The 72,089-nt window shown below is 37.3% G+C and overlaps 2 protein-coding genes across 3 annotated transcripts; both read left to right on the top strand.

The window, feature by feature from the left end:
- Positions 1 to 27,230: 27,230 nt before the first annotated feature.
- On the top strand, positions 27,231 to 47,296 carry prkchb (protein kinase C, eta, b). Of its 2 annotated transcripts, none has more exons than XM_051876193.1 (14): positions 27,231 to 27,811; positions 30,902 to 30,965; positions 32,986 to 33,148; positions 33,264 to 33,298; positions 33,392 to 33,471; positions 33,556 to 33,685; positions 33,781 to 33,920; positions 34,055 to 34,201; positions 35,178 to 35,351; positions 36,931 to 37,085; positions 41,556 to 41,694; positions 41,797 to 41,985; positions 45,099 to 45,245; positions 46,776 to 47,296. In XM_051876193.1, exons 1-14 carry the CDS (start codon positions 27,470 to 27,472, stop codon positions 46,920 to 46,922), a joined length of 2,052 nt encoding a protein of 683 aa, XP_051732153.1. In that variant the 5' UTR covers positions 27,231 to 27,469; the 3' UTR covers positions 46,923 to 47,296. The 2 variants fall into 2 exon arrangements, with proteins under 2 accessions (XP_051732153.1, XP_051732154.1); XM_051876194.1 differs by having other exon boundaries at positions 27,232 to 27,811; positions 33,781 to 33,911.
- Positions 47,297 to 51,931: 4,635 nt separating this feature from the next.
- On the top strand, positions 51,932 to 70,310 carry hif1ab (hypoxia inducible factor 1 subunit alpha b). The gene is made up of 15 exons (XM_051874635.1): positions 51,932 to 52,272; positions 59,202 to 59,392; positions 61,402 to 61,547; positions 61,637 to 61,721; positions 61,805 to 61,914; positions 62,253 to 62,455; positions 63,662 to 63,768; positions 63,930 to 64,077; positions 64,195 to 64,451; positions 64,952 to 65,178; positions 65,329 to 65,451; positions 65,539 to 65,870; positions 66,103 to 66,193; positions 66,447 to 66,564; positions 68,916 to 70,310. Exons 1-15 carry the CDS (start codon positions 52,241 to 52,243, stop codon positions 69,068 to 69,070), a joined length of 2,325 nt encoding a protein of 774 aa, XP_051730595.1. The 5' UTR covers positions 51,932 to 52,240; the 3' UTR covers positions 69,071 to 70,310.
- The last annotated feature ends 1,779 nt before the right edge of the window (positions 70,311 to 72,089 follow it).

The raw sequence follows: 72,089 nt of genomic DNA, 5'->3' as shown, positions 1-72,089 counted from the left end.
GAAACACCTGTAAAAAATAAATATGGAAAATTCTCTCAAATTAATACAGTACATTATGCCCTATTTTTAAGGGGTTTTTTTAGAGTGCAAAGTATCAAATATTAAAACAACAACAACCCCATAATAACTCCCTGGCAACCACCCACAACACATTGCGGTACACTTTTGCATTGGCATGCACCACTTGCATTTTCTTCAGAAGTTTTAAAAATCGAGTTATTTTTGCAGTGCCATTTGGTGTTGTTGTAATGATGTGGAAATTAGGCACTGCACCTTTAAGCTTTGCTTGTGTTTCTAGAAAGGGTCCAAGTGGCATTGTTTTTGTAAAAATAGTTGCTGCAGCATTTAACGGATAATGCAGACAACCCCAAACACACGCACGAACAGACTTACACAACAACCTACCTTAATAACCTCACCGAATTCCTCTTTTAAAGGTCATGTTATGTTCTCATGACAACCTTAATCTGGCCTGCTCATTTGTCTGTGATCAATATTATTCTCCAGAAGGATGAGAAATGGTCATTAGAGAACTGGGGAGTGCTCTCTTGCCATTACTATTGGCCATTATCTCTGCCTCCAGTACTTTAGCCTCTCTCTCTCTCTCTCTCTCTCACACACACACACACACACACACACTCACAGACTCACACTTTTCTTTACTTCGGCATGTTTTTTTCTGTCAGATTTTTATAAGCCAGCTGCAGGGGACCTACATCGGCTCATCATAAATCACCCAGCGTATTACAGTGTGAATATGGAACTTGAACCGTAGATGTGGCCAGTGCAGCTGGCCACATCTACAGTCCATTACTCGGCTGTTTATTATACAGGGACAACACTTGTCCTTCGATAAGAGTCAAAAAGAATAGTTAGTTGTTCATGTTTTTTTGTACGGATGTTATGAACAAGTGTGTGTGTGTGCGTTTTTGTGATTTATGAGGACACAAATTTGTATAATGACATGGGTATTACACTGGTATTACGACGTAAACATGAAATATGAGGACATTTCATGAGTCCTCATATTTAAAATAGCTTTAAAAACATACTAAACAATGTTTTATTAAAAATGTAAAAGTGCAGGATGTTTTCTGTGATGGGTAGGTTTAGGGTTAGGGGTAGTGTAGGGGATAGAATGCCTATGGAATGTCCTCACTTTGATAGCAAAACAAACCTGTGTGTGTGTGTGTGTGTGTGTGTGTGTGTGTGTGTGTGTGTGTGTGTGTGTCAGGATTTACCCTTGCCAAATCAATGCTGTAAGTTTTAAGCCTGCATTATAGAAGTAGAAAGCCATTATGTTTATATAGTCATATGCAATTTATTCACATCAATAAGTGGTGCAAAATGTATTTATATTATGAGTGCCCTGACTCATATATTCTGATTTGCTGAGATCTGATTTTCGCTGTGTGAGTGAATGTTTTCCTCACACATATCTTGGCAGTAGGCACCATATGGTGTATTAAGGGAGAAACAAAAAACTCATGAGGATTGTGAGAGTTTGCAGTGCAGTTCCTCAAACCTGAGTTAAACCTCAAATTCTGACAGCAAGAGAGAGAGAGAGAAAGAAAAAAAAACAGTGTGCGTTCTTGCTCTTGTTGCTGTTGGCACAACGTAAGAAAATGACTTCATCTCGGAGAGACGCAGATTTCTCAGCACTAACTGTCAATCAGGAAAACATTCCAAAGACATTTTCCCCTTTTCGGGTTAATTGGTGGGATACCCAGAAGATTTTCTGTTCATTTGTTTTACCAAGGAGCAGTTGTCGGGAAATCATCTCTCATCATCAGAGGAAGAAGAGAAGGACAGCAGTGATGAGTGTTTAGTGCGCTCCCACCCTCTCTCCAAGCAACAGCAACATGACGACAAAGCAGGAAGTTCAGCCTTCACCCTCCCTTCTTATGGACCTTTGGGAATCTGAGTGGTTGGAAAAGGTCATGATTAATAATTTAATGTTTATTAGTTTAGCTAACGCCCTTGCTTCACTAACAGGGGGAGTCTCAAGTGGCTAAACTCTCTGTTTAGGACCCATATGATACATCGTTAGACCATGTTTTCATGAGATTTTTTTTTTTAATATTAACAACTTTAGTCTACTGGGCTGTAAATGCTTACAGTATGTGTATGGGGAAACTACTCAACTAAGAGGGAATGTTATTAACAAAGTTATTTTTTATAACTTAAAGGGATAGTTCACCCAAAAATTAAAATAATGCCATTTAGTACTCACCCTCATGTCGTTCCACACCCATAAGGCCTTCATTCATCTTCGGAACACAAATTAAGATATTTTTGATTAAATCCGATGGCTCAGTGAGGCCTGCATTCAAAGCAATGACATTTCCTCTCTCAAAATCCATAAAGCTACTAAAAACATATTTAAAACAGTTCATGCGAGTTCAGTAGTTCTACCTTAATATTATAAAGCAACGAGAATATTTTTGTGCGGCAAAAAAAACTAAATAACGACTTTTCAACAATATAGTGTTGGGCCAATTTCAAAACACTGCTTCGGAGCTTTGCGAATCGAATCAGTGACTTGGAGCACCAAAGTCACGTGATTTCAGCAGTTTAGCCATTTGATAGGAGATCGGAGTCACTGATTCGATTCATAAAGCTCCGAAGTAGTGTTTTAAAATTGGCCCATCACTATATTGTTGAAAAGTCGTTTTGTTTTTTGGCGCACAAAAAGTATTCTCGTCGCTTTATAATATTAAGGTAGAACTACTAAACTCGCATGAACTGTTTTAAATATGTTTTTACTACCTTTATGGATCTTGAGAGAGGAAATGTCATTGCTTTGAATGCAGGCCTGTGGAACGAGGGTGAGTAATAAATGACTTTATTTTCATTTTTGGGTGAACTAACCCTTTAATTAGCAAAACGTTCTTTGAACATATTTTTGTTAGCTGGGTAAGTGTTGTAACAGATATATCATACAAATTCATTTGACCTTTTTGTGTGTTCTGAATCTGATTTTCTTCTTTTTTCAACCGTTCAACCAGTTATCCTGAGTGCTTTCATCTGTTTCCTTCTAGAATAAAGTCCCTTTCAGTGTTTTCCCTCCTAGTATATTGCACTCAACACAGCTGGGAACTCCTAGATCAAGTTTCATACCAAAGCATCACGAGCTCAACACTACTGATTCTTAAAAGGGAGGTGTTTGCACTGACAGCAATTTGCATTGACAAAGCAACCGATGTGATCCGGTGATTTCTGGTGACATGATGTGGGTGTGTCCAGCGATGCGACAAAGTTAAGAAAAGTTTACCTTCATGTAAATAAAACTTTTTGCAGCGACTAGCAATGGGAGTGAATTCAGTGGTGCTCACACTATCTCCTTTCAGTCATTACCTGCTCTTTATGATTTGTATAATTACTGCACATCACATTCAGTGATATAACCCCCCCAAAAATCTGTAGAAAACCCTGTCAAAAAACTCCATATAGACAAAAATACAAAACCAATGGGAATGGAAACTTGGTGGTTATCAACATTCTTCAAAATATCTTCCTGGTCTCAATCTTCTCAGTCATATCAGGTTGGGAACAACATTAGGGTGAGTAAATAATGACAGAATTTTCATTTTTGGGTGAACTATCCCTTTAATTTGTGCCTACAGGTTAACCAATCACACTTCTGTCAGGACCACTGTCATCAAAGAAGATTCTAGTAGGCTATATGGCATGTGGAGGATGCTGTGGGTAGCGGATCATTTATAGTCTTTTCTCACAGCAGCTGCAATAATTAAACTTATCATTTTGATGGCAGATTGTAATCCAGAAAGGTCCAAATGACAATCATCAGTGACAACTAGAGATTCACCCGTAGACAAAAGCAAAAGTCTTCGGACTGCGGAGTGGCTACAGAAATTGAAATCTACAGGTAACGCTAATACACACTAAATACACATAGTCACGCAGTGCTGATGTTGTTAACATTAACAATTTGAGAACAAAGTATAACAATAATAAAAATTTGCAAGGTTTGACGTGATCTGAGCTATGAGATTGTTAGATTTAATCACCATTGGCAGCATGATTTATTGTAATGCTTTTTTTCTCAGTTGGTCAGAACAAAAGTGGCAGTTACTTACTTGTTCAGAAGACATTTTCCGGTGAAAATTCTTATTTTGGTCATACTTCCAAGATGTAGAATCTGTGATTCCGCAGTACAGTATCCACACCGATGTGGTGACTGATAGCAAACATTAGATTCATCCGCGCTGAGGAGCCGTGCCGATGCACAACCCATGTAAAGATGATAATTCCGCAAATAACTGCAATTGCAGGTTTCAAACAGAGATGGCGACAAAGAGGCAAAACTTACAGACTGCAGTTTTAATGTAACAACATAATTCAAAAATAAGTCTGATTCGAGGAGGTATATCAGAATCCAAGTCCTGACTGGATGAGAGGAGGAGCTGGGGATGGAGGAAGCTCCTGAGCAATGTGATAAAGCTGCTGATAAACCTTAAATATAGGGATGCTGTGAAAGGTGTCGTATTCCTATAGATAGATGTGGATCAGCTGATGTGAGCTTAAATGTGACCTGCCAGAACTCACAATATCAGAAACATGGCTTCCTTACTTGAGCAAACTTTTTATCTCAAAAGACATAGAAAGTTATTTAATTTGTATCATCAAGTACCAAGTTTAAAAGTTACAAATTTCAAGGTTGTTTTAGGATAGCTGCTGGGTTTTGTCTATTTGTCCTGATGTAAAGACTATTATTCTCTCCATCTGTCAGTTGTCAAGTCAGTGCTTATAGGCACAGCAAACTTGAGCAGGCATGCAGTCCAGTCAGATAACGGTTTCATTTGCCTCATTTTTAATTATTTCATATATATATTAACAACTAGAAAGAAAAGGTATAATCCTTCATATAGAATATATTGTACATATTTACATATTCCCTCATATATACAAGAATAATAAGCAGCACAACTGTTTTCAACATTGATTATAGTGAGAAATGTTTCTGAGCACAAAAATCAGCATATTAGAATGATTTCTGAAGGATCATGTAACACTGAAGATTGGAGTAATGGCTGCTAAAAAAATCATCTTTGCAATCACATGAATAAATTAAAATATAATATATATTATAAAATATATTAAAATAGAAAACAGTTGTCTTAAATTCTAATAATATTTCATAATATTACCGTTTTTACTAGCATAAGAGACTTCTTTCAAAAACATAAACAAATATTATGTTTGTCTTGGTTTGTATTTCCATATGTGCATTGTCTTTATGCAGTGTCAGCTCTCACTTAAGTACCCAATCTAAATTAAACAGTCACACAAACAACAGGACAGGACACTCTGTGTTGTGACACACACGTACACAGAGAGGTCTGAAAACAGAGCTGTGTGAGGAATGTTGGGGGTGTTGAGGGGTGGGCAGAGGAGAAGTTGATTGGTGTGGGCAGCTGAGATTTGTCCCCCAGCTGTAATGACAGATTACTCAGCAGGTGTGCCACTCATCCTTCACAGTAGAGCCAACACAAGTGCTGGACTACACAACTCAGCTTTCAGACACTTTTCCGGTTCTGCATGCAATATATGTACACAAACATATTGCACACATGCATACGAGTGTGTATGAGTGAGTGTGTGTGTGTGTGTGTGTGTGTGTGTGCGTGTGCGTGTGTGTGTGTGTGTGTGAGTGAGTGAGCCCTGTGATGTACCACCTGTGGCCTAAGACTCTGGGATAGACTCCAGCATCCTGACAACGCTGTAGAGGATAAGGCTGTTTGGAAAATGGGTGGATGGATATAATATATGTGAACCGTGCTGGCAAAATGAGTCACAATGAGCAAATAATTATTGTTATTTTTACAATCTCTATTAAAAAAAACCTTCAAAATGATGTATGATTTGTTTGTTAAAAATCGAGTTAAAGTTTTCTGAAGGTTCCAAAACAAAATCACCTAACAACCACACCTTAAAATCCCTGTTAATAACACCTAATTTGGCACACACCTCGTCAAAATCAAATATCTATAGGAAAATATATATATTCAACTTTTTTTTTTCAATAGGCCTATTTTACTTCAATATTTTGAAGTACTGTAATTCTGTTTATACGTGTATATCGGGATCGCACGCTATCGTGCTTACACTTCGGATCTGTCAGTCAAAGACTGATTTGTTTACATCAGCGTGAGTTTGAAAATCACATTTCATTGGTTCATGCCATCAAAAATTCGTTATGAATATTCACAAAGTTGGAATGCTGCACTTTAAAACGATACCAAACTTGGACTAATGAGGAAGTTGCTGAAGGTGAAGCACAAGTGGTGAAGTGAGCAGAGAAAACGTCTCGGGTTACTTGTGTAACCCTGGTTCCCTGAATAGGGAACGAGACGCTACGTCATATGACGTTATATGACGTAGCGTCGACAGTTCCCATGAAAGGGAACGTCTCGGGTTACTTGTGTAACCCTGGTTCCCTGAATAGGGAACGAGACGCTACGTCATATAACGTAGCGTCGACAGTTCCCATGAAAGGGAAACTGCATTTTCATGGACAAATGAATACGCCTTTCAGAAAACATACAAATAAAGATACTTTTAGATGTGTAATTGCTATTTGAAGCATTTGGATCACTAGATAAGTACTTAATGAACTCATTTTTGTGAAAACCTTAAATTCGGCCAAAATCAACATGTTTTACTTGTTTTGCCTGTAGCTCGTAATTAGCACGTGCGCATTCCGACTCATTTTGCCAGCATGAGTCACATATGTTTAATATGTATTTTTATAATATATATACTTCAGATTTCAGACTTCTTCTGCAGGTTACATTGTTACACCAATATGTGGCAACATGTGACTGTCTTTATGAGTGAGTCACTGAATAATTCACTCAACCGATTTGGTCAAAATCATAGATGCTTTCAGGAACAAAACAAGATGGCACCCTAAGCCCTCACAGTCTTCCTCCGTAAAAAGGGTGGTCGTGAGCACCCTTCTGAAATTTAAAATGTCAGATGGGATACCCTTTACAGTCTTGTGGACTTAACAGAAACGCGGCATCCATTTTAAGTCTGCAAGACTGCATATGATCTGTTTCTTTTTGCACAGGGCCCTAAACAGTGGGTTACTGAATCATTCATTAATTCACTTTTGTCATTCAGGAACAACAGTGTGTTGCTTGGAGCCATGTTTTTTCTTCTGTTGCATCATTTGAAACTATTTTTTGTTTGTGCAGCAAAAATAGACAAAGTAACTGGCAACACTGTATGTGATATGTCCAATATTATTACATCCGATATCAGCTTCTTGTTAATTGAACTGTTGTATGAAAGCATTATCATACTCAAAGCAGCAAGGTTATATATACATATACATATATCTTAGCCATGGGTTCATCAGTTCATCAGTTTATCACCTTTAATTTCAGTCAAGCACATTTACTGATTGTGGTTGTGGTTCTGCTTGAGACACAAGTATTCAATAGAGGGAAAATTCAAGCTTATTTCTTCATGCAGACCTGCATTTGTGTATGTGTGTCTGGACTCTCTCCAGCCCCTCATATACCCATTACAGCCCCTTCAGTCTGTCACACTTTCGTTTGATGGCTCTTTACAGCAGGGCGGGCTTATGCCACAGGGGGGAACTCAGCCTTTGATAGTCTTTATGCAGAACACATGTGGGACAGAACCTGAAGCAGCCCTGCTGAGAAGACCTGGCCCCCAAAAGTCACCCTCGTGTTCATCACTTCTCATCAGTCACTCACAGGCCCCCATCTTTATTCTCAACACTTTCCTTTCAATCACAACCTACATCCCTCTGTTTTAAGGCCATAAGGATTTTTAAAAGGCATATAATTACATTTTTGCATGATATTATGTGAAATAATTTAGAAAATAATCGTTTGTGGATCATATTGGCTGCGCTTTAAGAGCGAGGCAAGTGGTACTCAGAGCTGCGAATTGCTAATTATCTCAGCAAGAGATCTGTATTCCCTCAGCATGGCATTCCAGCAGGACTCAGCCTCACTGCAGTGGGATTATATGGATGAGTGGGAGGGAATGTCTCCACAATAGGATTAGATTGATTTGTATCTTCATTATGTCCCTAATGGAGCTTTAGAGTGTGTCTGCTAATGTGGGGCCAGCCTACGTACTCTCTTTGTTTGAGTAAGACGGCTTCCTATAGAGTTGCTCATTCTCCCTTCTACAGTTTAAGCTGAAAGGCAACGTAATACACTTTAAATTACACTTTCGATGAAGTATATCAATAACTACCAAAATGTTTTGCTGCAAAAAGATCCTAAAAAGCTATAAACACTTTTCACTTTTCTCTATCCTTGAATCTTCTCTCCTCTAGTGCCCCCTGTAGAACAGATCGGTCATGGCAGGAGGCCCTGTATTTATCCAATAACAAGGCTCTGCTTGAGGGCCCAGATCAAGTTGCATCTAATGCTATAGCAAGGACCTGCTGCTGAGAGACATTGCTATTTGAAACGGCTAAGGTTTCAAGGTGCCTAACAAAGCCTGTGGAAAGGAAATTATATAGAGGGAGAGTTAGGAAATAAAAAGGGAGGGCAAACGTAGGGAGGGGGAAAAGAATATGAAAGACACTTGAGCAGGAGGGAATGGATAGGGAGGCGAAATGATTGTGCATGAAATAGTCTGTGAAACTGAACAGTGAGAAGAAGAATTAAATCTGAAGTATATAGGTGGAAACAAGGAAAAAAATGACTACTATTCATTTACAATGGCTATAATCCAACATTCAATTTATGTGTGCACAAATGGTTGTAAATATGGTGTTATGCTGCACAGAATTAAATATATAGCATAATTTTGATGAATTTATGGAAATAATTCAAAGACAAAAAATGAGATAAAATTGTATATAAAATATTAAAAAAAAAAAAAAAATGTTATTATATTTAAATGTTAAATATTATATAAATAATTAAAATATGTAAATACTATTAATTTATGAATACTGATAAATGCCAAACATAAGATAATCTGTGTCACCTTCTGCTAAAAAGCAAAATCTGACTTCCTTTTTCATCCATAATGTACACCTACCCACCCATACACCCATATACACACACACACACACACACACACATACACACATATACACGCACTGGTTTTTCAGGGGCCCCTGTTGGTGTTTGGTTACACATTGCTCTCCATTTTCTGGAAGGAATGACCACATCGGTTGCCTAGGGGATCAAACCAGGAAGGACAGCCGCCTGTGTTGAGCTGGAAATAGCCTTGAAACTCTGACAGAGGGGAAAAAAAAAACTTCTGAGCAAATCAATACGCTGATGGCCTCTCAGAGATAATCTCCTTTTAAGTTTTGCTTACCTTCATGGCAGCCTCTCCATATGTTCGAACATCACCCTGGTATATTCATCTGTATGTGTTTAACCCCCTCTAGCAGTATGTGTTTTGGAATTCCCTCACGTCAATCTGCGCTAGGAGATGTGCTGTAACCAACACAGGAAGTATTAGTGTAATTTGAGGTCAAAGGTCAGCTGTTGTCTGGTTTGGATGAGGTGAACCCTCGGTTTGATGTGAAGCATGTGGGGTCCCTTAGCAGCATTTGAGCATTATTCTTATTTGGACTAGTAGTATTCATTTTTATATACACTCACATTTAAGGGGTTAGTTCACCCAAAAATGAAAATTATGTCATTTATTATTCACCCTCATGTCGTTCTACACCTGTAAGACCTTTGTTCATCTTCAGAACACAAATTAAGATATTTTTGATAAATCCGATGGCTCAGTGAGGCCTGCATCGCCAGCAAGATAATTAACACTTACAGATGCCCAGAAAGATACTAAAAACATATTTAAAACAGTTCATGTGACTAAAGTGGTTCAACCCTAATATTATAAAGCGATGATAATACTTTTTGTGCACCAAAAAAACAAAATAACGTCTTTTCAACAATATCTAGTGATGGGCGATTTCAAAACACTGCTTCATGAAGCTTTATGAATCTTTTGTTTCGAATCAGTGGTTGGAGCGCGTATCAATCTGCCAAAGTCACATGAACTATTGAAACACTTATGATGTAACGAAGCCTCGTTTACTGAAACCACGTGACTTTGGCGCTCTGAACCACTGATTCAAAACAAAAGATTTGTAAAGCTATAAAGCAGTGTTTTGAAATCGACCATCACTAGATATTGTTGAAAAGTTGTTATTTTGTTTTTTTACAAAAAGTATTATCTTCGCTTTATAATATTAAGGTTGAACCACTGTACTCACGTGAACTGTTTTAAATATGTTTTTAGTAGCTTTCTGGGCATCTGGAAGTATTAATTATCTTGCTGGCAATAGAGCCCTCACTGAGCCATCGGATTTCATCAAAAATATCTTAATTTGCATTCTGAAGATGAACGAAGGTCTTACGGGTGTAGAATGACATGAGGGTGAGTAATTAATGACAGAATTTTCATTTTTCGGTGAACTAACCCTTTAAGTTTATATGAATTTGGCAGTACTTTTAATATATGTTCTATATGGTAACATTAGTTAAAGGGTTAGTTTACCCAAAAAATGATATTTCTGTCATTAATAAGGTTTTTTTTAATACCCTGTAGAAAGCAACGTAATTACCACATTCAAGGTCCAGAAAAGTAGTAAAAACATTGTTAAAATAGTCAACATGACTGCAATGGTTCAACCTTAATGAAGCGATGAGAATACTTTTTATGCGCAAAAACAAAACAAAAATAATAACTTTATTCAACAATTTCTTCTCTCCCTTGTCATTCTCCTACGCTGTTTACGTCATATAGATGGTGCAGGCTTCCGTGTTCTGCGTTTTTTATATTAGGTATCATGATAACAATAATGAACAATACTTTTACAGAATTTATTAATCTTAGTTATTTTAATATTTTAATTAATATTAAAATAGAAATATTAATATTTTATTTTATTATTAAATTTTATACTTAATTTTATTATTATTGTTATTTAATTATAATATAAGATTAATCTTATTTTCATTCTATTATATAAACTAAGATGATTTAGCAATGAAAGATTGTATTTTTTATTATTAAATTAACATTAACTTGATTAAAGATTTAACTGATGTTAATGAATTGAACTTTATTGTACAATGCATGTCTGGGAACTCTTTATCTGGTAAAGCTTAATGTTCAAAGATCCCATTTCCAAGAAAATACTTATTAGATTTATTTAAACAATTAAACCCAGATTTCATATCCTGCTGAGCTATTTATTCTGTACTTTGTTTGCTTGTTGAGTCTAGGGAATAATGAAAAAAAAAAGTTTATTTCCCAAGGGACATTGTCCTACTTTGCTTATCCGTTGTCTATTTTCTTTTTATGCACTCACTATTTATTTCTTTCATCAGATTTTGTCACTAAATCACATTTGGACAACTCTCAAGTGAGGCAATTGATATACAACAAGTAAGATATTAAATATTAGTTCCTCTGCATTTAACTTTTATTTAAAAATCATTTAATTAAATTGATATTTATTTTAATTTGATAAATGAACTATAAATTCTCAAATTATAAATTATAAATAAGCAAAGTTATGATGTTTATTTGAGAGTTTGAGCATGTATTTAAGCTGTTCTGGATGCATTACTCCATACTTTCTTCTGCTGCAAAGCTGCATGGGCAAAAAGTGCCAGCTAGTTGGTCAGTTACTGTGAATCTCTTTGCTCTCTCTGTATGGTGCCAACTCCATTTACACTGTACCATGCTGTTCTCGTCTTACTGCATCACCCTGTCAGCATTTTCTTCTCCCCAGTATTCTTCTCTCTCTCTCCAAACTCTTTCAGTTGTCCTTCAGAAGGGCAGCAGTAGGCTATAGTAGCCACTCTATCCCCACATGTCAATAATCGTAAGCTTCAGAGGGCAATCCTCGTGAATGCTCTAAACACATACTTCCTCAAACTTGGCAAGGGTAGAATCCCAAAAAAGCCATTGCTAAGCCTCTTACTCCCTTGCGGATGGTAGCCATACAGAATATTTGTCTGTCAACGAGACTAATAACACTCTCCAAGGAGATGTTGTGATAGACGTTCTTTGATTGTACAACCGCACACCCAGTTGCCAATGACGGGTAGTTGCTACACACTTCAGATATGATTAGAACTCAAAGACTTTCCTATAATTTTCACAACTTTTCATTGCAAGAAAGAAGTTCACTGCACAAGAAAATCAAGAAGGTGAATTGGGAAAAAATTGTACTTCGGAGCTGGATGAAAGCCTATTGATTATACTTTGTACTTTGTCGACCAGAACAGAAGCCTAAAGGCCACGAGCTTTACAGATTATTCTGCTGACTCTACATAAAGAGGTCACCTACTTAAAAAACAACAACAACAACTCAGAAAGCTATCCCTTCTTATAGCAGATAATGGGACGAGGAGATGAATCAAGGTCATTTAGGTCAAGGAAAAAGATGGAAAAGAAATCCAATGGCCAAAGAACCTTTTCTTCAAGTCAATTCCTTTGGGCCTCTGAAAAAAGGGAAGGAAAAAAGACACTGGTTTGTTATTCTGCAGTCATCAGAATTTATAATATGATTCATTTGCTGACTAACAGAAACAGAAAAATACTGAACGTTGCAAATCCAGGAGCACAGAGGGCATTTCAGCCTATTGTTCTCTCCGCTCCCAGAATCCCCTTGTTCTTCCTCTTCTCTGCTCCTTATAAGCTCTGCCTGAAGAATCCCACATATGTTTTCTATTTGAATAATGCAATAATGACACACAGATAAAGGTAATCAGATGTAATGTCCTGGAATCAACAAGACACCACAACCAGCCTATCCTGTGGAATTATTGCACAATAACCCCATACCAAGGTTGCCCTGCGTGTGCTTTGCCAGAAAGAGCAGGTGTTGTGCTGGTCCGGATCTGTCCAGTTAGAGGAGGATCACGGAGTCATTCCACCCCAGGCACACAAGACAGCTGCAGGGGAGCTTGGGCCCACTGTTGGCCCCACAGCTGTCACTGTTCCCTGGGTGGATAGAAAAGAGCAACCCTGCCAACCAACTACAGTGATACTGAAATACATTGTTTAACAGCAGTCTGTTTACTATTGATGCCATTAGAGAGCTGTTCTAAATCACTACCAAACCCATATATATATATATATATATATATGCACAAGAAGTTAATGCTGGTTCTGCAGACCAGTCAGGGTGCCCATCCTGACCCCTGTCCACCGCTGAAAGTGCCAACAGTGGGTACGTGAGCATCAGAACTGGACCATGGAGCAATGGAAGAAGGTGACCTGGTCTGATGAATCATGTTTTCTTTTACATCACGTGGATGGCTGGGTGCGTGTGCGTCGCTTACCTGGGGAACACATGGCACCAAGATGCACTATGGGAAGATGGCAAGTTAGCGGTGGCAGTGTGATGTGGGCAATGTTCTGCTGGGAATTCTTGGGTCCTGTCATCCATGTGGATGTTACTTTGACACGTACCACCTACCTAAGCATTGTTGCAGACCATGTACACCCTTTCATGGAAACGATATTCCCTGGTGGCTGTGGCCTCTTTCATAATGCGCCCTGCCTCAAAGCAAAAATGGTTCAGGAATGGTTTGAGGAGCACAACAACGAGTTTGAGGTTTTGACTTGGCCTCCAAATTCCCCAGATCTTAATCCAATCGAGCATCTGTGGGATGTGCTGAACAAACAAGTCCGATCCATGGAGGAATATATATATACACTATATTGCCAAAAGTATTGGGACACCCCTCCAAATCATTGAATTCAGGTGTTCCAATCACTTCCATGGCCACAGGTGTATAAAATCAAGCACTAGGCATGCAGACTGCTTCTACAATCATTTGTGAAAGAATGGGTCGCTCTCAGGAGCTCAGTGAATTCAAGCGTGGTACCGTGATGGGTTGCCACCTGTGCAATAAGTCCATTCATGAAATTTCCTCACTACTAAATATTCCACAGTCAACTATTAGTGGTATTATAACAGAGTGGAAGCAATTGGGAACAACAGCAACTCAGCCATGAAGTGGTAGGCCACGTAAAATCACAGAGCGGGGTCAACGCATGCTGAGGCGCACAGTGCGCAGAAGTCGCCAACTTCTGCAGAGTCAATAGCTACAGACCTCCAAACTTTGTGTGGCCTTCAGATTAGCTCAAGAACAGTGCGCAGAGAGCTTCATGGAATGGGTTTCCATGGCCGAGCAGCTGCATCCAAGCCTTACATCACCAAGTGCAATGCAAAGCGTCGGATGCAGTGGTGTAAAGCACGCCGCTACTGGACTCTAGAGCAGTGAAGATGTGTTCTCTGGTGTGACGAATCACGCTTCTCTGTCTGGCAATCCAATGGACAAGTATACAGTACGATATACAGTACTTGCCTGACTGCATTGTGCCAAGTGTAAAGTTTGGTGGAGGGGGATTATGGTGTGGGGTTGTTTTTCAGGGTTTGGGCTTGGCCCCTTAGTTCCAGTGAAAGGAACTCTTAATGCTTCAGCATACCAAGACATTTTGGACAATTTCATGCTCCCAACTTTGTGGGAACAGTTTGGGGATGGCCCCTACCTGTTCCAACATGACTACCTGTTCCAACATGACTGCGCACCAGTGCACAAAGCAAGGTCCGTAAAGACGTGGATGAGCGAGTTTGGTGTGGAGGAACTTGACTGGCCTGCACAGAGTCCTGACCTCAACCTGATAGAACACCTTTGGGATGAATTAGAGCAGAGACTGTGAGCCAGGCCTTCTCGCCAACATCAGTGCCTGACCTCACAAATGCGCTTCGAGAAGAATGGTCAAAAATTCCCATAAACACACTCCTAAACCTTGTGGAAAGCCTTCCCACAGCCACGAAGGCCAAATTATGAGTAAAAAATGACTGATTGATTTATTAATTGCTTAGCAGGGTTTGAGGCTATGCAGTCTGTTAGTTCACCTCACCTCCAGATCAGAGTCGTTCTTTCTTTTGTCACCTCACATTTATCACGTCTGTTCCCCAGAAAGATTAGATACCTCTCATGTCTAGAACTCCAAACTTTCAGGTCTCGGTCTCGACTCGGACTCAGCCCTCTCTGGTCTCGGTCTTGACTCGGACTCAACATACTCTGAACTCGGTCTTGACTCGGACTCGAATGAGCTGGTCTCGACTACAACACTGCAATATAGTGTATTCCTGATTTCTTATATATATATATATATATATATATATATATATATATATATATATATATATATATATATATATATGTATGTATACCATCTTTGGTTCATACCAATCAACCAATCAGATTTGAGAGACAAGTTTACAGTTTATGTCAAGTTTAGGTCTACAACCAGGGTTAGGTGCTTCTACATCAGTGTTATTCACTGATCATTTCCCCCCTGACTATTCAGTCATGAGCAATGAGTGATTTCCTTGTCTTTTGTTGTTTGATTAACATTAAAAACACATTCAGACAGCAGGAATGCAAGGGCTACTGTCTCTTTAAGACATAATAGACGGACCAGTACACTGATACTGAACACATGCTTCTTTCTCGAGTGTATAAGTTCACTTAAGACATAACCTACTATGCTTGCTAGGATACTCGCCAAGATGGGCATGTTGACATAATTTTGTCCGTTCAAGCACAAGACTTGAAAGAGACTTCAATATTTGCGCGCTGTACACGCACTTCTGAGTGCGCGCTTCGAATGAGTGCACAAATCTTCTCACAACACGCGCGTAAGTTCTCTTTCGCGACTTGCACTCGAATGTTTAAATTGGCAAGGCTTAAATGAGTTTAGTTTAAACACAGATAGCAACTTTTTCTGTTCAGGTCTCATCTGCGCTCGTGCGCTATCAACACCCGGTTGATGACGGTGTAAATGACTGGTCATATAGAGCATACAGCGCTCGCGGTGAACAAAGTTTAGGGGAATCCAGAATGCGTATCCATTTACAGAAACATACATTAGTCTAACTCTGTCTGTCTGTTTTATTTATTTTCAACAAACCATATTATAGATGCGTATGCGTCGTCAGATAAGAGATGAACCGCGGTGCAAGTGCGTGCCGAACCGAGTGTGCAGAACAGTACGGTTCGATTTTTTACAGTGAACCGTCCCACCCCTAATATATACACACACACAAATGTTGAGACCTTTTTAGTCAGTTCTCAAAAGGAAGAGAGTTTGAAGTCCCCTGCTGATTACAGGGAGGATTCAGAATTCTCAAACCTCATGTCCCCTCAGGGCCATCAGAACCACCACCATCAGCCTGGGTAATCCCTAATAGCTTTAATGCAGACCTATCCCAAAATATCCAACAACAAACTTACCTCTGCACTTCCATCTACCAAGCTTACCATATGCCATACAATTAGCCCTTGTTGAGTAAACATCACTTAACCCAGTTTAAAGCTGATGAGCTAATTGAGTTTAATTACAGTCCCACTGTTATGGCAAGACAGCCTGGAGGGAAGGCATTTGTGCTAATTAAGAGGCTGCTGTTTGAGGTGTTGGTGTGTCATGAATTCCACTGCTAGAATGAGGACCCGTACAGCACTCTGAGAGCTATTGTTGTATTTATTTGATATCACATCAGCATGTTGCAGTCATTTATAGCGGAATCAGAAACAGCTGAGACGTCCGAGCCAAACACTGAAACACATTTGTTTCTACATTACTTGCTTTGTGCACATTACTTATTGTTCTTAAGCTCTAATAATCAGATCCAATGAAAGAAAAAGCTTGCATACTGCGTTCATGGGGAAAATCCTTAAAGGGTCAGTTCACCTAAAAATTTAAATTCTGTCTTTACAACTACATGTCATCTACCAGTCATTGGAGTATTACACTGTCTGCATAATATCTGCTAATACTTTATTTTAACACTCCCCCAATAGACATTCTACTACTGACTATAAGTAACTTTGCAAGTACATGTCAATGTATTCTACTAACCTAACAGTCTACTCTAATGAGAGTTAGTTGACATGTACTTGCAAAGTAGTTAGTAAAATATCTAAAGTGGACTATAGAAATACAGTGTAACTGAATTTTATACCTTTAATCTCTCACTTTTGTTGTTGTCTGCCAAGCTTGAGCATTTTACATTTTCAAGTTTTTTTGACCTGATTCTACCACAAGTGTGTTAATGATGTCATTTAGGTCATTCTCCAATGGCCTTGAAACACAAACCAGGTCCAGATTGTCTATGCTGCATGGTCCCATGGCTGATAAGATCCCGGGGCGGCAGCTGGGCAGAGGCTGAGCCGTTCGCGAGGGTCCACCCGGCTCAGTTTACAGTGACAGCTGGCCTGCTGATGGTGGGGAAAAAGGGAGAGGCCAGGGCGGGAGGGCTGTTTCTGAATGGGACTGTGTAAGAGGACTACTTGTTGTCTAAGGCTGGGGATTACCTTTGCCGAGACCTGGAGTAAAACATCCCTGAGGGATGCTGTGCTGTGTTGTGAAAGCTTAAGGCTCATGGATGATGTGTAGCTTATGGGGGATAGAGTGGGGATTGCCGTGTAAATATGAAAATATGTGTACAGTCTCAGTAACAGCAAACAAAGTGAATTAATATATGTAAAACAATTCAAAAGAAGTGCTGCGAGATTTTTGTTTTATTTTAACTTGCTCTGTCTCTCATTATATATATTTTTTTCTTTCTTTTCCTTGTCCTAAACTCCAGAAGAGGGAAGAATGGGAAGAAGCTTGAACCCTGAGCTTTGGGGCATCCGGTCGAGGACTGGATACTAATACTCGAAGCTTTCCAAGAGATTTCCTGAACCTACTGGCCCACTCTGTGAATAATAAGCGGAAAATGAGTCTTGGCTCAAATTCAGATTGTTTATTTTGAATTTTTTCAGATTATGTGTTCTCATTAGGTCTTGGAAGAGTATTTGTTTTGGAGAAAGCTCGTCAATTATTTTAGACATGTCCCTGTAGTGCTCAGTCTTCCCAGAAATAGCCATTCGCCCTCAGGCTTGCCCTCTTGGCCAAATGTACTGACCACAAATCAACAGCCACCTTGCTTACCTGCCTTGACGGTGAAGAATTTGTCATTGGAATTTGCCTTTCCATCTGGGGTTCATAGTAAGCCCCTGTTACTTCGTGAAGTTGATAGGGCTTGAGGCCTAGTAGTATAAATTGCAGCTAAAGTTTGCTATGCAGTGTGACTGTGATTGGATGTTTTCACACAGAATTTGGTTTTGCAAGGGTCTAATCAGAGCCAAACGGCTCAGGTTTAAAGCTGGTTGGTGCGTGATGCAATGTACAAAATCACAAAAAAATTATACAAAAAATATTAAATAATATTAAGTATTAAATAATATAGGCCAGCTTATTTCTGCTCTTTTGCTGGTAATGCAGCTTGTCTGTGTTTGTTCCAGACACAGTCAGTCTGTGGATTAAAGCCTTGGGTATACTTGTTTTTTTTTTTGTTTTTTTTTCCTCGTGTGAGCTAGTGTACACGCACATGCACAGCATTTAAGCAATATTCTCACCATGAATTACAAACATCTTTGTATTCTTTCATGCTAGAGTTGTACAAATGAGGGTACTTTCTAACCTCTTCGCACAATCTCTCGTCTATATAGGCCTCCATCGCCGCTGTAGCTTGCATGCATTCCAGTCTGTCCTGTTTATGCAGTTTTTCTTTGACTACCTTGTGAATCGATGCACCCAGGGCACGGTTGCCACCTTGTGGATAAACTAATTACTGCAAAAAAATTAAATAAATAAATGCGCATGTACGACCTGCGTATACAAGTACTCGTGGTTACAAAAATCTGGTGGTGCGCGTACAGTACTTCTGATGACGAAATTCACTTCACGCACTGTACGTTGACCCTCACGTACGCGTAAAAAGTCAACTGTACATTAACGGTGGGGACTTTTCTGTCAATCTTTCTGCAGGTTACACTGTTACGCCAGTAGGTGGCGACTGACTGAGTCATTTGAATCATTTACTCACTTGTTCTGCAGCAACTTTGATTGGATTTTTTATTGGTGGACAAAAACTGTCAATATTGTGTTTAAAATGTACTCAATTTTTTACTTCTTGTATATTGAACTGTTTTAAACACCCTATTTTTAACTCAAAGAGTGCACAAGCATTTTAAAATTGAATGTGCGTGGCCTCCGGTGTCAACCTTCAATTATTTCAACCATACAAAAATAGTCTGTTATGCTGCTTGATTTTGCAAACTGGTCTATTTGTTATCAAATTATTGTAATTTAGGCCTGTTATCGTAATCATAAACACACTGGGTAGTAGTGCAAATGATTTTACCATTTACTGCATTTTGTTATTTTTCTAGTTATGTACCTATAGTGGCTAATGAATCGGAAGTCTCACAAATTCACAGAAAATAGCTTACGCCTAAAGTCACCTTAGTCAAAATGGACAATTCTCAAATCACAGCAATAGCAAACAAAAACGATCCAATCAATTCCTGATGGACAAAATCAAGTCCCGTCCTAAATTTTTTTCTCATTCAAGAATGAGACGAGACGAGAATGAGATGTTTCACTCAGAACTGCAGAACTTGCTTGTGTGATATTGCTTAATTAGCTATTGTGTTAACTATCTTATTGTAAAGTGTGTATTGTGTATTTATCAGACCATTAAATCAATCACAGTACTGCAGTGAACTGCAGTTTGATTAATAACAAACCAAGAAAGATCACTTAAGCACCATCTATCACTGCAAGGCCCGACCAGGATTTTAGCCCAGATTGTGGGATGGGGAAAGGCTTATTGATATCCGGGGTTGAGAAAAATATGTTTTGCTCTCAGTTTCTCCCCTCTGGTGAGAATCAGTTCATGCAGTGGCTGAAGCCTCATCCTTAGAGTGGCGTGTCCATACAGCTGGTCTGAATTATACTTTAGTGGTCAAATGTTTCCCTCGTGTTCCACAGTTGCAGGCATACAGCTTCATCTCACAAGTGTGGAAATTGTAGCCAACGGTAAAGAAACACAACTTTGGCTTTTAAAAATATTACTTTGCATATCCACAGCTTTACATTTCTGCACTGGAGTGTCCACATCAGTTTTACATTGTCTGGGCTGTTTGGTACTAAAACATAGGCTTTAAAGTCATATTAATACAGAGTTAAAGGGTTAGTTCACCCAAAAATGTGGAACGGCATGAGCGTGAGTAATTAATGACAGAATTTTCATTTTTAGGGGGAACTAACCCTTTAAGCACTTGCTTTAGAAGTTGAAAAAAGTTGACTAAGATGGATAGTGATGATACAGAATTCACTACTAAAGTACATGTTTCCATTTCCAGTATGTGCCTGTGTTTCTATGTTGGGGTTTATGTGTGAGTGCTAAAAGCAGAAGTCCATGAGACATAAACCTCTTTCTTGGCGTCTGCAAAATATGTATATTGATTGAGCACAAACTCTCATAATAATTTCTAATTTAATCATACCTTTCTCTTTCTGCCTCTATCTCTTTCACATATAGTACACACGCACAAGCTTTTTTGCCCTTGAAGGAATAACCGAAGAAAATAGACAAAGCTTTTATTGGGCACTCTCAATCATCTGAAAGAGCAGCGGGGAGCTAGGGTTACACGTGTCCGCATTATTTCCTAAATCGGATCCTTAACATGCTGGTTTTCCTCCTTCAAAGGTGAATTGTGGTGACCTGATGGAGAGCTTATAGATGAGGTCGATAACTTTCAAATGGGACCACTTTGTATCAGAAGCTTCCTATTAATGTGATCTGCTGTGAATCATTGCCTAAAGGTTGCAGTGTGACAGAAATTACTGTCATGCTCCTTAAACATATAGAAGGTGGTGAGTGTAAACACACTTGTCCACATAAGAATGGCAGGGTTAATTACAGGCCTGTTGCTATACAATAGACAGAATTAACAATGCTACAAGTTTTTACATGAGTTATTTAAGGCCACTCTAGACACAACTACTGTATCTAAAGTCAATCGTGTTATATACATATATTTGTAATGTGCTGTCATTGAGGTGGAGAAAAGGAGCAGCATCAGTACTGTTGTTAAACACTGAAAAAAAATGTAAAAAGCTAACATGGTGCTCCTCGTGTGGCGGTCAAATGAAATAAATGTGCAATATTTTTGCTTGATGATGTTTTTTATTTAATATTTTGTATTTTTAGGGGATTTTATGGTACTAAAGTATATTTTTGCAGTAGTTATGATCACTTTTTGAGCATAGACCTAAAATGAAAATTTCCAACTTAAACTGTTATAAATCTTGAAAGCTTACAGACATAAGTTTGGTCTCTTTTTAAAGAAGATTATTGCTGAAGTGAATAAAATAAAAATAAATAAATAAACTCATTTAAGTTATAGAAGTTTAAATTTATTGTTATGAAAAATGCACAGAAATACTATTTTCAATTTTTTTATATGAAATATATATATTTTTAAAACATGTTTATAAATGTAAACAAGTTGTGTTCCAAATTTAAGGGTTGATACAAAAAAAAAAAAAAAAAGCTTTCAGTAAGATTTTGTTTGGGCGCAGTACCAAACGTTTCCACTAGATGAAATTAGTGTACTAAGGAGCCCTGGACATGACATGCAGGAGAAAAATAGTAGGCTAAAACGTGCGCACGATTTACTATTTCGTTCCCTCGATTTACTAAATCGTGCGCACGATTTATCAAATCGAGGGAACGAATTAGTAAATCATGCGCACGATTTTTTTTTTTTCATGTCATGTGCGGGGCTCCGTAATTTCATGTCCATGATTTTTTTTTTTTTTTTTTTTTTTCACATAGCAAGTGCCAAACCCCTTTACCAAGTTCCATACTATTCCAAAGAAGTAAAAAATAAATAAATAAATAAATAAATAATAATAATCAAAAAAAAAAAGTAAGAGCACTAGAGGGTTAAGTTAACTGGTCAAAAACATTATTTAAAGGGTTAGTTCACCCAAAAATGAAATTTCTATCATTAATTACTCACCCTCATGATGTTCCACACCCGTAAGACCTTCGTTCATCTTCAGAACACAAATTAAGATATTTTTGATAAAATCCAAGAGGTTTTTTTTTATCCCCCATAGAAAGCAACATAATTACTACATTCAAGGTCCAGAAAAGTAGTAAAGACAGTAGTAAAGTAGTAAAGTTAAAATAGCCAACGTGACTACAGTGGTTCAACCTTAATGTTATGAAGCGACGAGAATACTTTTTGTGTGCAAAAACAAAAAAATAACAACTTTATTCAACAATTTTGTCTTTCCCCGTCAATCTCCTACACTGTTTACGTTGTATAGACAGTGCAGAGCTTCCGTGTTCTATGTCAGAACACCGACTGTGTGATGTTGATGCAGGAGACGCCCAATACTGAGTAGGCGTCAGACCCTGAATGTGGTTATTACGTCACTTTCTATGGGGGATAAAAAAAACTTCTCAGATTTCATCAAAAATATCTTAATTTGTGTTTCAAAGATGAACGAAGGTCTTACGGATGTGGAATGACACGAGGGTGAGTAATTAATGACAGAAATGTCATTTTTGGGTGAACTTTCCCTTTAACATCACTAAACCGTACACATTTTTACCAACAAAACTAATTTTCATAGGTGAAATCAGGTAGAAATAGTTTTTTAAGGTAACAATTGCAGGTTACCACTTTTTACAGTGTAGTTTTATGTAGGCAAACTGGGTAGCAGCTTGCAGGTAGATAAACTGTAAAATTCCTCTTGTAACTAGTATAGAAGTACCAGCAAAAGCCTGGGTTTAGTTTCAAACACCATATGGCACAATTAAGACAAAAGAACATGCATGAGCAGTCTGCTCTCATGCCACTTAAGAAACATATAGTCGATTCCTCAAATCAATATACCCAGACAAGTATATGAAGGTGTTTGAGAGAGGCTTTGTAAATCTGCAGTGTCTATTTTTATGCATGTGGTTATGGTGCACGTGTTCCCTGGGGTTCTTTATGGAAGATGATGAATGAGGTGCTATTCACAGTTTGAGGCCTGACTTGTTCAGCTGCCAATATAGAAACTCAGTAGCCCACTTGCTGACGTTCACATTGCAGGGCTGTGATGGCAAAGCAGGTGTTGTGTTTTCAGATATTTTGTTTTCGTTTTTTTGTTTGTTTAATGTCACATATCAGCAGTGTTGGGGAAATTTACTTTTAAAAGTAATGCATTACAATATTTACTCTATAAAAAAGTAACCAATTGCATATTTTTTAAGGAAGGTAATGCGTTGTTATTTTTGCATTACTTTTTCTCAGCGGGCTGGTTTTGCTTTTTTGTTTTTTAATAACTATCTTTGGCAAATGTAAAGGCCCTTTCACACCAAAGTGAAATGAATAAGCCTCAGGCTGAAGGAAATGCAAATTCACGGCTGTACAGTAGAGGGCGCGACTCAAACAAACCTTTCAGCTGTGCTGCCATTCTGGATCGTAGAAGAAAGTTTAACACTCTGGGTGCATCCAAAATCGCATACTCTCTTGAACAGGTACTTACTTTTGAATAAGTAATTACTTTTGAATAAGTAATTACTTCACGACTGCTAAAAAAGTATGTACAGTACAAATGTGTGTAGTATGAATGTAATTCGGACACATCCGCCATGCTGTCATAATCATATGACCAACCAGCGTCAGTTATGTTGCTTTACAGCCATTCACAAATCCTCTCCCGTGGCCTCATGGGATAGTAAAGTGTCCATCGTATGCACACTTCAGAATCTCACTGGAAGTAGTAGGTCATCTGGGTACTTTTTGCCTACTCTTTTATGAGTACTGTGAATTCCAACATACTTCTTTTGTCACATACTGTTTCGCCTACTACATAGTGAGAAAGTATGCGATTTCGGATGCAGCCTCTTACTTCAGCAATAAAAAAAAGAAACACAAATGTGAATACTGTATATATAAAGTCATTTTTGCTTATTAGTATGGTTGCAGTGTAACTATTGATGGTCAGCAATAAAGATATTGGTTAATAAATGAGATTAAATACATATTTGCATTATTTAACATTTAATTATTGTAGTAGGTTTGCATTTCACAGTTTTTATTCATTTTGAGAAATACTGAATCTGTTTCTGTTCAAGTTTATTGTGCATGCTCACATTTAGTCTAGAAATACAATATCCATCATGTTTACACAGCACACACAATGCCTCTGCACCTGATTTCTTTCAACAATGGGCCCCTGTATAAATATATATATATATATACTTCCATCATGTGCAATCTTACCTCTACAAATGATTCAGAAAGCTGCAGCACGTCTAGTCTTTAACATGTCACACCTCTCTTCATCTCTCTGCACTGGCTACCACTTGCTGCTTGCATCAAGTTCAAGGCGTTGACGCTGGCTTACAGATCTACCACAGACTCAGCATCCTCCTACTTAATGAGCGACGGCTCGTGGTACCATCACAGTACCACGAGGAATGCAGAATCCCTGGCAATATTCAAAAGACAGTTGAAATCTCTTTTGTGTGCACTTAACCTCATCATAAAAAAAATCTATGTTTTTACTTCCTTTAATCCCTCCCTATTCTAGCTTAATCTACTCTAAGCAATGTCTGAAACTTTGTATTGTTTTTAGTGGTGTATAATAAAATTGACTCTTATTCATTTGAATATTCTTCTTTTCACTCACTCTCTATAATTCCTATGTAAAGCACTTCCACTGTGTAATGAATTTAATGAATTTCCATTGTGTAACATTGTGTAATTTCACAAGGTGGGCCATATGACTTTCAGAGTGGGCCAGATGGTTAGGGGATGAGGTACGAAGGTGTTTGCCAGACTGGACCAAACTCTTGATGGTCCAGACCCACCCTTGCCCCCTGGAGCTGGACCTGTGAAGGTCATTTCATGGATTAGATGTATGATTGGCCATAGTAATTATTATAATTTTTCCCTGGTCAATTATGTTAAATACATGTAATAATAGCTGTGACTCAGTATGACTAAAATATCATTCTTGCCAAATACCTGTGTGCTTACAACTGTATAAGCTAGGAAGTTTAACTTGCATAAATCACATAAATGATGAGGGCGACATGTCTTATTTCGCCTAGGGCGCCAGAACCACTTCTGCCCGGATTGGAAGAGCGTTTTAGAAACTTTGAAACCTAAATTGGTAAAGGTGACGTTTGATACCACAATGCAGCGTTATGCAACACTGCCCTCTTCTGGACAACTGTGCATACACTACTGCATAACTGCTATACATTAAAGGGTTAGTTCACCCAAAAATGAAAATTCTGTCATTAATTACTCACCCTCGTGCGGTTTTACACCCGTAAGACTTTCGTTGATCTTCGGAACACAAATTAAGATATTTTTGTTTAAATCCGATGGCTCAGTGAGGCCTGCATAGCCAGCAATGACATTTCCTCTCTCAAGATCCATTAATGTACTAAAAACATATTTAAATCAGTTCATGTGAGTACAGTGGTTCAATATTAATATTATAAAGCGACGAGAATATTTTTGGTGCGCCAAAAAAAAACAAAATAACGACTTATTTAGTGATGGCCGATTTCAAAACACTGCTTCAGGAAGATTCGGAGCGTAATGAATCAGCGTGTCGAATCTTGATTCGGATCGCATGTCAAACCGCCAAATTGCTGAAATCACGTGACTTTGGCGCTCCGAACTGCGGATTCGACACGCTGATTCATAACGCTCCGAAGCTTCCTGAAGCAGTGTTTTGAAATCAGCCATCACTAAATAATTCGTTATTTTGGTTTTTTTTTGGCGCACCAAAAATATTCTCGTCGCTTTATAATATTAATATTGAACCACTGTACTCACATGAATTGATTTAAATATGTTTTTAGTACCTTTATGGATCTTGAGAGAGGAAATGTCATTGCTCCCTATGTAGGCCTCACGGAGCCATCGGATTTAAACAAAAATATCTCAATTTGCGTTCCGAAGATTAACGAAGGTCTTACGGGTCTGGAACGGCATGAGCGTGAGCAATAAATGACAGAATTTTCATTTTTGGGTGAACTTACCCTTTAAAGGGGTTAAGTGCTGTTATTGTTAACTAAAACAATTTTAAATTTTAGTTAATTGAAATAAAGATGATATGAAATATAAATTTTGGATCTGCCTGATTCTGATATTCTCTGATGAGTTTTCATCTTTGCCCAACACCTTGTCCTCTAGGCCTACAACCCACAGTATCTCATACTCACTGTGAAATTTGGTGGAGGATTGGTGATGATCTGGGGGTTCTTCAGTAAGGCTGGAATGAGGCAGAAGGATGTGTGACTCAAGCCACGCACAAGGTTATCCTGGAAGGAAAATTGCTTCCTTTTGCTCTGATAATGTTCCCCAACTCAAAGGATTGCTTTTTCCCGCAGGACAATGCTGCATGCCACACAGCCAGGCCAATATAGGTGGATGGAGGGCCACCAGATCAAAATCCTGTCATGGCCAGGCCAAACTCCAGGCCTGAACCCCACTGCAAACCTCTGGAATGTGATCAAGAGGAAGATAGAAGGTCACAAGCCATCAAACAGCCGAGCTGCTTGAATTTTTGCACCAGGAGTGGCACACCCAACAGCAATATGAAAAGCTGGTAGACAGCATGCCAAGACACATGAAAGCTGAGATTGGAAATCAGGGTTAGGCTATTCCACCAAATACTGATTTTACTCAAACACAAACAAATAGTAAACCCATAGAAACTGCCAATTTTGCAGTGGTCTCTTAATTTTTTCCAGAACTGTGTGCGTGTGTGTGTGTACAGTATTATTGACCCTGTTGTATTAGACTTAAGATTCGGATATTAGATTCAGTGCTGACATTCACATTTAATATTTTTATGTCAAAAATGATAAAAAATCTTTCTCTTTCACTTTCACTTTTCTCTAGTGCCAGCAGACATCTTAACAGAAGCTCTGCTCTGTTTTCTTGGGAAAGTTGGTGTTAATGTACCTGTTAAATATCGAAAGACATTTAATGATTTTAAGTTTCATAGTTACTTATAGACAGTCAACTGGGGAAAAAACTGCTATAGTCTAACCCTAATTGTGATTAATTCTAAATGAATGGATTTCCATACCATCTGTTGGTAAGGGAACCACAGAGTCAGGTGTGACTAATCGTCCGATTTGTTGTGCTCGCATTGTCTGCATAGTTTCTATACTAGATGACGGTACAAACACGGAATGAGGCATGTAGCCTACTCATGACGCTCTACTTCGCATAGCTCAAACTACAGAGAGAGAGAGAGAGAGAGAGAGAGAGAGAGAGAGAGAGAGAGAGAGAGAGAGAGAGAGGTATATTCTACTGACAAGAAGGACGAGAGCTCAGCACTCATCTGTGGTTTACTGCTTTGGTTTTTATTGACTATGTGACAACAACGTGACTATGTATTTTTATCAGAACGTATTGTTTTGTAGTTTATTATGATGTCGTGTTAACTGAAAGGTGAATTCTTTCGATTTATTCCATATTCGGTTTATTGCATCGAATATTAAATATTGGGAGCTACGACTATGAAATTCAACGGATATTTGAGGCTGCGTATCGGGGAGGCGGTGGATTTAAAACCAACAACTTCTTCAACTCGCCACACCTTTAATAAGAAAATCCACCTGGATCCTTACATCGTTATTAAAGTAGATAATGTGAAAGTTGGACAAACCGCCACAAAATCGAAGACCAACAAGCCGACCTTCAATGAAGACATCTGTGAATACATCTCGAATGGCAAAGAGCTGGAACTGGCTGTTTTCCATAACACCCCTATAGGATACGACGATTTTGTCGCCAATTACAGAATCCAGCTTGACGAACTGATAGTGCCATCAAACACAAGACAAACTTTTGAAGGATGGGTGAGTTTTCAATGCATAACATAGTTTTGTCTTGCCTATACATGATATAACAACAAATAGAGGAGTTTTACAAAATGCTAAATTATGGCAGAAAAGTTGACATGATAGGCTAATCACCATTTACTGACAGTAAATGGTATAAAAATATAGGCTATATATAGGCCTATATATATATATATATATATATATATATATATTGATGTAGGCCTATACAATTGTAGCATGATAAATTATTTGTTTTATCGATGTAAAGTATGAAACAAAGATCGAGCAGCTGTTGCTATGGTTACCTCATCTAGCATATGCGATTTTTTTGTCTTTTTTTTTTTTTTGTATCTATCGTTGTGAATCTTGTTACTTAAAGGGGTAGTCCACGCAAAAAGTCTGTCATCATTTACTCACCCTAAAACTTGTATAAATTTCTTTCTTCTGCTGAACACAAAAGAAGATATTTTGAAGAATATGGGTAACCAAACCCATTAAAAAAATACTATAGAAGTCAATGGGGTCCATCAACTGTTTGGTTTCCGACATTCTTCAAAATATCTTCTTTTGTGTTCAGCAGAAGAAAGAAATTCATACAGGTTTGGAACAACTTGAGGGCGAGCAAACTGACAGAATTTACATTTTCGGGTGAACTATCTCTTTAAAATGAACATGATTTTGTCTTTTGATACTCTGATATAAATATTCTGATAAAAATTTGCATACAAAATGCAGTGAAATACAAAGAGAGATGTGGAAACCATCTGCCTGTTTTCTTTGTAGTTTTAGTCTTTCCTGACTACAGACCTATCAGTGCTCTTGTCAGAGGGTCCTGTCGCTTTCATTTGTGCAATAACTAGGTCGTGCTCAAAACCACATGTTGCACCCCTCCAAGCATCACGGAAACTCTCAGAACGTTACCTTCTCTTACATCTTTTGGGTAAACGGTGATATGTGGTTTGACATACTCGTGTGCTGCTTTTCCTTTAGTCCAAGTGATAAAATGTGGTCAAATGAGCCCTTGTGAACAGTTTTTCTCGTTGTATTTTGAAATCTGATTATGATGTTTTTTGTGGGTGTTAAAGATTATGTGTCATACTAAAACATGTCTTAACTTTACACATTAACATTTTTCAAGGTTACAAATTTGGCACAGAACATGAAATCATTACTTTTATTAGTATTTTTTTTAGGCTGCATTTGGATGATATAAGAGTTTCAAAATGATAACACTTTATTTCGATGGTCCACTTTAGACATTCTACTAACTATAAGTAACTTTGCAAGTACATGTCAACTTATTCTACTTACCCGAACCGTAACACCTAACAGTTAACTACAGCCTGTTAATACTCAGATTTTAGTTAATTGACATGTAGTTGCAAAGTTACTTATAGTTAGTAGAATGTCTAAAAATTGGACCATCTAAATAAAGTAACCTAAAATATTCCCCATTGTCACAGTTTCATGTCCTATTTTTTACTGATCATTTTAAATGCATTACAGTCATGACAATATAGGTTGCAGAAAATGTGCTGGGTATTTTGCAAATGTGGTTCTCTCACTCAGTGTTTGCGGGGGACGTGCTTGCAAACTCACGTACCACCAGTGCAGACATGCTGCTCAACCAAACTAGCCAGATTCCTCTCTTTGCCCCATATTACCCTCCCATATGTTGTAAATCTTAAGCTACCCACATGTAGGCCTACGCTAGTGTTTTTACCAGAACTTAAGTTGACATTTTGTAATGATTTCTATTTGACTGTGTGGTTTGAGGTGTAATTTTAAAGCCAGCTGCCAAACATAACTGAGTTAGTGGGTAAGCTAAACCTCTGCTTTTGCTTTACAGCTGAGAGTTTGTTAAGGAAATACGTGTTATCTTTGCATCTGTTATGCAGTCTGCTGGCAACCTATATATTGTGTATTTTAACTATGTGCCTTATGCAATGCTGAGTTTGTCTCTTTACATTTCATACTTTTTAAATACTATTTAATTGTCTTGGGTCAATGGTTAAACCTTCCAGTCCCTAAGCACTTGTTGTGCTTTGCGGTGTGTGCTATAGACTTGACTCCCTGAACCAGCTTGTCCTGCTTTCCTTGTCTTGCCTTGCATTACAGGAATTCCTCCCACATTGCAGGGCAGGCTAAATGATAGTAAGCGAAAGAATGACTTAGATGGCAAGATTGAATGACTGAAACTATGATAGAAGGTCCGTGTGAATAGAGAGACGACTGTTAATATGCTGCAGCGAAATATAATTTTTGATTATATCCGCTTGTTAAGTCGTGACGTAAGGAACGCCGTTTCTGGGTCCAAGCCTCGACTCGTTTCACTTGAGAATGGCATCTCCACGGCCGTTTATGAGCGCTATTTAGTCATTTTAAAGTTAAACATTTAAAATACTTACAGTCTACACAACAGTCTCCGTGCTCACAGCGTCACAGACATTAATATTAACGATTTATAAAAGATGAATCACTGTCTGGCCATCTGGGATTTTGGTATGGAGATAAAGGGGTATGATTATAATTTTTTGGAAGTATTACACCACATCGTGTGTGTATATTAGCACCATTTTTTGTTTTCTTGTGGTATGAGATAGTGTTTGGACCCGGAAGCGCTGCAGCGTGACGTCAGACTTAACAACCGTATAGTAAATCAAACAACATTGACTCATACAGGCATTGAAGAGCATTTTCCTCTTATTCCACGTGGTCTGCTGTGACCTGTCAAGGTCTTATCCACATCAAACATAGCCACATCCTTCACACTAAAAAACATTTCCATTTACCTTTAACATCAGTGCTATCAGCTTAGTGGAAGGTCTGGTGGTGCTTTTTTAAAAATTGGTTTAAATATTTTCAGTTTAAGTGTGCAGGCTATCATGATATTTTTACAGGTGAAATATCGCATTGTGAACTAAAAAATTATTTTGTGTTTAGTTTGTTCTAGTGCTAACTATTGGACACAGATGTTATGAAGCTCTACAGGATATTATATTTTATATAAAAGTGATATTTTATCATAGTGTCAGCACTTACAGTAGTTTTAGTGTGCTTTTAAAGTGTAATGTATAGTATCTCACTGGTTATCTTCTCTTCCAGGTGAATCTGGAGCCAGAGGGAAGTGTGTATATATCCATCTCTCTCACCGGCTCCTTTACAGATGGTTAGCTGTTTTCATTAACTATAGATATGTTTAATGTTTTAAATATAAATCTTTATTTTAATTATTATTCTTATTCTTATATAATTATATAAATCAGTTGTTGTAATTATAATGTGTTTGTTTAAGTGTATATGTCTGACAAATCTGCTATGAACATTTTCTAATTATTAATTAGACAATAGAGCTATAAATAGAACCTGGTGTGCTGTTTTTCTCTTAGACATTGATGAAAATGTTTCTTTCACCATTTTTTGTCTCTTAATAAGATCTTGTATTTTTGTCTTTAAACATAGCATATTAGCACATTTCTTTTAGTTTTATTCTAAATTTTTTGTCAGGATCATAACCAGCATTTTATTAACCCCTTTAGACCTGTTTTTTTTTTTTACTGAGCCAATATATATATATATATATATATCCACTTGATATTTGCTCTTCTTTAATGTATAAATGAGTCTAAAATACAAGGTTTTAGCAAACTAATTTTTTTTATGTCCACTACAAAGGACACTAGGACTGAAGCATCAAAAAATGAATCATATTTTAACCATGCAGTACTTATGAGCTAGAATTTACAGTTTTTTTCAACTGCTTACACACATTTTCAAAACTTTGCCTCTTTTTTTCAAAACTTTACACACAAATCCAAGAATTGCACACACAAAATGCAAAATGCCTCACATCTCTTGCAAAATGAAGCACTGCATTCAAAATATCACAAACTCATCTCAAAAGCAAACATTTGTCTTATGTTGCAAACACCTTAGCCATAATATTCTATTTTTGGATATATCATATACACACAGTTATTCAAAACCTAAAGCTCTTCTTTCATGAGCTCCTATGTACATTTCTGTACAAGATTGAAAGTAATTGGCAGAGAGATGTTGAAAAATTCATGGTAAACACGAAAGCTAGATTGAAACCAAACTATTTAGTTTTTTACTATAAGGATAAGCATTTGTGGTTGTAAATACAGTATTACACAGTACAAAAGAAAAGAAATACATCAGCCATGTGTAGTACAGAAACTTTGGTTGTGTTTGAAAAAGGAAATCAAGATACTTCCTGTTCGATTTGTGTGTGTTACATAGAGAATTGTGTGTTGTGTTTTGCAAAAAGTATTTTATAAAATTGAAAACTGAATCAAAGGCCGAGAATTTAGTGTATGGTTTGGTTTTGCAGATTTGGTGTGTGGTTCTAGTGTTTGATTGTCAGGTTTCAGAAATTGTGTGACAAGTAAAGATTTTGTGTGTAAGCAGTTGAAAAAAACTGTAAACACAGTATGTGAACTAGCATTGGCGATTTTGATAAGAGCACATACTGTAACAATGAGCAATGGCCATAAGAATGTAGAAAAAATGTAAGATGATAAGATGAAGTCTCAAAAAACTTGTTTGATTCTTTTTGTATGTGTCTGTGTGTGTTTGTGTGTACTTGCTGGTTTTGATAAATATGTGATTGTTTGCTATAGCATCAGTGTGTGTTGCTGTGTATGCACTCATTTCACATTCACTGTTTCTGTTTTTCACAAACTAATGAAAAACTGAATGACAGTTTATGGTCACAACACTGAAGACATAAAATCAGAAGAAAAAAAAATTTATCACTTGATACTATTAAGATTATAATAGGTGTAAGTTGATGATGGTAAAAGGTAAAAAAGGAGATCTTCCTCTTTCTATCTGGTTAGCCATTCCTGTCTTTTGTGATGCCTGAAGCTCAATCAGATTAATTTATTGGTCATACTTTCATTGTGATTGGTTGATCAGGGACCAATCATTGACCAGGCAGTACTCATATTATAAAGACATAAAATCTTTTGGTTTAAACCAAAAAACACAAAAAAAAACAAAAAACATGTGATGTCCATTCCAATGGACGCAGGGTCTGAAGGGGTTAATTCTTTACAAATGTCCTACTTACATGTCTACTTTCCCACAACACTTATAGATTTAGCTTTACACTTAATTTCGTTAGCATTTTAATTGTACTGACTGAGTTTTTCCATAAATTTCAGACGAAGCTGTGAATGGATTGGGAATCAGACCCCATAAAAAGTTTACAAGAAAGAGGCAAAAAGCTTTAAAGAAAAGAAAGGTCCACCAAGTCTACGGACATAAGTTTATGGCAACCTTCCTTCCCCAGCCTACTTTTTGCTGCCATTGCAAAAACTTCATTTGGTGAGACTTACATAGAAAATGCATTCATGCACATACAACCAGACTTAGCAAGTCAGCCTCATTCAATGTATAGAATGCCATGTGGTTATAAATACTGCATATAATCTTTCCCCAGGGGTGTTATTGGAAAGCAAGGTTATCAGTGTCAAGGTGAGTGTTGTTACTAATATTAGTGGAATAATAATTTTCCCATATGCATACTCCAGGAATAGCAACATTCACTTTTTTGCCTTGCTATTCTAGTGTGCGCGTGTGTGGTCCATAAGAGGTGTCATAACCTGGTTGTAAGTGAGTGTCCACGTATGAAGAAAGATTCAAATGAGGTAAGAACATTTGTGTAAATGCATGTGTGATGACAAAATTATGTCTTGTGGATCCATTTCACATGCATATTATTCTGTGTACAGGACCAAAGGCAGGGCTTCAGCATCAACTTACCCCACCAGTTCAGAGAGCACAACTACAAAGTTCCCACATACTGTAACCACTGCGGATCTCTCCTTTACGGCCTGATAAAACAGGGTCTTCAATGCAAGAGTAAGCACATATTTACTCGACTTATTGGAATACATGGATGGCTGCTTTGTAGTCAAAGATTGCTGTTGTCATCTGTGTGGTGTGGATTTGTTCAGGTTGTAAAATGAACATCCACAAACGCTGTGAGCAGAATGTCGCACCCAACTGCGGGGTGAACAGTTCTGAACTTGCCAGCAAATTGTCGGAGATTGGATTGCTCAACACGCTCTCCAAGCGAAAGTCTCAGGTATCTTCAGTAAGGAGCCATCTCAAAAATCCTCCTTTATCAAAGAATATTTGCTTTGGCTATATGCACATTTATTGTGAGATATTTCTCTTTAAATTTGTGTACATTGGGTACATTTCTCTATTTTTTATTTTTTTTCACAGAGTTCTCTGTACATGACAGGAGTAAAGGGTCAGAACTCCGTTAAAAACATACCAACAGGACTTGAGGAGCAAGAGGATGAGACTGTTAAAGTTGGTCTGGAAGACTTTAGTTTCTTGCAAGTGCTGGGAAAAGGCAGCTTTGGCAAGGTAGACACACTTGTATCACACATGCATCTATTCCTCATTACCAAGATTACATTTACATGCATTTGATCATTATCAATTCTCACTATGTCTTATAGGGATAGTTATACATGTATATTACTATCTGCTTTCAGACGAACGCAATCTATAGATATATTTAAAAGTATCCTGGCTCTTCCAAGCTTTATACCAGTAGTGAATGGGGGGCGAGATTTTGTAGCCCAAAAAATCGCATCCATCCATCATAAAAATAATCCACTGCTCCAGGGGGTTAATAAAGGCCTTCTGAAGTGAAGCAATGGGTTTTTGTAAGAAAAACATATCCATATTTACAGCTTTATTAACTATAATAGCTAGCTTTCGGCAGACGGCTGAACACATCGATTTGCGGCGGAAGAGTAACCCGAATGACGCAATGATGAACGCAGAAGTGCAGAGGATAGAGCAAAACAAAACACCAGTCACGAATTAGAAGTCTAAAATGAGAAATTTTAAAGAGAAATGTCAGAGGATTTTGATGCCCAGCCCTATTTGTTTGAACCGTGAGAGGCGTCTAAGCTTACACTACTCCTACATCCTACAGTCGCGTCAGGGGTTACTCCTGTGGTGCACGTCGACTTGCGCATTATGCGTCCAGTTGTCTGCCAGAAGAAACAACCCAACGCTTCGCTTCAGAAGGCCTTTATTAACCCCCTGGAGCCATATGGATTATTTTTATGATGGATGGATTCGTTTTTTGTGGCTTCAAAATCTCGTCCCCCATTCACTACATTTATAATGCTTAGAAGAGCCAGGATATTTTTAAATATATCTCCGATTGTGTTAGTCTGAAAGAAGATAGTCATATACACCTAGGATGCCTTGAGGTTAAGTAAATTATGGGATAATTTTCATTTTTGGGTGAACTATCCCTTTTAGAACATCCATAGCAGTTGATGGCACTTCTAAACCACAGATGTGTATATGTGTGTATCTGTAGGTGATGTTGGCTCGTCTAAAAAGTGATCACAGGGTCTTTGCCGTGAAAATGCTGAAGAAGGATGTCATACTGCAAGACGATGATGTCGAGGCAACCATGATTGAGAAGAGAGTGCTGACTCTGGCCCACCAACATCCATTTCTTACACAGCTCTACTACTGCTTTCAGACTGCGGTAAGAGTCCACAAATGGATTCAAGGATTCAATATACCCATATTTTGAATTACGCATTATGTTGTGTTGTGTTTTAGGGTTAAAGGAAATGTCCTTAAACTTAAAGGGTTAGTTCACCCAAAAATTAAAATTATGTCATTAATTACTTACACTCATGTCATTTCAAACCTGTAAGACTTTCATTTTACGATCTCTTTATGAACTTTTTGAAGTGTCAAAATGAAATTTGCGTAGCTGTCTATGTATGGAGGGACAGAAAGCTCTCAGATTTCATCAAAAACATCTTCATTTGTTTTCTAAAGATTAACGAAAGTCTTACGGGTTTGGAATGACATGAGGGTGAGTAATTAATGACAAAATTTTCATTTTTTAGTGAACTATCCCTTTAACAGATAATGTCCTCACAGAAAATTACTAGTACCCTTTTTTTTTTACAGTGTACACTGAACTCTAAACAAGGAGAGTTTTATTCCTTATGTAAATTCATTCTTAGAAGGCACATTCTCAGACAATAAGAATCCAGAACTGCTTCTCAAACAGCTTTCAGTAAACCAGAGTAAATGCCGTAATCCAGTCAGAGGTGAATTCTCTTCAGTGTTTGATTGGTTGACATGTTATCGGGTAGATAATCTGTAACACGAGCCTTGAAAAAATCATGCTAGTTGTAGCAGTAGAGATTAACTTATGTCACCATGATTCCCACGTTGACAAGCGTTGTTGAATGTAGACACTCCATTTTCCTCACTCAACCAGGAAGCACAATGCATTTTGCCAAAACCCCCTTGACATCATATCAACAATTTGTGTTTGCGTTCCTGAAATGCCTTGGTTTTATCATCAACCTCCTGAAACATCTGCAATCTCCTGAAACATGAGAATGTTTCCTGGGGTTAAAATCTGACAGCTGAATAGCAGTAGGTTCATTTAATGGTATCAAATGATACTTAATCACTGTTTGATACTTGATATACACTACATAAGATTACTGCTCTTTCTGGGAGCATAATTTAAAATAAAAGCCACCCAAAAACCCATCTTAGAAATAATCTAAATGAGTGATGACCGTTGCAGTACCAAATGTAAACAGTAGATGGAGCGTCTTGGTTACTAATGTGAGGTACGGTATTCACTTCCTGCTCTGCATACCGAAAGTGTGGGAGGAACATTAACGGGAAGTGATGGAAGTTTTTTGTTGACTTACCATCTCACCCGACTCAGACACTACAAAATATCATATATATATTGATAAATTGATAAAAAGTGACAGTATATAAACTTTTAAACTGTAGTGTATATTAAATAAATATGTTTTATAATTACAATAGATATAAATGTAAAATATAATATAATATAAAATCGTTGTTTATAGTCATTTGTACGTTAATAGCATCAATGTGTTATAGAACACAAGTTCAAATACTGTACATATTACAGGTTTACATGTTTATTAATGCTGGAAAAAGTAATAGAATTAATATATTACATATATTCCTTTGTATTTTACTCTTTTGTACTTTTATACGGGTTTTTCCGCATCATTTTTCTATGTATATGCTAACCTGTGCTCTTCATTTCCCAGGAGCGGTTATTCTTTGTCATGGAGTTTGTGAATGGTGGTGACCTCATGTTCCACATCCAGAAGTGCAGGCGTTTTGATGAGCCACGAGCACAGTTTTATTCCGCGGAAATCATTTCAGCCCTGATGTTCCTTCACTCCAAAGGCATCATTTACAGGTGAGGAATACTGTAGATCATGTTAACGTCACATATTTCCTGATATTATTTTGTCTTTGTATTTATAAGTATCTTTACTCTCTGGTTTAAAGTTTGCTACATTATTTTTGAGCTAGCTGTCCAAGTTAGCTAATCTTTCCTCACGGTTTTAATGTACTAAACATGTGATTCCTTTGTCAGAAGGAAAGAATATTTGAAATTCATAATGTTCATTCGAAATTATTGTAGATTTTCACACCCCATTGCAAATGCCTTTCAGTTGTTTGCTTTGACATGCATGTGTTCAGCCCAAAATCTCATCTGCGCATGTCCTGACACACTCTGTCTGATTTTACAGACAGTCTCCGCCCCGGCTTAGCCTTCCCTTTCCTTGTCGGGACATTGTGCTCTTCCTGGCTGTAATCACATGACCTTTGTCTACCTGAATAAGCTTTCCTATCACCTTTGTAATAGAGCCAAGCCCAAATATAAATAGTGACAAACTGCTTTCCCATTCAAATGAGGCTCGCAGCATTTACGAGATTCCCTGCTGGGCCTTTTCTGGAATTCCAGCAAACTTTGCTGACCCCCTTTTGTATTTACAATCATATGGGCCTCTTTATGGCCACCCTCACCTTTCCTTTAGATTTTATTGGGCTTTAAAGCAAATTATTTTAGGGTAATTATAACGCTTCTGTGAAGTGAAGCTTATGGGGAGAAGGGTATAGAGTCCTGGGAGAGATGGCAGTGTTGTAGTGCAAGAGGACTATGGGGACATTTTGAGTGTAGACTTGAGCTGGCATCACAGGCCTGCCCAGCATGCAATGGAGCTATTATTACATAAGCTGTTTACTCAGAAAGACAGTGAGAGCAAGGGAGGGAGGCCTGTGCACTGCTCTGATTTTATCACATGACTCTGTTTCTGTTACAAAGTGCAATATAGCAAAACATGCACATAGATTATTTTGAATAAATATTAAAAATCCCATCACAATATTTCAGCATTGATGTTGCAGGACCACACATTTAATCCAGCAATACAACGATTCGTTGACCTCTGAGTCATCAAGCTGTTCCTCTCCACTTTACCTTACTTAACCCTGATCTTATATTAGATGCGGCTATAATGCTGTGTAATCTGGCTCTGCTCTAATCCGAGGACTGGACTACACTGGATTTATACAGACAGTGCATGACGGAAACGAAGAGTCCATCAATGACTTTAGTGTTTTAGTCTCACTACAGCCTGTTGTACCCAGAGGCGTGGATAAACTGCAAATACAGACTGTTTATTGACCTTTCAAACTGTTCCACTGTTGCTAAATTATATCTGATTTCCAAAAGGCCATCAGAAATGACACACTTTCCATTATTGTTTTATTCTTTTTATAAATTAAATGATAAAACTTTTTATTTTTTATCAGAATACTTGTTGTTTCAAGACATTTGTTGCAACATTGCAAGAGTTGGGTTGTTTTACGTAGAGAAGCAAGCATTCGTTGCATTAGTGATGGTCGGGCAGGAGAGAGATTTGCCCATTTTGTAGACTCTGCAATAGTTCTGCCAGTTCTCCAGCTGCAGATTCGAGCTGTGGCTAGGCTGGTGAGTTTGCCATGCTGTCATTTTTGCCAGCGTCAGCCCTCTGAAACTGTGAGCGTGAGGCTCTGCATGTCTCTGTCCTTGTTCACTAGGCATTAAATAAAGGAAGTTAAGATATATTTTTGATTTTGTAGGAGTCTCTGTCTTTCTCCCTCTCTTCAATTTGTGTATATTACCTGATTCATAACACTTGAGAATAACATTTGTATACATAATTTGAGAAGAAACTAGAAAACACAAATCGCAAGACACACACACGCACACACACACACAAATATATACTACCAAAATTTCGGTAAGATTTTTAAAATGTTTTAGAAAGATGTTTCTTATGCTCACCAAGGCTGCATTTATTTGTTAATAAAATATAGTAAATACAGTGAAATATTATTAGAATTTGAAATCATTATTTTCTATTTTAATATATTTTAAAATGTAATTTATTCCTATAATGGCAAAGCTGAGTTTTCAGCATCATTACTCCAGTCTTCAGTGTCACATGATCCTTCAGAAATCATTCTAATATGCTGATTTGGTGTGCAAGAAACATTTATTATTATTATCAATGTTGAAAACAGTTTCTGCTTAAAGGGTTAGTTAGAACCTTTTTTGATTTCATCAAAAATATCTTAATTTGTGTTCCAAAGTGTTTCAACGACATGAGGGTGAGTATTTAATGACATTTTTCATTTTTGGGTGAACTAACCCTTTAATATTCTTGTGATACAGTCTTTATCACAAGAATATTAAAGTATTACAGTCAGAGGAAAAAGTATTAATGTAATACTTTAAAGTATTAAAGTATTACAAATATTACAGTCTTTCAGGATTCTTTGATAAATAGAAAAAGAACAGCATATAAGCCTGCAAATATAGATACACTCTCTGGCACTCTCTCCTTGAAGATTCTCTGTGATTCTAAATGCCTGATGAAACTGAAGATATGACAGAAACATAACATCTAATTATTATTTTTCCAAGATATGGTCAAGTATTTATACAGGATTTATTTATATAGCACTTTATACAATACAGATTGTTTCAAAGCAGCTTTACAATGATAACAGGAGCTGTACAGCAGCTCTAAAAGAAAGTCAATTCAGTGTTGATGCAGGTCCATTGTAAAGATCATCAATTAGCAAATTAGTTAATTTAATCTATAAAGCAGTTCTGCAGAAAAACTGTGTTGTTGTCATCCAGCTCAGTTCAGTTCTCATCCAAAAGTCTCAGTACAGTCAAATTAATAATGTTGAATATTAAGTGTCCCCAACAAAGCAAGCCAAAAGGCAACAGTGGCAAGAAACACAAACTCCATCGGTGACAAAATGGAGAAAAAAGCCTTGGGAAAAACCAGGCTCAGTTGGGACTTCAGTTCTCCTCTGACCAACGACCAAACACAGTGTGATTATGATTCAGGCTGCATCACAAGAAGTCAGATTGTGGATCGGTAGCATTCAGATATTTCATCCAGTTCCTTATACTTAAAGATCGGTTTCATCATGCCAGTATGGAAACAAAGCTGGTCATAGGTCTGTGCAGAGGATTCTTGTGGTCTATGTTATTAAACTACGATATTTATATTTTATAACATCTTTAAAGATGTAAGTTGAATTCTTTTATTAGTTTTTTAGTTAGTTTGTTGAACTATTCTCAAGTATTCTCAAGAGAATGATTCACACAGAAATGCTCCTGTTTCATGAATGAGGCTCCAGTGTTACCCATACATTGATGTAATTGTACCCTGACTGAACGAAGTAATGAGAGATGGAACAACACGTGCGCATAGTGTTGTACAACACTCTGTTCTTTGTTGTTTACCGGGTAATGTGGCACAGTCACGCACTTTTAACAACACAGTAAAGAGGTGATCTCTCAATGTGTTCTCTGTTAATTGTGTTCTAATGAAATTAGACCAGATTTGGGAACCTTTGACAACAAGATGCTGTTAATCCAATTTACATTCCGTCATTCTCTTTTCCACTGGATCAATATTGCCTCTCCTTCTCTGATGTCAGGTGACTGAATGCTCCTTCTCATGCTGATTACTCTACACCCTTGTGTCAAGCATGCAAGCACTGCAGTACACGCTCACTTTGTCATTGTGCGTCAATACTATTTGAACTCTGTGAACCCCATTTGTTATTCACTATATGTTTGCGATATTTTGTTTACATTTTTTGTGCTACCGCAGGCTGTCTTTCAGCTTGTTATTGATGACTTATGCGTATAGGCACACATGTATTAGAGTTGTAACGCCTGTCATTCATAAAATTATACAAATCCTTCAGCTGTTTAATAAAATATTTTGGCTATTTAAAGCATTTAATAATGATTTTAACTTACAATAAAATTGTATTACTTTTTGCTGCATTTAATGCATTTTAACATGTTTAAATCCATTCAGCAGAATTGCACAGATTTTGGCCCAAAATAAGTGAAGAAAATGCAGAAAATATCTGTAATTAACCAAAGTAAAAAAAATAAATGATTAATTATTGATATTGGTAATAATAACTTTTACCTTATTGCCATTTACTTGATGGTCACACCCAGTATTATTATATTTTTATTAATATTTTTGAGTTAGCTTTCGTTTTTAGATTTTTAGTTTTCATTTTAATTTTAGTTTAAGTTTTAGTAATTTATGTGCTTTTATCATTTTTTTTAATATTTCTATTTAGATTTAATGTATTTTTTTTTACTTATTTATTGTATTTACTTATTCATACTTATTTTTTTTACTACTTAATGTATTTTTTATGTATTTTTTTTAGTTTTAGTAATTTTAGTACTTTAACTTAAACTTATTTTATTTCAAATAGTACATTTCTAATAACAAAGGATCACTTAATACAACGTGGTAATAATGTCATTCTGTTTTGTGTTTTAAAGGGACTTGAAACTGGACAATATTCTCCTGGACAGACATGGCCACTGCAAACTGGCAGATTTTGGCATGTGTAAAGAGGAAATCTTTAATGGAAAACTTACTAGCACCTTCTGTGGGACTCCAGATTATATTGCACCTGAGGTGAGTATCACCTCTAAAAGAAGATGTATATAAGAAGATGATGGTTATGTGGGTGTGTGTTCTTTTCCCATGTAGATGTTTTATGCTGTGTGTCTCTCTCAGATCATCCTGGAGGAGCCGTATGGCGTATCAGTGGACTGGTGGGCTCTGGGCGTGCTGCTTTATGAGATGCTGTCGGGTCATGCTCCATTTGAAGCGGAGACTGAGGACGAGCTGTTTGAGTGCATCCTAAGAGATGAGATCATTTATTCATCCTGGCTCAGCAACGAAGCAGAGGACATCCTTAGAGGAGTGAGTCTATATCTGCAGTCAAAAAATCGGATTGATTACACACGATGGCTAAAAATCAGTCAGACTAAAATCATTTGTATTTATAAAATGTCTTGTAAACGTGGCTGTAGCTCGGCTTCGTCCAGTATGTTTACACATTAATTGGAATACAATTGGCCTAAGCACATGCTCCAAACAGAGGTGACACACAACATAAATTTAATCATTCAGATATTTGATTATGCCTGTCACAATTGTAAATCTTGTGCTGACGATTTATTGTGAATTTTTCCAGTGGCTTGTGGCTTATTGCAGAAAATAAGGTCTGTGACTAACAAAAGCTTATGATTCTTACACATTTTGTTCATCATGATAATACTCACAAATGAACACAACTTTTATGAATTTCGAAGCGTTAATACAATCGGCAGAAGTTAAAAGCTAAACGTAGGCTATAAATGAACTAACTACACTACGGTCACATGACTTCAATGTCACCATCACTAAGCTTCCTTCAACTCTTTAAGTCTTTGTTTAAAAACATTTTCCCTGGAAGTTTGAGTTATAATAGTTTGCAAGTGCACATTTATAAACACAATGAGGCTGTAAAAACGGATTAGTGATTAGGTGAGTTTTCCTGTTTGGCTGATAATGTTTAATGTCCTTGACAGCCTATGTAGTCCCTTTGTTAGCAACTACCTTTTACAAGACTATTAAAAGCTTTAAAAATCACAAGGGGGTATTACTGTTGTATTTTAGATCATAGAATAAAATGTAAAAATATCTTGAGATTGTGTTCACCATTGACCTTATTTTAATCATTTAACCAAAAACCCATTTAAAAAAAAACATTGACTTCAGGACGATGAAACGGGAAATGCTAAAATGCTAGCTCATTTACAGGTTTTGGCCTACAAAAATATGTCCTCCCTGCACCACTTTATATGATTTTTATATGAATTTTCTATGCTGTGAAAATTAATGATATATTAAAAGTTAAAATATTTCTCTTTTTGTTCAAATTTAATCTTGGTCCACTTTACATTGACACTGGAGCCCAGCAAACCTGAATATAATACGAGGTGTGTCCAGAAAGTAATGAGAATGAAGTTCCTATGCTCCAAGGGTTCTGTGAAGAGAGAAGCTGGCCAAGGTCACTTGGGGTGGGGTGTCAGGTATACGTTAGAACACTGATCAGTTGCATTCCAGCCCTGTCAGAGTCGAGACATTCTTTTTTGTGACACCCTGTTCAAGTGCTTCGTATTAAGAAAAATGCAAGCGAGTTTGGAACAGCGGTATGTGATAAAATTTTGTGTGAAATTGTGTGAAAGTGCATATGGAGAAGCGGTGCAATCTTCTGCATAAGTTGAACGATGGCACAAGGCCTTCAAGAAAGAACGAGAAGGGGGTGATGAACAACCCCTCTTTGTCAAAAACGGAAAGGAATGTGGATGCAGTAAGGTCTGTTGTCACCCATGACCGACGGCTCACTATCAGAATGACTGCAGAGGAAACGGAAATTACCAAGCCAATTGTTCATGAAATCGTGACTCAGGATATGAACATGGGAAAAGTGTGTGAACTTGTCATTTGATCAGAAGGACCACCGTCAACTTGTTTGTCATGACCTGTTTTTTTGAGTCGAGTGATCACGGGAGATGAATCCTGGGTATTTGAGTACGATCTCGAGGTGAAGAAACAAAGTTTAGAATGGCACACACCCACGTCACCTTGCTCCAAGAAAGCACGAAAGATCAAATCGAAAGTCAAATCAATGGTCATTGTTTTGTTTTTTTTGATTCACATGGAATTGTCGCTACAAAGAATTGAAAAATCGCTGTGGGTTTTGGGTACACTCACAAGGTGCATAATTTGAAGGAGACAATGTACAATTGCTACATTTTTCAATAAAATAATTTTTAAAATATCATTCTCATTACTTTCTGGACAAACCTCGACTGTTTGGCATTGTGCAAATGTTAAATGAATTTAAACCTGGAGCGATGAAGACCAAAGCTTCAATGTAAGCGTACTCAAAGACACCACTTAAATGAAATCCATTGTTTTGTACAACAAGTGCATTTATTTGACTTTTACTAGACCAGATTCTTTACATTTACAAGGACACAACCCAGAGTCTTGACTTACATCTCAGGCAGCTATGTTGGGAAATCTGTGACTTTCCTGGCAGTGACGTCTTATGATTAAACCACTCGCTTCCTCTTCCATGGTATTCATTCATTACCAAAACATTTATATAAAAAAGAGTGTCAACTTAAGGCCTTCATGCTGAAACATGATTCTGTTCTAATCTTCAACAAGCTCTTATTCTCACCAGAATAACCTCAAATCTGGCTTCATTTAAGAGCTCCGAGTGAACATGTTTCTTGGCTAATGCAGTCGAGAGGCTGTTCTGAAGGTCTTGGCCAGCTTTTCCTATGTAAGCACCAGCAAATATGAGACTAATAAGGAGCAGAGAGCCTGTGGGCAGACCCTCCATTGCTGCTGTTTTATCTATTTAAAGACCTGAGATGTCTCTATCACAGGCTATCCCTGCCCTTTGTGCCATTGCATAAGCTCCATTGTGCCCCATGAAGGGTTAAAGAGCTGTGTCATGGTAGAAGGATTAACATCATGTGCCTAAGTAGAGGTCTTCTCGCATTAGTAGAGTAAAATCCCTAATATCTCTGTCTCCTTCCAAGGGCTCAAGTCAATGATCTGATCTGTGCAGTATTGTGGACAGTAAACTTTACAGACCAGTATGACAGAGAGAATTGTGGAAGTGTAAAAAGACGAAGTTGTATTTTTCCAGTGATTCTTTAGTATTTGGACTTGAAACTGTGTTCTTGCATTAGATAACAAAATGTTAAACCAAGTACACTGAAAAAAGTGGTAATCTAAATTAACTGGTTTTATTCAAAAAAATATTATTTAACATCACTGAACCAACCTATATACATTAATTTGTAGCAAAAAAAAAAGGGTTGAATCAGGTAGAAAATGCACTTTAAGGTAACAATTGCAGGTTACCACCTTTTACAGTGTGGCACTTATTTGAAAGATTGAACTAGTGTACTTTTCAAGCACTGTGTTCAAAAGCTTAATAATGAAGTTTGCTTTTGCTATTCACCCAGTTACTCACCAGAGACCCGGCGTGTCGGTTGGGCTGCATGGATAGAGATGGAGGAGAAGAGGCCATCACTGCACACCCGTTTTTCACAGGACTGGACTGGGAGAAGCTGAACAGACGAGAGATCACACCACCGTTCACACCTCGAATAGTAAGCCTACCTCTTCTTCACTTCTACTGTTTAATTCTCTTCTGTATATTGTACAGAAGAGAATTAAATTCAGTTATGGACTATCTTTATATTAAATAATCAGAACCAATTTTTAATTATCTATTTATTTTAATTCATTTCATTTTTTATTTTTTTTAATAAAACACTGGCAACACATTCCAACAAGGTTTCATTTGTTAACGACATTAGTTACCAACCGTCAAATTAAAACCTAATAGGAGAACCCTATGACGCAATAAGTGAGACAACAACAAACCCACTTGCTCCACACACACGTCTTCATTTTTTTGGGGGGTTTTTTCAGTTTTCTTTTCAAGAAAAGCCATGTTCAAAATTAATGCTAGACATTGTTTTTGTTTGCTAGCCACCATTTCTGTCCCACATGTAAATGCAGCTTACAGTCACTGAAAGTGTCACGGATTTATGATGTAAAACTCTGGATGAGTCTTCTTGTGTGTGTCCGTTTTTAATGCGTAAACTTAGTATTAACTTCGTATGAACTAATTTAATAATTATAATTATTGTAATAGTGTTAGGTATTATGTTCACCTTGTTTTCCTGTGTTCTGTTCCTGTTTCTTTTGTTCCCCGCTTTGCCTCTCTTCATTTGTTACCATGGTTACTGATTTAGTTGCACACCTGTTTCTAGTCTGCTTTGTTATCCTGTGTATTTAAGCCCTTAGTTTTCCTCAGTTCCTTTCACGTATTGTCTTTGTGTTTGTAAGGGTACGTGTACACGACAGCGATATGCTTAAAACTGAGAAGTTTTTCCTTTGAGTTTTCCGCGTACAGACAACACCATTGTCAAAACAATCTCCATTCATACAAATCCATGAAAACGACTAAAAACGCTGTATTCTGCTGGCAGGCCATTAGATGGCGATGAAACACTATAGACTGAACATGTAATACGCATGTGCATGACATCGTCGTTTTCGCAGATTCGCGTTTTTGTTGTTTACACGGAGACCGTTTTCAAAACCTTGGACTTTGAAACCCGTTTTTTTAAAAGTTTGCGTTTTCAGGCACCCAAAACTCCGTTGTCATGTAAATAAACGGCCAAAATGCATAAAAAGTTTTACATTTTTAGTTGTGTAAACAGTGTTGTGTAAACAGCCCCTAAAGCTGTTGCGTTCTATCTTTGGATTCCCGGCTTCTAATTTTTTTGTTGTTGTTGTTACAAACACGTTTTGCTGCTTTTGGATCCAACTTTCCTTGTTCTTGCCTGCTCACATTGTAACAAATAGCCTTGATGATGATTATATTTATCCAAAATTGTTTGATCTGATTAGTTGAAGACATTTTACAATACTTATATTAATATATTTAATGACATTGAATTATAATATAAAGTAACTAAAATGTCTTTAGTTACTTTACCTGTGAAATACTGTTGTTGAGTGCTATTCTTCATAGACTCACCAAATGATGCTATTTATCAGTAGACTTGGCATTAATGAACCAATTAATTTGAAAAGGGTGAATATAATGTTTTTGTTTTGTTTTGTAGGACTCGATTGAGGATGTGGCCAATTTTGACCCTGACTTCACCCAAGAGGAACCCTGTCTTACACCCATAGAGGACAGCCTTTTCCATTTGCACCAGGATGATTTTAAAGACTTCACCTATACAGCTCCAGAGCTGCGACTGAACTAACATTCACGGCTTACTTAGATTGTTACTTTCCCTAATTAACTCCCTCTGGCGAACTTCTTGTATGCACTCTGTTGACAAACCTGGCGCCAAGACAAAAATTTGGATATATTTCAAACCGTAGAAGCGTTTTGAAGTGTTTTTTGCATATGAAGTGTATCTGTTTTTTTATTTGTTACTAGCATGATAATATGCATATTCATGCAGCTGCCAAGTGCTTCGCCTTGCAGCTTAATAGTAAGCATGGGAACAGATTCTCAGCAAGTTACATGCAATGAGCGCTTGTTAGCTGAGTTGTTAACTGAGTCATTGTAATGAGTTACGTTATGTGTTGTAAAGTATTGCTAACTAATAAACTTAAAAAACTCCTTTTGTAACAGATTGTAAAGGACCATTTTGGTTTACCTTAACTGCATGTGACACAAAGTCCAGTTCATTGAATAATGAAGCAGAAGACCTGTGGTGTGAGATGAAATTTTCATGAGAAAAACAAAAAAACATATCCTTTACACCTTAAAGGAAAAACAAGAGGTGCGGTCATGTCACATTTCTCTGTAGACGTGCAAATCCTCCATGAATAATTTATTACCCTCAATTTATTTGTTGTTCTCACAAGCTCACCCTGTATTTGAAGCAGCGATGATGCACTGATAATGCACTGTGTACACTAGTGCTGCAAACCGTTAATGGGATTAATGAGAGTAAGATGCCATTATGAACATAAAATATTTTTTTTTTCCCCTTTTGATTGTTTATTGCATGTCTGGACATTTGGTTGAAGGGATTAATTTTTTTTTCTATTCAAACATTCTATTGTTTGAAAGGTGACTTGGTGAATTACCCAATATGGGGTTTTACACACTTGCCCTAAACCAGTTTTAACTGGAAACTCTGTGGCTCTGACACATTTTTTTTTATTTTTTTTGGCATAATGTTCTGGCAGACAATATCAGTGATAGTGAGAAAGTGACAAAGACAATTGCACTTCTGAGACAGTGAGGAAGATTTATTGGTCTACTTTGTTTTTGCTACTAGTTATATATGCATATGCCAGATTCAAGGAATATTGTGGGTTCAGTACAGGTTAAGACAGTCAACAGCATTTGTGGCATAATGCTAATTGCCAGAGAAAATAATTTTTATAATTTTCTGTAAAAAAAAAAAAAAAAAGGTTACAATGAGACACAATGAAAGTGAATGGGGACAATTTTTTGGAGGATTTACAGTACTGTGCAAAAGTCTTAGGCACGTCAGTATTTTCATCCCCCCAAAAAAGGTTTTAAGCCAGTTATTTATATCTTTTGCTGTAGTGTGTCAGTAGGAAATATCAGTTCACATTTCCAATCATTAATTTTTCCATTAATTTTAAAAATCCAGTGAGATTTTTGAATACACAAAGAGTCTGACAACAGCTGGTGCTCCACAAGGAGATCTGATCTGATCTCTGTGAGATCTCCGTGTGGAGCACCGGCTGTTGTCAGACTCCTTGTGTAAAAATCTCACTGGATTTTTAAAATTATAGGCAAAATGAATGTTTGGTAAACCGATATTTCCTACTGACACACTACAGCAAAAGATATAAATAACTGGCTTAAAACCATTTTTTAATCATTGTTTCATACAAACAATGAGTATTTTAACATTTACAGATTGGCCCCATTCACTTCCACTGTATTTCATTGTAACCAAGTTATGTTGTTGATATTGTTCCCAAGACCATTTTCCGGCAGGTCGTATGATGAAATCCTCACCATACTGAATCCTTAGTGACGGTGTATGAAATGTTTTGACTTGTAGTCAGGTGCTCTGGTGATTTTCCCAGTTGCACTTATGGTGTTAAACTGCCAAAACCCAGCCGTGTCTGGTTGGGAGAATGCTTCATGACTCAAACCATTCATTGAGTCAGCACTGCTGAGAAGTTCACTGGGTTCCTCTAGTGAAAATGTGCCAAAGGTATCGCATTTATTCTTAAGCAGTTCAAATGTGAAAGTAATGGTTTTGGCAAGCAGACTTAGCTCTTAACTGGAATTGAAATGTTTCTCTGAGTCTCAGCTAATTCTGTTCAGCGGCTCCACTGTATTCTGCAGTCTTCAGTGGAGTTTGGCTGTTCACCTTTCCACCTTCATAAATAATGTTCACATGCTTAACTATTAAAAACAAACATTTTGGTCCCATTGGCTTGTTGATAACATGTAAGTTTGTAGTAGAAATCAGCAGAAGTCCTGCTCTATGATATCAGCTGCCGTCTCTCCCTGGTTCCAACTGGATAAGAACTTATTTTTGAAGTTTTATTAGATCTCAGAGATGGGCATGCTGTGCTATTATTTTTAGAACTGGAGTAGCACTGTTTATATATGGTGTTTTATCTTATATCATTATTTCCTGTTTTCTCTCATGCCATATTTGACTCACACTCTGATAGTCTGTAATTTGGGTTTTGGGCTTCATGTTACAAGAGATGACGTTACTGGGAAAACAGCGTTTACAGTGTTATTTTGCAGTAAATGATAAGCTGATTGCTTTTGCTGAAACATTTCCCAACAGCAACCTGGTAATTCCTCTAATCTTTCCTGAGAGAAAGCAACTCCTTATTTTTAGAGCCTGAAATCCCTTCACAACCCACTTTGACAGGTGAAAGAGTTTAACACCTGCTAAAACAATTCCTTTGCTTGAAGGTATGATCAAAGCTGTGCTGGTAGACTGAAACTTAGTTAAAACAGATGACAACCAACAACATTGGCTAACTAATACAAAACTCTAATCTTCTCTTTCATATATCTGGATTAAAAACATGTATCATTCTTTATACAGTCAGGCTTGTGTATGACACAATATAATTGTGCAATGCTTTTTTTTTCCTCAAACGTCTGACCTCCATGAAAGTCAAATGACTGTCAGTGAAGAATTATTTTCAATCTTATTGTTACAGTTTCATCAGCTAATTTTCATAGGACTTCTTCATGGATATTAACTCACTGTGTGTTTTCGGCCATATCTTACCGCTAGGTCATTTTAGTTTCATTGGTTTCAGCCTTGTTATCCATCTATTGGAGTTATGTCTCTCAGTGATCATAAGTCAATAGCAGTCACTGCCTCCACATCAGTAGGAACCTTCCATATGGCCTTGGCTGCATGTGACAGGTAACCCTTATAATGCTGTATCCACTGGCATACTACTTATAAACAGCAGCTTACAACTACTTTCATGGAATACTTGAGCAATTTTATCTTTATGATAATTGTGGGTCAAATATGTGCATTTACATATGAATAATATAAACTACCACTCATAAATGACTATTAGAGACCTGCATATATAATTTAGATTGGTGATGCTGATAGCAAATATTTATAAATTGCAGAATGAGGTCTTACCAGCCGGAAGAAATATAACACCAACACATTTGAGGAAACTGCTGAAATTTTCTGCCAAACATTTCACCATCAACATCAGTACTTCCCTATACAAACAAATTTGCCCAAAGTTTAGGCCCACTCAAACCTAGAGCAATAACTATAAAGTAACTATAACAACTTGGCAATATTAGCATCCACACCAACGTTCTGTTTAATATACGTTATGTTGTCTACCCATTTAAATGATCGGGTGGACTCTGATTGGCTGTCAATGTTTTTATTATTCATCAGCTGGAAAAAAACATTCTGAAAATGATTTTTGTCAGGGTTCATAGGATTTATTTAAAACATGTAGGCTAATGAATGAAGGAATGTAACCTGCCTTAAAGGGTTAGTTCACCCAAAAATGAAAATTATGTCATTTATTACTTACCCTCATGCCGTTCCACACCCGTAAGACCTTCGTTAATCTTCGGAACACAAATTAAGATTTTTTTTTTTTTGAAATCCGATGGCTCAGCGAGGCCTGCATAGCCAGCAATAACATTTCCTCTTTTAAGATCCATTAATGTACTAAAAACATATTTAAATCAGTTCATGTGAGTACAGTGGTTCAATATTAATATTATAAAGCGACGAGAATATTTTTGGTGCGCCAAAAAAAAAAAAAACTTATATAGCGATGGCCGATTTCAAAACACTTCTTCAGGAAGTTTCGGAGCGTTATGAATCAGCATGTCGAATCAGCGGTTCGGAACACCAAAGTCACGTGATTTCAGCAGTTTGGCGGTTTGACACGCGATCCGAATCATGGTTCGACACGCTGATTCATAACGCTCCGAAGCTTCCTACAGCAGTGTTTTGAAATCGGCCATCACTATATAAGTCGTTTTTTTTTTTTTTTTTTGGCGCACCAAAAATATTCTCGTCGCTTTGTAATATTAACATTGAACCACTGTACTCACATGAACTGATTTAAATATGTATTTAGTACATTAATGGATGGCTACGCAGGCCTCACTGAGCCATCGGATTTCAACAAAAATATCTTAGTTTGTGTTCCGAAGATTAACGAAGGTCTTACGGGCGTGGAACGGCACGAGGGTGAGTAATAAATGACATTATTTTCATTTTTGGGTGAACTAACCCTTTAACTGTGTGTGTGTGTGTTTTACAGTGTTGTACAGTCAGATAGAATTACCAGGGTGTTGTTGTTAATCAGATGATAGGGTTATTAGATGGTTGGTGTTTTGGCAGGTCGCTAGGTCATTCTAACTGGTTATTAGAGTCTAGTTGCTGGTTGTTTCTTGGGTGGCTGATGTATTTTAGAAAATAATTGTTTTCAGTTACCTAATCATTATTATAATCTCAAAAATAATAATAAAAAATTAAACTCTTTATATTATAACACTAATTAGGCTACTGGTTGTCAACATCATTCTCTGGACGAGAAAGAAAAAACTTCGAGGGATGTTTGCAGGACAAGCAAAAAAAAATAATTTACTCGGATCTGTGGTCAAATCAATAGTGATGATTACATCACACCGTGGGGGTCGATTAAACTGCAAGCTGGATTGATGTCCCATTGGTTCTGAGAAAGAGTTTTTGAGTGCGACACTGCCACCTAAATACATACGGCTGTGCTCGCTCCCATCAGCGCCTCGTGAACGCGCGGGCCACATAGTAGTAGGAGCGTATGCAACTGTTAACTCTTTGTACCGACTAGAAGCTGCACCGACCGGGTGCCAGACAAACGATTTGACCTTCAGCGAACCGGAGGGTTGATCTCAACAGTTCTGACGTTTTTAACACACCACACCGGACTCGAATCGAATCATTTTATCGCGTTTTCTCGGTTTCTTTTAGAAACATTTTTATTTGTTAGCAAGAAGTGGCCACGTCCTTGATTTTCTGGCCTCGCGGTTTGGAAAAACCTAACACATACTGAGTGGTTTCACCCAGGAATGGATACTGGAGTTGTCACTGAAAAGAAAAGGTAGGGATTCCAGTTTCTGTTTTAAAGAAAGTGGTTATTGAGCGGATTTTGTTATGTCTATTTAGTAAATAGACCGAAAGATCTTCATCCCCGTCACACCGACAGAACGTGTCGCCATTTTGTGTTGTATGGCAAACCAAACAATTAAGAGCAAGTTTAAAGCGCTCATGCCGGCTATTTGTTTCTAAATTCCCATTAAATGTTGTTACAAACAATAAAAAGAGTGATATTTGTTGCTTTGTAACGCAATATTTGGCTTTATATGAGGTAGCAGAGTGTCTAGTGTCTGTCTGTTGAAATAGGCTAAGAAATTAGCAGTATGCTAACTTAAACTTCCACTGATTTATTGCTTAAACAGCTTTAAACAGTTTATACTAGTATATACATATTTCAGTTCCAATGGGAGTGTATAAACAAACTGTTTATATAGGCATAGACATCTTTGAGCATAAATGTCAAATGAATGCTTATAATAAAAACAAAATACATGCTCTCTTTTCCCGTAGTGCAATGATCAGACCACTGTACGTCTATTATACTAAAGGAGAAGGTAAATGGCATAATCTTTGTTCTTAGTTCAGTGGGTTGTACTCGGTATTCTGGTATTGTGCACTTACAGTTCTGAATGTTTTGATGCAGTTTATTTGTGAGATAAAAAAGCCATGTTTTAGTAATATGACTGAACCCTCCTTCACCCCTCAGACCACTTGACCCCACAGGTCACATTAACTCGTTGCCCTTGTTCAGACAGCTTGTCTGGCATATTTGTGGATATAGGACTGGAAGGTGGAATTCTTGGATTTTGCTGACTTTGTCTTATTCTTTGTCAGGCCTGTCATCAGTGTAGGCTCAAATGAGATGACATGGAAAGAAATGTTGTTATTGCTAAGACTGGAAAATGTTGCTTGGTTTTTCTGTACTAGTGAATTTACAGTAAGGATAAGTCTGGCATTAGTAGTTAAACTAAGATCCATTTATGTTATGGTGTCAGTTTGACTCATTTTGATTTTTTTTTTTTTTTTAGAAGTACTGGTTGATGAACCTATGATGTTTTATTTTAAATATATGTTTTGTGACTTTTTCCTCATTTAGGTTCATTAACATGCCTGCAAATTGTCAATACTTTGATGTGTTGTGGAATGTGTGTACAAAATTTCTTTTACAATATGAGATTTTTAACAACCTCATTTTATTTTTAGTTATAACAATACTCCGTGATAGGCCCCATATAAAGTGAATAATACCTTGTTTTCAGTGGCAATATTTTCTTGACATATATTTGGTTGGCATCCAAGTTCAAGCAGCTACATGCACTTCTCTCAAATCTTAATCACTCTCAGCATTGACGTCAAAGCAACTTCCTGCCCTGCCTTGTGGCAAGACAGCTGCAAAACCCCTATCAGTTTGAAATGTTAAAATGTGTCCCTCTTATATTTTCTTGTTTTGGAGTGTTTTTATATATATATATATATATATATAATTTTTTTTTATAATCCTCGGGTCAAAGGGATGCCTATTGATTCTGTCATTGTGTCATAATGTCTTGTATGCGATCTATATGAATCTAATTAGACTGGTAATCATGCCACGTAACAGAGCACCTTTTAGGCTGGCGTCAATTTTGGTTTACCGATCAATTGTCAACAAGGTATTTTTAGGAGCTCAAAAGGAGCCTTGTTCTTAGATGGTAAGATTAGGCTGTGACAAATCTTATAGTTTGAGTAATTTTGAGTCACTAATATAAAAGTATATCATAATGTAGATTACAGACTGTAATGTTTCTGAAAATTTGCTAAAAAAATGTTTTATTTAAAGTGTAAATAGCATGAAGCAGTCTTGCTTTAGCTGTGCAAATGTCAAATGATACTATAAATGATGTCAACCACTAAAGATTTTACTACATTTCTGCCTTTGCACATCATATACATGCATACTGAGCAGTTAGGGCGTGCAAAACTGTATATCTTCCATATCGACTAGTCAGTAATTTGTGTAAATGATTAGTTAACTAATCTGTCTTGTATAATTAGGCTGGTTTTGGCTTCACTTGACCCCGATCAGATGCATTTCTTTCAGGGTGTTTACATTAAATATGCACTTGCATTTAAGTGTATCAGATTGGAACAAAAAAGAAATCATTTTTAAAAGTTGGACTTTTTAAACTTGTCATGGCATCTTAAAATGCAGTATTTGCGGTGAGATGTTCAAACAGTGAGGAAAGATAGTTTAAAGAATGAAATGAAATGCACCACCACTCTAAATATCACTAAAATATCTAGCTATATAAGCAGAATAAATCTAGACATATTAGATGGCCTCACTAATTGACTAGTCAGAGCTTACCAGTTTTGCTATCTGTTACTATTCAAAATTGATAAGAATAGACAGGGTTGGTTTCAGTGTTTTTCCTGCATTGAAAATATTTTGGCGGCCTCAAATGAATCTTTGCCACTCTTTTGAGTATTTGTGTAAGCGCTCTCTGAAGAGCGCCAAGGGTTTCTATTTGCAGTGTGGTTTGCAGCGTTAAGAATATTGTAGCTAATCACAGGCCTGTCTGTTGAGCACGTAAACTCATTGGCCAATCAGAGGTTTAAATTAGTCAGAATCCACTCCAAATGGCAGAGCTTTTGTTCATTGTGAGTTCCATAACCAACAAAGTATAAACACGATGTCAATAAGAGATTCTTTGTACAGCATAGACAGCTTTCCAAAATGGGAGTTTTCGCAAGAGTGCAGCTTTGTGTACCTTGCGTTGTAATGACTGCTTCAGTGATTATAATGGCAGCGATCTTTGCTAGCTTTCTGTAGGCCTACATAATACTTTTCATGCTGCTAACTTCACATTGCAAAGTTTATGGATTGACAACTGTATTTAAATGTGCGATTTGAATCCGATTGACAGTGATAACCGTAGCAATGGACGAAACAAACAATCAGATGATCTGTGCATTAAGCGTAAAAGCACAATGAGGCCTAGTCCACACGTGCACGGGTATTTTTATAAATGGAGTTTTTTTTCTCCGTTTTAAAAAAAATTGCGTCCACATGAAAACGCAAAAACACGCTATGAAGCACTGCTAAGAGCATGCCAAACCAACAGGTGGCGATATAACCCTAACCGTAAAGCCATGTTGATCAATCGGAAGCTTGAAAAAAAAGGTTATTACCGGTTCTGAGGTCAAAAGCCAAAATGTCTGGTTTCACCATCTACACGACAACACTGCAACCAGAGTTTCTAAAAATCTTCACCCTGGCAGGAGTTATAAAAAAAATGGTTTGGTTTCAGCGACCGAATACTGTTTGCGTGTGGACGAACGGCCAAACCGCATAGAAAAAGCTGCAGTTTTTAAAATACCCGTGCTCGTGTAGACAGAGCCTCATAGACCTGCTACTTTTTCTATGTTGTAACTTTGTTGTTTACTTTTTAAATCAGTTACTCAGTGACTTATATTTTAAATGTACAGATTTTTTAATATAAAATAGTTCTAAGCAGATTTGTTTTATGATCAGTCCTGACAGTGATTATTTTTTATTTCACATATAAATAGGATAATATTACAAATGGTTTCTTTGCATTTGTTTTGGATTTATTGTCAGTACTGGGCTTGCAGTTCACATGGGTAGGGTACTTTGTACTGTGTGTGTGTGTATGGATGATCATTTTCATCCGCCACCACCGAAAACCCTGGGTTTATTATTATAACACAAAGTTAAACAATTAAAATCAAATAGACAGTTATGTTTTACCAGTCAATATAAACATGAGAAGCTGGTGATTGCTTTGGCAAATGGACCGAGAGAATACAGCAAATTAAATTTGCATCAACAGATGCAGTATCAGAACATGATTTAAGGTTATCAGTTTGCCATTAGCCATCTTGTCATCATTGAGAAACACCCATTTCAAAGGAAGCTCTTGTTTTGAAACCATACAATGCAACCTCATACTTGCACATTTACCTCTTTGACAATGGGGTCTTTCAGCTATCCTGAAATCAGTAAGAAATGTAGACATATTATTAAGCAGTCCATATATGGAGCTTACATAAGACAACAATGTACTGTGCTCAGACGCTAACAGGCTGAAAACTGTAATGAAATGCGCATATGAACATCCCCTGTGCACAAGGGTTTTCCTCCGTTTCTGGCCAGATGATTTCCGTTTTACTTGAGAGAATGCTTTGATAGGGAGGATGGGAGCAGATGCCTTCTGTCTGAAGATGCTGTTTTTTCCTGCTAGGGCACTAGGCCGTCTTAACCGTTTTCCTTCCTTTTGTCTTGCATGGCTTTAACGGTTGACACAATGCCTGCTCATTGTTTTTCATTGCTGCTTTGACCTTGACCTTGGAGCTCTTGTGGGGAATATGTAGATTTGTTGCCAGTTGCACGGAGACATCATTGGTCATTTAAATTAGAAAAGGACAAAATAATGGAATCTGCATCACTTCATGCATTTATTGTGGGTGTGAGTTGACAGTAGTCAATTAGAATCACTATTTGCTTGTCTTCAGTCAGATTCAGAAGCCATTTTTGCAAATTCATAACAATTAATTTTAATTCAGTACTTCAAATACTTAGACATGCCCAATAAAAAAGACAAACTACTGTTTATTGCAGTAAAGTAATCCACGGTTTTTCCTGCACAGGTCCCCCTAGAGGGACCAAGGTCCACCCATAACCGTCTCACAAAATCCTGTGGGAAACACACTATATGATAGTGTTCTCCAAATAAAAACCTAATTATTAAAATACCTAAAATACGTGCTTGTAAAAAAGTGTTTTCTTCAGACAGGTCAAGGTGCGGTAGGTACACTTGCATGTGTGCACAAGATCAGGATTTTACCACCTCGACCTCGTTTTGAGCTAGGAAAAACCCTGTAGCCTAATCCAAATATCTCAATATGAAAGTGACAGATCAGGATATTTTTACTTTTGCTTTTATTACTTTTATATTCCCTAAAGGCTACATATGTAAATTAATGTAAAAAAAAAAAAAAAAAGAGAGTGGTGCAACTTATCACAAAACTCACGGTTCAGATCATATTATGGTTTTTGAGACACAGATCAGGTTATTTTTTGGATCAGAAAAAAAATAATAATAAAAAGGGGGTGGTTGAGGGTCTTTTTTTTTTTTTTTTTTTTTTTTTTTTTAATAAACTACTTAAAGGGATAGTTCACCCAAAAATGAAAATTGTCATTTACTTACCCTGAAGTTGTTCCAAATCTGTATGAGTTTTTTTTTTTGTCTTCTGTTGAACACAAAAGAAGATATTTTGAAGAATGTTGGTAATGAGACAGTTGACGGTAGACATTGACTTACATAATTTTTTTTTCCCTACTATGGAAGTCACTGGCTACCGTCAACCATTAAGTGTTCGCTTAAGAAACATTAACTATTATAAAAAGATTTATTCAAATAAACTAAATCAGTAGGCAGCGCAGGACCAATACGTTTAACCCTAATAGCCCGTTATAATCAGGTTTCATCAAATAAAAGTTACTTCACATAAGTCAGCACTAAGGTGGTGTTGTTTGTTACCACGGCAATCACTGTCCGGGTTTGAACATGCTTTATGTGTATGAAAAGTATCTGTGTACACATGACGAGTGGCAAAATCGCAAGAAAAGCTTTGTGTACTGACAACTATACATTATCTAACTGTATTCTCTTTGTTAGGATGTTGATAAAGCAATTGTTCAAGTGTCAAGTTTCAATTATAATGTTTCTCTTTTAATCCGATATAAAATTTCATACTGTATTGTCCCTCATAACCGGTAGTTTAACGAGCAGGCTTTATTGTTATATACTACTTTGACATGACAGAGAAGAAAACAAAAAAGTTTTAGGCTTTCACAATACTCCCTCACCTTGCTCACCTTCTGAGTGGACATTTCTCTGAACCCGCTGCAAGTGATACAGAGAAAATGAATGCATGCAAAATCTGAGGTAAAATGAAATGATTTTGTTTTCTGCTCCAGATACACACTTTTCAAAATAATGTTAATTTTAAAATGTAACATTAAAATGATAGTAAATTAATAAAGCAAGACATTAAATGTGGAAAAAAGAAAAAGAAAAAAAAAGAGGCCGTACATTACACCCTCTGCCCCCCAACTGCTGACAATGCATTACGAAATTTCATGTTGTTGCAATAAAACTGTCCAATGCAACATTATTTCTCAGATGCTTCTGGTCCAATTAAACAGAACAACAACCATTGACTCGCTGTGCTGCTTTTCAGATATTGACATGTTTTTGCTGTTATTGCAATTTCAAATATCGGCCAAATCCTTAACAAATCCAGCTTTTGTTAACAATGGACAACTTTCTACAATGGTACATTGTGAATGAACACCTGAGGGTATTGGTGTGTAAGGGGACTTTTGTTAAAAGGTGTGCATTACATTGTTGCTCATAGTTTTGATTGTTTTGTTTTTTTTGTGGGAGTTGGTCTTTGAGGTCCCAAGGGTAATAGATATGCTTCTTTAGAAATCATAATGAGACTCATTTTAGCAGAAAGCATGGTGACCTATTTATTGGGAAAGAGGTTATTTTCTGGAACTGTTTATGTTTCTGATCCTGATCTTGCTTGTTTGTAAGACCATGTGTGTTATGGTTTGTGTGTTAAAGTTTATTGCTTGTAGTGCATTGAAAAGTTTATATTGAGAAGTCTGAAAACTGTCTGACACTGTTGGCTGAGCTCCAAAGGCTGTAACTGTCTTTCACACTGTCCACACCCCTTTCACCAGCTAGTCACATTGAGACTATCTTTCGGTCCTTTGACGTTGACACCATGCAAATGAGAGCTTTTATTAAAAAAAAAAAAAAAAAGGTAGACCTTGCTGCTGTCCTCCAGCACTAGTGCAAGTTGTCTCGTCACAGACACGGAGCCAGACTAACGCCGCAATCTCCTCCCTTATATTTCCAGGGTGAGCTCGGAGCGCAGGAAGGAGAAGTCCAGGGATGCAGCGCGATCTCGCAGGGGAAAGGAGTCCGAGGTGTTCTACGAGTTAGCGCACCAGCTTCCCCTGCCACACAATGTCACTTCCCACCTGGACAAAGCCTCCATCATGAGGCTGACCATCAGCTATCTGCGCATGAGGAAGCTGCTCAGCTCTGGTCAGTTCGATGATATGAATATTTGTATCTAGAAGTACATAAAAGTTACACCACATGCAAAACTGATTCAAAACCTTGTCACCAGTAGTTAGAGATTCTGTAAACATGAAGTACGGAGGGAAAAATGTACGATCTGTCACTGGGGCAGTCCTCAGAGGGTGCATATTAATACTAATTTGTACCTTTTAGATACTGTGTACTAGGGCTGCATCTACATTAAGCCAAAATCACAATTATTATGAAACCACAAAGAAAAACGTGTTCCTTTGTACACGAGCAGTTCATCATCTGGTGTTTTCAGTGTCTCAGATCGACTGTGTTCACAGTAAATGCTACTCTACATGAACTCATCTCTGCTTCTGCTCTGAGTTTGGGTCGGGTGTAATGTGTATTTAGGAGCACATTTTCCGAAACTTGTAATGAGAAGCACTTAAAACCGGCTATTGTCAACTAAAGAGAAGCTTTAGGTCTCCCTCTGGTTTTCCACCAAAATAAAAGCTTTTGAAGAAATTAAGACCAGCCATTAATGTTAGTATTGTAATTTTACAGTTGTACTGAAAAAATAGTTATTACTACTACTAATACTACTACTATTACTTTTAACTTTATTAATATTATTTAAATGCTTAATTATTTTAAATTACAATAGTAGTATTTCTTATTTTGTCTAATATTCTTGTAGTAGTAGTAGTAGTAGTAGTAATAACAATAATAATAATAATAATAATAATAATGTTGTTGTGGTTATTACCAAATTTTGTTTGTTCAGCCCAACAAACAAGCACCTTTTGCAGTTTCATTTTTTTCCCACAAATTGTGCAGCCCTACTATGTGCCTTGTGTACCACTATAGCGTGCCTATTAGTACCAGTATGCACCCTTTAGATTCTGTGTAACTTATCTACCTCTCAAGGACTCATATTAATGCTAGGTACTATAGTGCCCCCTTTAGGTTTTAACATGTACCTTATCTTCCCCTCAAGGGTGCATTAAAGTACTGGTACCTTATATGTACTAATATGTAGGGCTGGGTGACATGGCAAAACAAAATTTTTTATATATATATATATATATATATATATATATATATATATATATATATATATATATATATATATATATATATATATATTCATTATTATTATTATTATTATATTTTTTTTCTCAGAAAGATTGACCGATTCACAGTTTCATTTTATTAACAATCTAGTTAAATGTTCTATTCCAAGTGCACCACATCTGAAGTGATCAACATGGTGTAAATGTAAAACAAATGACTTATTAGTTAAATATTTTTCCAGAAAATATGCATGAAATAAGGCAAATACTGTACAAATTTATCTTAATCATATTCTATATACTAAATAATATAAAATAAAAAATGCTAAATATTTCTTAGCCAAAAAGTAATAGCAATAAATAACACCAGTAATAGTATAATATTATTAACAGCAAATGCTTTGTAAAAACAGAAAACAACAGCACCTTTCAGCCTTTCACCATCATGCAAACATGAAAAATCAAAATACAGTTGTAGTTCTTTACAGGTTTTTGCATTCCATTGCGCTGTTTTTCCTATTGTTTTTATGTTTGGCGGACGTCTTTTGTCTCACCCATGAAATGGCATTCTAAAAGCTTAAGTAAAAAATAAAAAAAAACCTCATGTCTAAAAAAAAGTCTCACGTCTAACTCATGTCTAATATCTTTGCTTTTTTCCCATTCCACTGCCCACGTCTTGTTTTTTTTTTTCTCTCAACGCAATAACACATGATTTCTGAGTGAACAGCCGCTTAAGACTAGCGATGTGTTCTACGTCACACGAGAGCGGTTAATCAGGTGCTCCATCATGTGTTCGGATCATTTTCTTTTCTTAACTGTTATCATTGCTGAATTGTCAACATGTCCAAATGTAACGTTTGCCAACATTTTTATTCAAAACCACGATTTAAAAATAATATAACTGTGGCAAAACATTAAATTCTAATGAATTGCTGTTGTTTAACTGTGCAGATGACACCGACAAAGAGAATGAGCTGGAAGGTCAGTTGAACGGCTTTTATCTAAAGGCACTGGAGGGTTTCCTCATGGTCCTGTCTGAGGATGGAGACATGGTTTATCTCTCTGAGAATGTCAGCAAGAGCATGGGCCTCACACAGGTAGCCAGATGTTTACAGTTTATTCTCTGCTGTTTAGATTTAAAGCTTATTATGGTGTAGCTAACTATCTCTGCACTCTTTTCTCTCAGTTTGATCTGACTGGTCACAGCGTCTTTGAATTCTCACACCCATGTGACCATGAGGAGTTGAGAGAGATGCTGGTCCATAGGACAGGTGAGTCACGCAAACTGCTATGGTTTTTTTCTGCAGATAAATGCATCAGCAATTAATAACAAATGCATTAATTGAATGTTTAGTATCCAAAAAGACCAAGGAACAAAACACAGAGCGCAGCTTCTTCCTGCGGATGAAGTGCACACTCACTAGTAGAGGACGCACTGTCAATATCAAGTCTGCTACATGGAAGGTGAGATGTCTGAATTGTGATGCAGTTTTCTCAGACTGTCACTAAACTGTTGGTATCCACACAGCTTATATATGGGTTTCCCTTAGCTTTACCTTTTCCTGGTACATTTTTAGGTATTTGTTTTAGAAGATAACATGCATGTATTTCCCTGACTTGATTTTAAATGGTTAATTAATTTTGGTGACTTTGCAAGTGTACACAAAATTTAACAAGGAAAAAAAGAAAGGAAACTAGCTTTAGTCCTGTTGTGCATACAGCATCCTTTTAGTGATTTTTATATATGTCTGACTTGATATAAATAGACTGAGATAGTTTTGCCCTTCTCTCTCCTGCTACAGGTTCTTCACTGCGCTGGTCATGTCCGTGTGCAGGAGCGCAGCGAGGGTTCGGGAGACTCTGGCTTTAAAGAGCCCCCTCTGACCTACCTTGTGCTCATCTGTGACCCCATTCCTCATCCCTCAAACATCGAGGTGCCTCTGGACAGCAAGACCTTCCTTAGCCGTCACACTCTGGACATGAAGTTCTCGTACTGTGATGAAAGGTTAGCAGAGAGATGTGATTCTCTCATATACACAAAACAACAAACAGATTTCCCCCAGATTAGATGGTAGACAGTTTGGCACACATTGTCTTTTCTTTCTTCCCTTTGTTTCAGTGTAAATGGTTTGCCCTTCCCCACTTCCCTTCCCCATTTCCCCATTTCACATTTGTCTTTTCTTCTTGTGTTTTGGTTTACCTTGATGGTATCTATACCTAGCAACGAATGGTTTCAATCTCTTTGAATAAAATCAATGCTGCAGAACTGGTCTAGCATGCTAAAGAACAAAAGCCTGTATTCTGTACTTTTGATGAATGTTAGCCAGTGGTGTTTTTTTTTTTTTTTTTTTTTCTGCTATCCATGAAGCCGTTACAGGGTCTCAGCTTCGGAGTAGCCAGAAAGGGTTAGTTCACCCAAAAATGAAAATTGTCATTTATTACTCACCCTCATGTCATTCTACACCCATAAGATGGCTCAGTGAGGCCTCTATTGCCAGCAATGTCACTGAACTTCTCAAGATCCAGAAAGGTAGTCAAAACATATTTAAAATAGTTTATGTGAGTACAGTGGTTCTACCTTAATATTATAAAGAGATGAGAATACTTTTTGTGTGCCAAAAAAAACAAAATAACGACTTTTCAACAATATCTAGTGATGGCTGATTTCAAAACACTTCTTCATGAAGCTTCAAAGCTTTACGAATCTTTTGTTTAGAATCAGTTGTTCGGAGCGCCAAAGTCACGTGATTTCAGCAGTTTGATACGCGATCCGAATCACTGATTGGAAACAAAAGGTTCGCAAAGCTTCATGAAGCAGTGTTATGAAATTGGCCATCACTAGATATTGTTGAAAAGTCGTTATTTAGTTTTTTTGCCACACAAAAAGTATTCTCGTCGCTTTATAAAATGAAGGTAGAACCACTGTACTCACATGAACTGTTTTAAATATGTTTTGAGTACCTTTCTGCATCTTGAGAGGTTCGGTGACATTGCTGGCAATAGAGGCGTCACTGAGCCATCGGATTTCATCAAAAATATCTTAATTTGTGTTCCGAAGATGAACGAAGGTCTTACGGGTGTAGAACGATATGAGGGTGAGTAATAAATAACATTATTTTTATTTTTGTGTGAACTAACCCTTTAAATAAATGTTTCAGCATGTAGCTACTAAATGCACACACAATCCTCTCATTCTCACTCTGTCCCAAAGGATCACCGAGCTGATGGGATATGAGCCAGATGATCTGCTGAACAGGTCGGTGTACGAATACTATCATGCCCTGGATTCAGATCACCTCACCAAGACACATCACAACTGTGAGTATCTGGATTTAGATAATTGTTGGGCATAGTTTACTAATTTAGTACAGGTGTCAGTGTCTACCTGATCATGATAGAGGTTTTACTTTTAACATACAAAACTGTTACAAAATATGGCTTGTGGAATACTTCTAATTGGAGAATGTTATTGTTCCCAGTGTTTGCAAAGGGCCAGGCTACCACAGGCCAGTACCGCATGATGGCTAAGAAAGGTGGTTTTGTGTGGGTGGAGACTCAGGCCACCGTTATCTACAATCCCAAGAATTCACAGCCACAGTGCATTGTGTGCGTCAACTACGTTCTCAGGTACGGATCTGAATGTTTGTGAAAAGTTCTCTGGTGTATTTAGTTTGCGTGTGTGTAAATATAATCACAAATGCACCTGTGATCAAACTTGTAACTTAACTGATCTGTCCTGTACAGTGGCATTGTGGAGGGGGACATTGTTCTGTCCCTGCAGCAGACCATGACAGAGCCCAAGGCTGTAGAAAAAGAGAGCCAGAAAGTGGAAGATGAGGCCTCTGAGGTGGACATGCTCAAACTCTTCAAGCCAGAAAACCTGAAGTGTCCCATGGAGTGCTCTGACCTTTATGAGCAGCTGAAAGAGGAACCTGAGGCCCTCACTGTGTTGGCGCCTGCAGCAGGAGACACCATCATCTCTCTGGACTTCAACAACTCAGGTGGATTTCTGGTGGATGGTTACATTTTTAAATTTTTCAACTTGAAACAAACGGAAGTCAATTGCTTTCAGTGAGAGCTGGCGGTTTGAGTTAACATGACCAAAGAGCATGCGTTTATTATTATATTTATTCTCATTATTCTCATCTCATTTAGTCATAAATGACATTCCTGCAACTTGTATAAACGTTTCCACTCCAAAATGTTAGATTTTAGAGTAATTGTCAAAATAAAATAAAATAGCGTTAACTGGGGCAATATATGATTTGTGGCCTGAAGTTATGCTACGTTGTGCAGCCCACAAGTACTGTAAGGCAAATTCAGAATTTGAAGAACGCCTACTAGTGACCGACAGCTAGTTGGTGACCGGCAGTGTCTGACACTGTCATGTTTGAGAAATATGGATTCATATTTTTAGTTTAGTAAGAAATGAAATCATAAATATACACACAATTACTTAGTGTGCTGCCAATAATAATTAACCATATTAATTTTCCTCCAGACTCTGACATGCAGCTGGTGAAGGATGTGCCCCTGTACAATGATGTCATGCTGCCCTCCAGCAGTGAGAAGCTGCCCATCAGTCTGTCTGCTCTGACACCCAGTGACCCCACCCCAGCTCTGTCCAAACTTGAGACCAGAGCGGAAGACTTCCCTTTCAGCTCTGCCTCTGATCGTGTTCCAGACTCCGCAAACACGCCCTCCACATCTGGACTCGGCTCCTCAGGGGTAAAGACAAATTAAACGCTTGCTTTTTTTTATTTTTTATTGTAGTTCATTTCAAAATGAATGCCTTTTTTTTTTTTTTTTTTTTTTTTTTTTATGGCTAATGAGATCTTGTGTCTCAAAGACTTTTTTTTTTTTTTTTTTGGTTCTTAGCCCAACAGCCCCATGGATTACTGTTTCCAAGTGGACTCAGACATCAGTTCTGAGTTCAAACTGGACCTGGTTGAAAAACTTTTTGCTATTGATACCGAAGCAAAGACCCCCTTTACCAACCAGGTAAGCCTTTATCTGCCATATATCTCTTCTCTATGGTCGTTTATGCATTTGCATAAACTTAAGAACATGTATTTCTGTGACCTCTAGGCCATAGAGGATCTCGACCTAGAGATGCTGGCTCCATACATCCCAATGGATGACGACTTCCAGCTGCGTGTCCCCTCTCCACTGGACCCGCTCCCCTCCAGCTCTCTCTCTGTTTCTGCCATGAGCTCCCTGTTCCAGCCCTTGCCCTCCCCTGCATCTCCAGCCTCTTCCTCCAGCATCGCAGTGAAGAAGGAGCCATCGTCACGGGCCCCTTCGCCTTTGCATCTTCTGCAGGAGGTGTGCAGTGCTCCTGTCTCGCCTTTCAGCGGCAGTCGGGACACTTCCCCCGCTCGATCCCCCACCCCACAGAGCAGCAATCAGCTCATTAACAGGTAAAGCTCTCATTGGCACGACTTCCTGCTGGCGGCATCAATAATACAGTCAATCTCAGTCAGATCAATTTGCACAGGGATCGGATAGCTGATCCGTATTAAACTGCAAGTAGATTAGAGTCGAGCCAAAACAGTTTTGTCATGAGCATAAGAGCTTTGATTTGGAATTCCTTTTAGATAACATTACTTTATCTGATTACCTGATCTTCTGTTTGTTGCTCCAATTTCCCAGAGAGCTGTCTCCAAAGATGTTAGCCATCCAGAATGTCCAACGGAAGAGAAAGCTGGAGGAAGTGACATCACTTTCTGAGGCTGTTGGACTGGTCAGTATGTTTTTAGATTTTATACAAAGATTTTATGTAAAGATGCATATATAAAAGTATACTTTGTTTTGTTAAATATTATTTTTAATGTTAATTATTTTATGTTCAATTGTTTTATGCACTATAAATTCCAGTTTTTGTTTTTTGTGTACATGTATAAATTAGGGAAACTTTGCTGATAAATATGTGATCTTTTTGAGATCTGTTTTCCATGTAACACCAATGCTAATGGCTACTTTACTATTTCCTGCAGGGTGCTTTGCTTCAGAGTGTGGACAGTGCTATAGAGCCTGGAAAAAGGGCAAAGGTTTTAGAAGTTAAAGGATCGAGTGTGCTCGGGGGAAACAGAACCATTCTTATACTGCCCTCTGGTGAGTGACGAGACCATCACTGTACCATATATTTTATGATTTTTAAAGTCTGCATGAAACAGAAGTGCACATGCATTAAAAAAAAAAGATGCACAGATAATTTGTAATAAACACTGCAACGTTCTGTAAAAAAAAAAAAAATTGTCAATTTAGATTTCATGGTGACTTTTAATGCACTTAACAAATCAAAGCCAATACTATTTTAGCATGTATATACTGGAATGATTCTGGATTGATTCAGAGAATTTCCGAATGCATTCCATTCTCTCTCAAATCGATTCTGAGCTAAGTTTTTAACAGCAGATGGCACTGCGTGCTTTAGAAACAGGCGTACTCTGCTTGCTTCCAATTCCTCACACACACCATTTGAACCTTTTATAAAATAATCATTCATAAAGTTTGAAAAGGTTGAAGCGAATTCCAAGGGGGTTTGCAGTGGGGTCCTATAATGCTCCTTTTACAGGATGTAATATAAGCATTCTGGTGTCCCCAGAATGTGTCTGTTTCAGCTCAAAATACCCCACAGATAATTTATTATAGCTTGTCAAATTTGCCCCTATTTGGGTCCGAGCAAAAAAACAGTTTTTGTGTGTGTCCCTTTTAAACGTAAATAAGCTGCTGCTCCCGGCCGCTTTCCAGAAGAAGGGGGAGCCTTACTAGCTCGTGCTTTAACCCTCTGGGGTCTGAGGATTTTCGGGGCCCTGGAGAAGTTTTGACATGCCCTGACATTTGTGCTTTTTTCAGTTGTTCATAAACATATTAATGGAAAAAGTGTAATTACACTGTATTCAGCACAAACTAGGCTACCATAATATGTGAGGAACATGTATGTACATGTTTGTGTTTTTAAAGGAATAACATTTATGCGTGGTTATTGAAAAAACAAGTAACTTAAGTCACTGAAATAAAGCCAAAAAATATATATTAAATCTGTGTTCACATTATTTATTATAATTCAATTTATTATAGCTTGTCAAATTTGCCCCTATTTGGGTGCGAGCAAAAAAACAGTTTTTGTGTGTGTCCCTTTAAACGTAAATAAGCTGCTGCTCCCGGCCGCTTTCCAGAAGAAGGGGGAGCCTTACCAGCTCGTGCTTTAATTGCTCAACAACAACAAAGCTGGAGAATTTCACGCAGCCAAAATGCCTTACATTGTTCAAACCGGAGTCGGACACTGATGGAGAGACTCAGGAAGAAATTACAACTTATAGAATGTATCTGGACATTTCTGGACAGTTAGTGGATAAATTTATGTAGTTTCTGTGGAGTTAATTCAACTCATCTACAAGCATGTGCCATCATATTAACTTAATCTTTTGTGCAAATCCAGCGTTAAATGAATTGACCCTTGTTTGGGAAGCAGTCTGTGGTAAAATGATGGCATAGTAACAACACTCTACTACAACAACTCTTACTCTTCTCTAAAGGAGCCCAACATGGCCTCGCCCCCTTTGTTGCATGTTCTTGGGGGCAGGGTTTATGTAGATTTTAGGGTTAGTGATGTCACTAACTCGGGAAGAAGTTTGTTGTAGTCCCTACCAGTTGTTTGTTGTAGTCCGTAAACAGCAATTTCTTTAAAAGAAAATATCTCCCTTTGCATTGAACTTTGAGCGTCGTCACTTTGCAGATGTTGTTTATACTCTAACAGCAACATTACACACGAACTAAAGTTAAAAAGTGAAATCATAATCAGCCACCCCTTGAATCTTGCATTATAAAAGCATCCTGAGGTGCAAGTACTTTCTTAGGCTCAGCCAAATGCACGAGCGCTCTTCTTCATAAGCTTTTGATTGTGCGATTTTAAAAACTAGCCTAGAGAGCCATCTACTGTTAAAAACTAATCTCAGAATTGCGATGTATTCAGAAAATCTCAGAATTGAGTGATGCATTAATTTATTGCCCCAGCCCTAGTATATACAGTTGTAAGTGAATCAGTTTATATAGTTTTCCCATGACCTTTATTCTCACAGTCTTAACCATTTATACAATTAACCATTTTAAGTGTCTAAATGGTTAATTGCATAATCTAATGATTATTTAATTATCAGTAAAAGAACCAGAATTTTGTTTTTCAATTGACCTGGTACTTTCTTTCTTTTTTTCTTTCTTTTTTCTTTTTTAAATCTGAATCGATTAAGTTATTCAAAAGTACATTAAAATACAATTTATACATGTAGTGACTTGAATACACTTCTATGACGAACATTAAATTTTCTGAATCATTGTAAAAAAAATTGTGTGGAGCTTAAAGTAAAAATGTATATGTAGTTATACTGGACATTGTAAAGAAGGGGTGAAATTTTTCTGAGTTGTCAGTAAATGTTTATATTCTTTCCCCTCTGACTCTGTAGATGTGGCCAGTCGTCTGTTGTGCAGTTCTTTAGAGAGCAGCGGCGGGCTGCCTCAGCTAACACGTTACGACTGCGAAGTCAACGCTCCCGTGCAGGACCGCCATCATCTGCTCCAGGGAGAGGAGCTCCTGCGTGCTCTGGACCAAGTCAACTGAACTCCGCTGTGTTTAGCGATTCTGGACATTGCATCCCTATCTCTCGCCCCTTGACCCCCACGATCCCTGAAATCTGCCTCCACTTGTCTCCTTTTATTCCATGCCCTAATATTCTCTATAAACCCCCAGTGTTTTAAAAATGTAATAGATGACTTGCACCTTCTGTTGATTCCGTCAGTGATACAAAGAGGAGCCTAGAGGGAGTCCATCCATGCCATTGTGTAGAGGGTCTGAAGACAGAGAAGCGTTATGTAAATTAACAGTGGCATCAACCAGACAAGAGTTAAGAGCCTTAATGCGAAATACACAACTTGCCCAGACACGCAGATGTGTACAATCTCCCACACTCCCTCTGGATTCCCTACTTTCACCTAAAAACCTCCCGTTGTGTTTTATCCCCCCCAAAGTGTGTGTATTGTAGCTACAGTCGCACAATAATCTATTTTCTTAAGACAGAATACCAGCAGTCCATGCAATATACAAAACCATTTTTACGAATATGTACTTTTAATGAAAGATTGAACAATTTATTTTTTCTCTTCTCTCAGTTTTGTTGTGTAGCGGTTATGTAAGAGCTCTGTGTGTGCACTCATAGGCTCAATGGTTAAATGCTGTTGGATGTTTTGTGAGTGTTGCTTTTCATTGCATTGATATTTGCTTGCATCACTTTGTTTTCTCTTGAACAGCACAGATGAATTGTAAAAGCCATTGAAAGTAATGGAGAATGTGCAAAAAAGGGAATTCTAAATCATGTTATGTTCTCATGATGGTTTTTGTCTCAAAGAGGTTAAACAGATTTATAGTTTAATTATGCAATAGATTTTTATATTTTTAGTGGTCATTTTGTTTCTGTTTAGTTCTCTATGTGGTAGATGCTTACGGTAATTCATGCTTGTACGAAGTCATAGCTGGTAACCATTTTTCTGCTTCATGAGCGATTTTAGATCACGCAAAGCTGATGTATCATTTATCCCAGTTTTACAAGTATTTATAATGGCATTAGAACATAAATGCTTAGTTTTAAGTAAGACAATATTTGTTTTCTTTATGCTTACAGATGAATGTCCTGCAAGTATTTTATGACCTTTTATCATGTTTTTCAGTAGGAAAGACATTTTCTTTTTGTTATTGTAATCTTCTGTTCATTTATCTCTGCAGTCTCCAGTCTTCTCCTTTATTCTCTTAACACTAAATGTATTGTTTATTGCAAAAATCAGTAAAAGACAATTGTGGACCAGAATTTTGTGACGTATGTTTCAATTGACATGACACTTTATATATGGATCTATTAAGTTATTCAGAAGTACATTAAAATGCAATTCATACGTAAAGTGACTTGAATAGACTTCTATGATGAACAATCTTTTATTTTCTGTTATTTATTTTTTTTAAGTAAAAAAAAAAAATGTTGGTGTGGTTTCACTGTCTGGACATTATAAAGAACTGCTGAAATTCTTGGTGGTAAACTGAAGGGAACTGTTGTTTGGTGTAATTTTAATTTAAGCAGTAAAGCAGCTTTGTTTTAAAATGTTATTGTTTTTCTTTTCTTTCTTTTTTTCTTTTAATTTTTTTATAAATATTATTGTAAACTATATGCTGGAAGCCATTGTAAGAAGCACTGGAAACCTTAAGAAAACTCAATCATAGTCATGATTTAAAGGTGCAATATGTAAGAATTCTGTCCGCTAGAGGTCGCTAGAGGCCTATTCAAAACAAAGGAGTAGCTTGATGACGCCAAGTTTGAGTGCAGAATCTTGGGACATGTGGTCTTCATCTCAACGGACGGTGCAAAAGAATAGGAATAGGACTCGGGAAGAAATCATGTTCATGGATACGATTAATAACGTAATTGTAGTATGAAGCAGTATGAAGCTCACGAGCAGCGGAACTTTTATTATGTCACAGTCGCCGGCGCCACTTCCGCTTTTCCAGTCATGAGTATGAGGTAACACAGCTCTGTTTATCATATGAGATACATTTGAGAGTGTTAAAAATGATGTTATAACGTTACCCTGTGCGGTCGCTCGGTGGCAGCTGTGAGACACTGTTGCACACTTCAGTAAGAGAGCTAGATCGATTTTAGTGTATCATATTAAATGCTGGATGGCCTGTGTTGATAATGGCATGCAATTAATTTTAAAACGTATTGTATGATGGAGAAAATTCTGTATTACTTTCACTATAAATAAAGCTGCATCTGATTATGCTATGTTAGCTACTTGACAAAATTGTGTTTTTCTCTGAAGCATGGTACTCGCAAAAAAAATCAAGAAAATTAGATTTAAACAATAAGACTAAACGTGTTGAGCTATATAACAACAATTAGTTTTCTGTCTATAAATATATCAAAACAGTTGTTCCCCTGTCTATTAAAACATGTCATATATTAAAGCGTCTTTGGTGTTTCCATGGTTTCTGCAAAATAAAACCGGAATCCGAGGCAGACCGAGGGTTAACGCGGGTATGATGCAATTGACAGGCGACTCCTCACACGTCCCGGAGCCTTGGTTAAAATTACAATTTTCTCACGAATTACAAATAGTTGGAAACATTTGGGATATTGTAAGTACTCAAGTGAACAAAATATATAACACTGGCCTAGTGGTTTTTGAATATTTTACTGTAAAATTCTTACATTTCTTACATATTGCACCTTTAAATGTATTTGTTGTCAAAAAAAAAAAAAAAGTCACATGTCTATCTAAGATGTAAGGGAAATATTTTTAGTTGATGGCAACACCATTTTCTCGTTTCACTGCAAAGCACCACTTCGGACTGCATGATGGGACATCCAACTTATTCCTTCGACCTGTTTTCTTTTACGATTCGTTTCAAGTATCACTCAAACACATGAAAGCATATGCACCTTTTTCTGGTGGTTTATTGTCACTACATGTAATGACTTTCCTGCATGCTGAATGACTTATAAAGATTGATTAGGTTTTGGATAACCTAAAATAATTGACATGCAGAAAAAGTACATGTATAAAAACTAAATGAACCCTTTCATGCATGAATT

Source organism: Ctenopharyngodon idella, chromosome 20 (genome assembly GCF_019924925.1).
Source record: "Ctenopharyngodon idella isolate HZGC_01 chromosome 20, HZGC01, whole genome shotgun sequence".
Classification (NCBI taxonomy): Eukaryota; Metazoa; Chordata; class Actinopteri; order Cypriniformes; family Xenocyprididae; genus Ctenopharyngodon; species Ctenopharyngodon idella.
This window is presented reverse-complemented; position numbering and strand designations above follow the sequence as displayed.

Bases quoted from the DNA above. Each gene is read 5' to 3' on its own strand.
- prkchb (XM_051876193.1), top strand. From the start codon at position 27,470: ATGAAATTCAACGGATATTTGAGGCTGCGTATCGGGGAGGCGGTGGAT. The intron at 35,352-36,930 runs GTAAGAGTCCAC...TTCATTTCCCAG, and splicing joins ACTACTGCTTTCAGACTGCG to GAGCGGTTATTCTTTGTCAT. The intron at 45,246-46,775 runs GTAAGCCTACCT...TTTGTTTTGTAG, and splicing joins CACCGTTCACACCTCGAATA to GACTCGATTGAGGATGTGGC.
- hif1ab (XM_051874635.1), top strand. From the start codon at position 52,241: ATGGATACTGGAGTTGTCACTGAAAAGAAAAG. The intron at 61,548-61,636 runs GTAGCCAGATGT...CTTTTCTCTCAG, and splicing joins AGAGCATGGGCCTCACACAG to TTTGATCTGACTGGTCACAG. The intron at 65,179-65,328 runs GTAAAGACAAAT...TTTGGTTCTTAG, and splicing joins CTGGACTCGGCTCCTCAGGG to CCCAACAGCCCCATGGATTA.